Source organism: Pongo abelii, chromosome 17 (assembly GCF_028885655.2).
Source record: "Pongo abelii isolate AG06213 chromosome 17, NHGRI_mPonAbe1-v2.0_pri, whole genome shotgun sequence".
NCBI classification, from domain to species: domain Eukaryota; kingdom Metazoa; phylum Chordata; class Mammalia; order Primates; family Hominidae; genus Pongo; species Pongo abelii.
In genome coordinates this window covers 4,357,186-4,429,274 of record NC_072002.2, presented here as the reverse complement: position 1 = coordinate 4,429,274, position 72,089 = coordinate 4,357,186, and positions in this window count along the sequence as shown.

Here is a 72,089-nt window from a genome sequence, read left to right as displayed (position 1 = left end):
TTTTTGTACATTGATTTTGTATCCTGAGACTTTGCTGAAGTTGCTTATCAGCTTAAGGAGATTTTGGGCTGAGACAATGGGGTTTTCTAGCTATACTATCACGTCATCTGCAAACAGGGACAATTTGACTTCCTTTTTTCCTAATTGAATACCCTTGATTTCCTTCTCTTGCCTAATTGCCCTGGCCAGAACTTCCAACACTATGTTGAATAGAAGTGGTGAGAGAGGGCATCCCTGTCTTGTGCCAGTTTTCAAAGTGAATGCTTCCAGTTTTTGCCCATTCAGTATGATATTGGCTGTGGGTTTGTCATAAATAGCTCTTATTATTTTGAGATACTACCCATCAATACCTAATTTATTGAGAGTTTTTATCATGAAGGGTTTTTGAATTTTGTCAAAGGCCTTTTCTTCATGTATTGAGATAATCCTGTGGTTTTTGACTTTGGTTCTTTTTATATGCTGGATTACATTTATTGATTTGCGTATATTGAACCAGCCTTCCATCCCAGGGATGAAGCCCACTTGATCATGGTGGATAAGCTGTTTGATGTGCTGCTGGATTCGGTTTGCCAGTAATTTATTGAGGATTTTTGCATCAACATTCATCAAGGATATTGGTCTAAAATTCTCTTTTTTGGTCGTGTCTCTGCCCAGCTTTGGTATCAGCATGATGCTGGCCTCACAAAATGAGTTAGGAAGGATTCCCTCTTTTTCTATTGATTGGAATAGTTTCTGAAGTAATGGTTCCAGTTCCTCCTTGTACCTCTGGTAGAATTCGGCTGTGAACCCATCTGATCCTGGACTCTTTTTGGTTGGTAAGCGATTGATTATTGCCGCAATTTCAGCTCCTGTTATTAGTCTATTCAGAGATTCAACTTCTTCCTGGTTTAGTCATGGGAGAGTGTATGTGTCGCGGAATTTATGCCTTTCTTTTTTTTTTAATTTTTTTTCTTTTTATCATTATTACTATTATTATTATTATTATTATACTTTAGGCTCTATGGTACACGTGCGCAACGTGCAGGTAAGCTACATATGTATACATGTGCCATGCTGGTGTGCTTCACCCACCAACTCGTCATCTAGCATTAGGTATATCTCCCAATGCTGTCCCTCCCCCCTCCCCCCACACCACAACAGTCCCCGAAGTGTGATGTTCCCCTTCCTGTGTCCCTGTGTTCTCATTGTTCAATTCCCACCTATGAGTGAGAATATGTGGTGTTTGGTTTTTTGTTCTTGCGATAGTTTACTGAGAACGATGATTTCCATTTTCATCCATGTCCCTAAAAGGATATGAACTCATCATTTTTTATGGCTGCCTAGTATTCCATGGTGTATATGTGCCACATTTTCTTAATCCAGTCTATCATTGCTGGACATTTGGGTTGGTTCCAAGTCTTTGCTATTGTTTATAATGCCGCAATAAACATACGTGTGCATGTGTCTTTATGGCAGCATGATTTATAGTCCTTTGGGTATATACCCAGTAATGGGATGGCTGGGTCAAATGGAATTTCTAGTTCTAGATCCCTGAGGAATCGCCACAGTGGCTTCCACAAGGGTTGAACTAGTTTACAGTCCCACCAACAGTGTAAAAGTGTTCCTATTTCTCCACATCCTCTCCAGCACCTGTTGTTTCCTGACTTTTGAATGATTGCCATTCTAACTGGTGTGAGATGGTATCTCATTGTGGTTTTGATTTGCATTTCTCTGATGGCCAGTGATGGTGGGCATTTTTTCACGTGTTTTTGGGCTGCATAAATGTCTTCTTTGGAAGAGTGTCTGTTCATGTCCTTCGCCCACTTTTTGATGGGGTTGTTTGGTGTTTTCTTGTAAATTTGTTGGAGTTCATTGTAGATTCTGGATATTAGCCCTTTGTCAGATGAGTAGGTTGCGAAAATTTTCTCCCATTTTGTAGGTTGCCTGTTCACTCTGATGGTAGTTTCCTTTGCTGTGCAGAAGCTCTTTAGTTTAATTAGATCCCATTTGTCAATTTTGGCTTTTGTTGCCATTGCTTTTGGTGTTTTAGACATGAAGTCCTTGCCCATGCCTATGTCCTGAATGGTATTGCCTAGGTTTTCTTCTAGGGTTTTTATGGTTTTAGGTCTAACGTTTAAGTCTTTAATCCATCTTGAGTTGATTTTTGTATAAAGTGTAAGGAAGGGATCCAGTTTCAGCTTTCTACATGTGGCTAGCCAGTTTTCCCAGCACCATTTATTAAATAGGGAATCCTTTCTCCATTTCTTGTTTTTGTCAGGTTTGTCAAAGATCAGATAGTTGTAGATAGGTGGCATTATTTCTGACGGCTCTGTTCCGTTCCATTGATCTAGATCTCTGTTTTGGTACCAGTACCATGCTGTTTTGGTTACTGTAGCCTTGTAGTATAGTTTGAAGTCAGGTAGCGTGATGCCTCCAGCTTTGTTCTTTTGGCTTAGGATTGACTTGGTGATGCGGGCTCTTTTTTGGTTCCATATGAACTTTAAAGTAGTTTTTTCCAATTCTGTGAAGAAAGTCATTGGTAACTTGATGGGGATGGCATTGAATCTGTAAATTACCTTGGGAAGGATGGCCATTTTCATGATATTGATTCTTCCTACCCATGAGCATGGAATGTTCTTCCATTTGTTTGTATCCTCTTTTATTTCCTTGAGCAGTGGTTTGTAGTTTTCTCCTTGAAGAGGTCCTTCACATCCCTTGGAAGTTGGATTCCTAGGTATTTTATTCTCTTTGAAGCAATTGTGAATGGGAGTTCACTCATGATTTGGCTCTCTGTTTGTCTGTTATTGATGTATAAGAATGCTTGTGATTTTTGTACATTGATTTTGTATCCTGAGACTTTGCTGAAGTTGCTTATCAGCTTAAGGAGATTTTGGGCTGAGACAATGGGGTTTTCTAGCTATACTATCACGTCATCTGCAAACAGGGACAATTTGACTTCCTTTTTTCCTAATTGAATACCCTTGATTTCCTTCTCTTGCCTAATTGCCCTGGCCAGAACTTCCAACACTATGTTGAATAGAAGTGGTGAGAGAGGGCATCCCTGTCTTGTGCCAGTTTTCAAAGTGAATGCTTCCAGTTTTTGCCCATTCAGTATGATATTGGCTGTGGGTTTGTCATAAATAGCTCTTATTATTTTGAGATACTACCCATCAATACCTAATTTATTGAGAGTTTTTATCATGAAGGGTTTTTGAATTTTGTCAAAGGCCTTTTCTTCATGTATTGAGATAATCCTGTGGTTTTTGACTTTGGTTCTTTTTATATGCTGGATTACATTTATTGATTTGCGTATATTGAACCAGCCTTCCATCCCAGGGATGAAGCCCACTTGATCATGGTGGATAAGCTGTTTGATGTGCTGCTGGATTCGGTTTGCCAGTAATTTATTGAGGATTTTTGCATCAACATTCATCAAGGATATTGGTCTAAAATTCTCTTTTTTGGTCGTGTCTCTGCCCAGCTTTGGTATCAGCATGATGCTGGCCTCACAAAATGAGTTAGGAAGGATTCCCTCTTTTTCTATTGATTGGAATAGTTTCTGAAGTAATGGTTCCAGTTCCTCCTTGTACCTCTGGTAGAATTCGGCTGTGAACCCATCTGATCCTGGACTCTTTTTGGTTGGTAAGCGATTGATTATTGCCGCAATTTCAGCTCCTGTTATTAGTCTATTCAGAGATTCAACTTCTTCCTGGTTTAGTCATGGGAGAGTGTATGTGTCGCGGAATTTATGCCTTTCTTTTTTTTTTAATTTTTTTTCTTTTTATCATTATTACTATTATTATTATTATTATTATACTTTAGGCTCTATGGTACACGTGCGCAACGTGCAGGTAAGCTACATATGTATACATGTGCCATGCTGGTGTGCTTCACCCACCAACTCGTCATCTAGCATTAGGTATATCTCCCAATGCTGTCCCTCCCCCCTCCCCCCACACCACAACAGTCCCCGAAGTGTGATGTTCCCCTTCCTGTGTCCCTGTGTTCTCATTGTTCAATTCCCACCTATGAGTGAGAATATGTGGTGTTTGGTTTTTTGTTCTTGCGATAGTTTACTGAGAACGATGATTTCCATTTTCATCCATGTCCCTAAAAGGATATGAACTCATCATTTTTTATGGCTGCCTAGTATTCCATGGTGTATATGTGCCACATTTTCTTAATCCAGTCTATCATTGCTGGACATTTGGGTTGGTTCCAAGTCTTTGCTATTGTTTATAATGCCGCAATAAACATACGTGTGCATGTGTCTTTATGGCAGCATGATTTATAGTCCTTTGGGTATATACCCAGTAATGGGATGGCTGGGTCAAATGGAATTTCTAGTTCTAGATCCCTGAGGAATCGCCACAGTGACTTCCACAAGGGTTGAACTAGTTTACAGTCCCACCAACAGTGTAAAAGTGTTCCTATTTCTCCACATCCTCTCCAGCACCTGTTGTTTCCTGACTTTTGAATGATTGCCATTCTAACTGGTGTGAGATGGTATCTCATTGTGGTTTTGATTTGCATTTCTCTGATGGCCAGTGATGGTGGGCATTTTTTCACGTGTTTTTGGGCTGCATAAATGTCTTCTTTGGAAGAGTGTCTGTTCATGTCCTTCGCCCACTTTTTGATGGGGTTGTTTGGTGTTTTCTTGTAAATTTGTTGGAGTTCATTGTAGATTCTGGATATTAGCCCTTTGTCAGATGAGTAGGTTGCGAAAATTTTCTCCCATTTTGTAGGTTGCCTGTTCACTCTGATGGTAGTTTCCTTTGCTGTGCAGAAGCTCTTTAGTTTAATTAGATCCCATTTGTCAATTTTGGCTTTTGTTGCCATTGCTTTTGGTGTTTTAGACATGAAGTCCTTGCCCATGCCTATGTCCTGAATGGTATTGCCTAGGTTTTCTTCTAGGGTTTTTATGGTTTTAGGTCTAACGTTTAAGTCTTTAATCCATCTTGAGTTGATTTTTGTATAAAGTGTAAGGAAGGGATCCAGTTTCAGCTTTCTACATGTGGCTAGCCAGTTTTCCCAGCACCATTTATTAAATAGGGAATCCTTTCTCCATTTCTTGTTTTTGTCAGGTTTGTCAAAGATCAGATAGTTGTAGATAGGTGGCATTATTTCTGACGGCTCTGTTCCGTTCCATTGATCTAGATCTCTGTTTTGGTACCAGTACCATGCTGTTTTGGTTACTGTAGCCTTGTAGTATAGTTTGAAGTCAGGTAGCGTGATGCCTCCAGCTTTGTTCTTTTGGCTTAGGATTGACTTGGTGATGCGGGCTCTTTTTTGGTTCCATATGAACTTTAAAGTAGTTTTTTCCAATTCTGTGAAGAAAGTCATTGGTAACTTGATGGGGATGGCATTGAATCTGTAAATTACCTTGGGAAGGATGGCCATTTTCATGATATTGATTCTTCCTACCCATGAGCATGGAATGTTCTTCCATTTGTTTGTATCCTCTTTTATTTCCTTGAGCAGTGGTTTGTAGTTTTCTCCTTGAAGAGGTCCTTCACATCCCTTGGAAGTTGGATTCCTAGGTATTTTATTCTCTTTGAAGCAATTGTGAATGGGAGTTCACTCATGATTTGGCTCTCTGTTTGTCTGTTATTGATGTATAAGAATGCTTGTGATTTTTGTACATTGATTTTGTATCCTGAGACTTTGCTGAAGTTGCTTATCAGCTTAAGGAGATTTTGGGCTGAGACAATGGGGTTTTCTAGCTATACTATCACGTCATCTGCAAACAGGGACAATTTGACTTCCTTTTTTCCTAATTGAATACCCTTGATTTCCTTCTCTTGCCTAATTGCCCTGGCCAGAACTTCCAACACTATGTTGAATAGAAGTGGTGAGAGAGGGCATCCCTGTCTTGTGCCAGTTTTCAAAGTGAATGCTTCCAGTTTTTGCCCATTCAGTATGATATTGGCTGTGGGTTTGTCATAAATAGCTCTTATTATTTTGAGATACTACCCATCAATACCTAATTTATTGAGAGTTTTTATCATGAAGGGTTTTTGAATTTTGTCAAAGGCCTTTTCTTCATGTATTGAGATAATCCTGTGGTTTTTGACTTTGGTTCTTTTTATATGCTGGATTACATTTATTGATTTGCGTATATTGAACCAGCCTTCCATCCCAGGGATGAAGCCCACTTGATCATGGTGGATAAGCTGTTTGATGTGCTGCTGGATTCGGTTTGCCAGTAATTTATTGAGGATTTTTGCATCAACATTCATCAAGGATATTGGTCTAAAATTCTCTTTTTTGGTCGTGTCTCTGCCCAGCTTTGGTATCAGCATGATGCTGGCCTCACAAAATGAGTTAGGAAGGATTCCCTCTTTTTCTATTGATTGGAATAGTTTCTGAAGTAATGGTTCCAGTTCCTCCTTGTACCTCTGGTAGAATTCGGCTGTGAACCCATCTGATCCTGGACTCTTTTTGGTTGGTAAGCGATTGATTATTGCCGCAATTTCAGCTCCTGTTATTAGTCTATTCAGAGATTCAACTTCTTCCTGGTTTAGTCATGGGAGAGTGTATGTGTCGCGGAATTTATGCCTTTCTTTTTTTTTTAATTTTTTTTCTTTTTATCATTATTATTATTATTATTATTATTATACTTTAGGCTCTATGGTACACGTGCGCAACGTGCAGGTAAGCTACATATGTATACATGTGCCATGCTGGTGTGCTGCACCCACCAACTCGTCATCTAGCATTAGGTATATCTCCCAATGCTGTCCCTCCCCCCTCCCCCCACACCACAACAGTCCCCGAAGTGTGATGTTCCCCTTCCTGTGTCCCTGTGTTCTCATTGTTCAATTCCCACCTATGAGTGAGAATATGTGGTGTTTGGTTTTTTGTTCTTGCGATAGTTTACTGAGAACGATGATTTCCATTTTCATCCATGTCCCTAAAAGGATATGAACTCATCATTTTTTATGGCTGCCTAGTATTCCATGGTGTATATGTGCCACATTTTCTTAATCCAGTCTATCATTGCTGGACATTTGGGTTGGTTCCAAGTCTTTGCTATTGTTTATAATGCCGCAATAAACATACGTGTGCATGTGTCTTTATGGCAGCATGATTTATAGTCCTTTGGGTATATACCCAGTAATGGGATGGCTGGGTCAAATGGAATTTCTAGTTCTAGATCCCTGAGGAATCGCCACAGTGACTTCCACAAGGGTTGAACTAGTTTACAGTCCCACCAACAGTGTAAAAGTGTTCCTATTTCTCCACATCCTCTCCAGCACCTGTTGTTTCCTGACTTTTGAATGATTGCCATTCTAACTGGTGTGAGATGGTATCTCATTGTGGTTTTGATTTGCATTTCTCTGATGGCCAGTGATGGTGGGCATTTTTTCACGTGTTTTTGGGCTGCATAAATGTCTTCTTTGGAAGAGTGTCTGTTCATGTCCTTCGCCCACTTTTTGATGGGGTTGTTTGGTGTTTTCTTGTAAATTTGTTGGAGTTCATTGTAGATTCTGGATATTAGCCCTTTGTCAGATGAGTAGGTTGCGAAAATTTTCTCCCATTTTGTAGGTTGCCTGTTCACTCTGATGGTAGTTTCCTTTGCTGTGCAGAAGCTCTTTAGTTTAATTAGATCCCATTTGTCAATTTTGGCTTTTGTTGCCATTGCTTTTGGTGTTTTAGACATGAAGTCCTTGCCCATGCCTATGTCCTGAATGGTATTGCCTAGGTTTTCTTCTAGGGTTTTTATGGTTTTAGGTCTAACGTTTAAGTCTTTAATCCATCTTGAGTTGATTTTTGTATAAAGTGTAAGGAAGGGATCCAGTTTCAGCTTTCTACATGTGGCTAGCCAGTTTTCCCAGCACCATTTATTAAATAGGGAATCCTTTCTCCATTTCTTGTTTTTGTCAGGTTTGTCAAAGATCAGATAGTTGTAGATAGGTGGCATTATTTCTGACGGCTCTGTTCCGTTCCATTGATCTAGATCTCTGTTTTGGTACCAGTACCATGCTGTTTTGGTTACTGTAGCCTTGTAGTATAGTTTGAAGTCAGGTAGCGTGATGCCTCCAGCTTTGTTCTTTTGGCTTAGGATTGACTTGGTGATGCGGGCTCTTTTTTGGTTCCATATGAACTTTAAGGTAGTTTTTTCCAATTCTGTGAAGAAAGTCATTGGTAACTTGATGGGGATGGCATTGAATCTGTAAATTACCTTGGGAAGGATGGCCATTTTCATGATATTGATTCTTCCTACCCATGAGCATGGAATGTTCTTCCATTTGTTTGTATCCTCTTTTATTTCCTTGAGCAGTGGTTTGTAGTTTTCTCCTTGAAGAGGTCCTTCACATCCCTTGGAAGTTGGATTCCTAGGTATTTTATTCTCTTTGAAGCAATTGTGAATGGGAGTTCACTCATGATTTGGCTCTCTGTTTGTCTGTTATTGATGTATAAGAATGCTTGTGATTTTTGTACATTGATTTTGTATCCTGAGACTTTGCTGAAGTTGCTTATCAGCTTAAGGAGATTTTGGGCTGAGACAATGGGGTTTTCTAGCTATACTATCACGTCATCTGCAAACAGGGACAATTTGACTTCCTTTTTTCCTAATTGAATACCCTTGATTTCCTTCTCTTGCCTAATTGCCCTGGCCAGAACTTCCAACACTATGTTGAATAGAAGTGGTGAGAGAGGGCATCCCTCTCTTGTGCCAGTTTTCAAAGTGAATGTTTCCAGTTTTTGCCCATTCAGTATGATATTGGCTGTGGGTTTGTCATAAATAGCTCTTATTATTTTGAGATACGACCCATCAATACCTAATTTATTGAGAGTTTTTAGCATGAAGGGTTGTTGAATTTTGTCAAAGGCCTTTTCTTCATGTATTGAGATAATCATGTGTTTTCTGACTTTGGTTCTGTTTATATGCTGGACTACATTTATTGATTTCCGTATATTGAACCAGCCTTGCATCCCAGGGATGAAGCCCACTTGATCATGGTGGATAAGCTGTTTGAAGTGCTGCTGGATTCGGTGTGCCAGTAATTTATTGAGGATTTTTGCATCAATATTCATCAAGGATATTGGTCTAAAATTCTCTTTTTTGGTTGTGTCTCTGCCCAGCTTTGGTATCAGCATGATGCTGGCCTCATAAAGCGAGTTAGGAAGGATTCCCTCTTTTTCTATTGATTGGAATACTTTCTGAAGTAATGGTTCCAGTTCCTCCTTGGACCTCTGGTAGAATTCGGCTGTGAACCCATCTGATCCTGGACTCTTTTTGGTTGGTAAGCTATTGATTATTGCCGCAATTTCAGCTCCTGTTATTAGTCTATTCAGAGATTCAACTTCTTCCTGGTTTAGTCATGGGAGAGTGTATGTGTCGCGGAATTTATCCCTTTCTTTTTTTTTTAATTTTTTTTCTTTTTATCATTATTATTATTATTATTATTATTATTATACTTTAGGCTATATGGTACACGTGCGCAACGTGCAGGTAAGCTACATATGTATACATGTGCCATGCTGGTGCGCTGCACCCACCAACTCGTCATCTAGCATTAGGTATATCTCCCAATGCTGTCCATCCCCCCTCCCCCCACACCACAACAGTCCCCGAAGTGTGATGTTCCCCTTCCTGTGTCCATGTGTTCTCATTGTTCAATTCCCACCTATGAGTGAGAATATGTGGTGTTTGGTTTTTTGTTCTTGCGATAGTTTACTGAGAACGATGATTTCCATTTTCATCCATGTCCCTAAAAGGATATGAACTCATCATTTTTTATGGCTGCCTAGTATTCCATGGTGTATATGTGCCACATTTTCTTAATCCAGTCTATCATTGCTGGACATTTGGGTTGGTTCCAAGTCTTTGCTATTGTTTATAATGCCGCAATAAACATACGTGTGCATGTGTCTTTATGGCAGCATGATTTATAGTCCTTTGGGTATATACCCAGTAATGGGATGGCTGGGTCAAATGGAATTTCTAGTTCTAGATCCCTGAGGAATCGCCACAGTGACTTCCACAAGGGTTGAACTAGTTTACAGTCCCACCAACAGTGTAAAAGTGTTCCTATTTCTCCACATCCTCTCCAGCACCTGTTGTTTCCTGACTTTTGAATGATTGCCATTCTAACTGGTGTGAGATGGTATCTCATTGTGGTTTTGATTTGCATTTCTCTGATGGCCAGTGATGGTGAGCATTTTTTCACGTGTTTTTTGGCTGCATAAATGTCTTCTTTTGAGGAGTGTCTGTTCATGACCTTCGCCCACTTTTTGATGGGGTTGTTTGGTGTTTTCTTGTAAATTTGTTGGAGTTCATTGTAGATTCTGGATATTAGCCCTTTGTCAGATGAGTAGGTTGCGAAAATTTTCTCCCATTTTGTAGGTTGCCTGTTCACTCTGATGGTAGTTTCCTTTGCTGTGCAGAAGCTCTTTAGTTTAATCAGATCCCATTTGTCAATTTTGGCTTTTGTTGCCATTGCTTTTGGTGTTTTAGACATGAAGTCCTTCCCCATGCCTATGTCCTGAATGGTATTGCCTAGGTTTTCTTCTAGGGTTTTTATGGTTTTAGGTCTAACGTTTAAGTCTTTAATCCATCTTGAGTTGATTTTTGTATAAAGTGTAAGGAAGGGATCCAGTTTCAGCTTTCTACATGTGGCTAGCCAGTTTTCCCAGCACCATTTATTAAATAGGGAATCCTTTCTCCATTTCTTGTTTTTGTCAGGTTTGTCAAAGATCAGATAGTTGTAGATAGGTGGCATTATTTCTGACGGCTCTGTTCTGTTCCATTGATCTAGATCTCTGTTTTGGTACCAGTACCATGCTGTTTTGGTTACTGTAGCCTTGTAGTATAGTTTGAAGTCAGGTAGCGTGATGCCTAGAGCTTTGTTCTTTTGGCTTAGGATTGACTTGGTGATGCGGGCTCTTTTTTGGTTCCATATGAACTTTAAAGTAGTTTTTTCCAATTCTGTGAAGAAAGTCATTGGTAACTTGATGGGGATGGCATTGAATCTGTAAATTACCTTGGGAAGGATGGCCATTTTCATGATATTGATTCTTCCTACCCATGAGCATGGAATGTTCTTCCATTTGTTTGTATCCTCTTTTATTTCCTTGAGCAGTGGTTTGTAGTTTTCTCCTTGAAGAGGTCCTTCACATCCCTTGTAAGTTGGATTCCTAGGTATTTTATTCTCTTTGAAGCAATTGTGAATGGGAGTTCACTCATGATTTGGCTCTCTGTTTGTCTGTTATTGATGTATAAGAATGCTTGTGATTTTTGTACATTGATTTTGTATCCTGAGACTTTGCTGAAGTTGCTTATCAGCTTAAGGAGATTTTGGGGTGAGACAATGGGGTTTTCTAGCTATACTATCACGTCATCTGCAAACAGGGACAATTTGACTTCCTTTTTTCCTAATTGAATACCCTTGATTTCCTTCTCTTGCCTAATTGCCCTGGCCAGAACTTCCAACACTATGTTGAATAGAAGTGGTGAGAGAGGGCATCCCTCTCTTGTGCCAGTTTTCAAAGTGAATGCTTCCAGTTTTTGCCCATTCAGTATGATATTGGCTGTGGGTTTGTCATAAATAGCTCTTATTATTTTGAGATACGACCCATCAATACCTAATTTATTGAGAGTTTTTACCATGAAGGGTTGTTGAATTTTGTCAAAGGCCTTTTCTTCATGTATTGAGATAATCATGTGGTTTTTGACTTTGGTTCTGTTTATATGCTGGATTACATTTATTGATTTGCGTATATTGAACCAGCCTTGCATCCCAGGGATGAAGCCCACTTGATCATGGTGGATAAGCTGTTTGATGTGCTGCTGGATTCGGTGTGCCAGTAATTTATTGAGGATTTTTGCATCAATATTCATCAAGGATATTGGTCTAAAATTCTCTTTTTTGGTTGTGTCTCTGCCCAGCTTTGGTATCAGCATGATGCTGGCCTCATAAAGCGAGTTAGGAAGGATTCCCTCTTTTTCTATTGATTGGAATACTTTCTGAAGTAATGGTTCCAGTTCCTCCTTGGACCTCTGGTAGAATTCGGCTGTGAACCCATCTGATCCTGGACTCTTTTTGGTTGGTAAGCTATTGATTATTGCCGCAATTTCAGCTCCTGTTATTAGTCTATTCATAGATTCAACTCCTTCCTGGTTTAGTCATGGGAGAGTGTATGTGTCGCGGAATTTATCCCTTTCTTTTTTTTTTTAATTTTTTTTCTTTTTATCATTATTATTATTATTATTATTATTATTATACTTTAGGCTCTATGGTACACGTGCGCAACGTGCAGGTAAGCTACATATGTATACATGTGCCATGCTGGTGTGCTGCAGCCACCAACTCGTCATCTAGCATTAGGTATATCTCCCAATGCTGTCCCTCACCCCTCCCCCCACACCACAACAGTCCCCGAAGTGTGATGTTCCCCTTCCTGTGTCCATGTGTTCTCATTGTTCAATTCCCACCTATGAGTGAGAATATGTGGTGTTTGGTTTTTTGTTCTTGCGATAGTTTACTGAGAACGATGATTTCCATTTTCATCCATGTCCCTAAAAGGATATGAACTCATCATTTTTTATGGCTGCCTAGTATTCCATGGTGTATATGTGCCACATTTTCTTAATCCAGTCTATCATTGTTGGACATTTGGGTTGGTTCCAAGTCTTTGCTATTGTTTATAATGCCGCAATAAACATACGTGTGCATGTGTCTTTATGGCAGCATGATTTATAGTCCTTTGGGTATATACCCAGTAATGGGATGGCTGGGTCAAATGGAATTTCTAGTTCTAGATCCCTGAGGAATCGCCAGAGTGACTTCCACAAGGGTTGAACTAGTTTACAGTCCCACCAACAGTGTAAAAGTGTTCCTATTTCTCCACATCCTCTCCAGCACCTGTTGTTTCCTGACTTTTGAATGATTGCCATTCTAACTGGTGTGATATGGTATCTCATTGTGGTTTTGATTTGCATTTCTCTGATGGCCAGTGATGGTGAGCATTTTTTCACGTGTTTTTTGGCTGTATAAATGTCTTCTTTTGAGGAGTGTCTGTTCATGTCCTTCGCCCACTTTTTGATTGGGTTGTTTGGTGTTTTCTTGTAAATTTGTTGGAGTTCATTGTAGATTCTGGATATTAGCCCTTTGTCAGATGAGTAGGTTGCGAAAATTTTCTCCCATTTTCTAGGTTGCCTGTTCACTCTGTTGGCAGTTTCCTTTGCTGTGCAGAAGCTCTTTAGTTTAATTAGATCCCATTTGTCAATTTTGGCTTTTGTTGCCATTGCTTTTGGTGTTTTAGACATGAAGTCCTTGCCCATGCCTATGTCCTGAATGGTATTGCCTAGGTTTTCTTCTAGGGTTTTTATGGTTTTAGGTCTAACGTTTAAGTCTTTAATCCATCTTGAGTTGATTTTTGTATAAGGTGTAAGGAAGGGATCCAGTTTCAGCTTTCTAGATGTGGCTAGCCAGTTTTCCTAGCACCATTTATTAAATAGGGAATCCTTTCTCCATTTCTTGTTTTTGTCAGGTTTGTCAAAGATCAGATAGTTGTAGATATGTGGCATTATTTCTGACGGCTCTGTTCTGTTCCATTGATCTAGATCTCTGTTTTGGTACCAGTACCATGCTGTTTTGATTACTGTAGCCTTGTAGTAAAGTTTGACGTCAGGTAGCGTGATGCCTCCAGCTTTGTTCTTTTGGCTTAGGATTGACTTGGTGATGCGGGCTCTTTTTTGGTTCCATATGAACTTTTAGTTTTTTCCAATTCTGTGAGGAAAGTCATTGGTAACTTGATGGGGATGGCATTGAATCTGTAAATTACCTTGGGAAGGATGGCCATTTTCATGATATTGATTCTTCCTACCCATGAGCATGGAATGTTCTTCCATTTGTTTGTATCCTCTTTTATTTCCTTGAGCAGTGGTTTGTAGTTTTCTCCTTGAAGAGGTCCTTCACATCCCTTGTAAGTTGGATTCCTAGGTATTTTATTCTCTTTGAAGCAATTGTGATTGGGAGTTCACTCATGATTTGGCTCTCTGTTTGTCTGTTATTGATGTATAAGAATGCTTGTGATTTTTGTACATTGATTTTGTATCCTGAGACTTTGCTGAAGTTGCTTATCAGCTTAAGGAGATTTTGGGCTGAGACAATGGGGTTTTCTAGATATACTATCACGTCATCTGCAAACAGGGACAATTTGACTTCCTTTTTTCCTAATTGAATACCCTTGATTTCCTTCTCTTGCCTAATTGCCCTGGCCAGAACTTCCAACACTATGTTGAATAGAAGTGGTGAGAGAGGGCATCCCTGTCTTGTGCCAGTTTTCAAAGTGAATGCTTCCAGTTTTTGCCCATTCAGTATGATATTGGCTGTGGGTTTGTCATAAATAGCTCTTATTATTTTGAGATACCACCCATCAATACCTAATTTATTGAGAGTTTTTAGAATGAAGGGTTGTTGAATTTTGTCAAAGGCCTTTTCTTCATGTATTGAGATAATCATGTGGTTTTTGACTCTGGTTCTGTTTATATACTGGATTACATTTATTGATTTGCGTATATTGAACCAGCCTTGCATCCCAGGGATGAAGCCCACTTGATCATGGTGGATAAGCTGTTTGATGTGCTGCTGGATTCGGTTTGCCAGTAATTTATTGACGATTTTTGCATCAATATTCATCAAGGATATTGGTCTAAAATTCTCTTTTTTGGTTGTGTCTCTGCCCAGCTTTGGTATCAGCATGATGCTGGCCTCACAAAATGAGTTAGGAAGGATTCCCTCTTTTTCTATTGATTGGAATAGTTTCTGAAGTAATGGTTCCAGTTCCTCCTTGGACCTCTGGTAGAATTCGGCTGTGAACCCATCTGATCCTGGACTCTTTTTGGTTGGTAAGCGATTGATTATTGCTGCAATTTCAGCTCCTGTTATTAGTCTATTCAGAGATTCAACTTCTTCCTGGTTTAGTCATGGGAGAGTGTATGTGTCGCGGAATTTATGCCTTTCTTTTTTTTTTAATTTTTTTTCTTTTTATCATTATTATTATTATTATTATTATTATTATACTTTAGGCTCTATGGTACACGTGCGCAACGTGCAGGTAAGCTACATATGTATACATGTGCCATGCTGGTGTGCTGCACCCACCAACTCGTCATCTAGCATTAGGTATATCTCCCAATGCTGTCCCTCCCCCCTCCCCCCACACCACAACAGTCCCCGAAGTGTGATGTTCCCCTTCCTGTGTCCCTGTGTTCTCATTGTTCAATTCCCACCTATGAGTGAGAATATGTGGTGTTTGGTTTTTTGTTCTTGCGATAGTTTACTGAGAACGATGATTTCCATTTTCATCCATGTCCCTAAAAGGATATGAACTCATCATTTTTTATGGCTGCCTAGTATTCCATGGTGTATATGTGCCACATTTTCTTAATCCAGTCTATCATTGCTGGACATTTGGGTTGGTTCCAAGTCTTTGCTATTGTTTATAATGCCGCAATAAACATACGTGTGCATGTGTCTTTATGGCAGCATGATTTATAGTCCTTTGGGTATATACCCAGTAATGGGATGGCTGGGTCAAATGGAATTTCTAGTTCTAGATCCCTGAGGAATCGCCACAGTGACTTCCACAAGGGTTGAACTAGTTTACAGTCCCACCAACAGTGTAAAAGTGTTCCTATTTCTCCACATCCTCTCCAGCACCTGTTGTTTCCTGACTTTTGAATGATTGCCATTCTAACTGGTGTGAGATGGTATCTCATTGTGGTTTTGATTTGCATTTCTCTGATGGCCAGTGATGGTGAGCATTTTTTCACGTGTTTTTTGGCTGCATAAATGTCTTCTTTTGAGGAGTGTCTGTTCATGACCTTCGCCCACTTTTTGATGGGGTTGTTTGGTGTTTTCTTGTAAATTTGTTGGAGTTCATTGTAGATTCTGGATATTAGCCCTTTGTCAGATGAGTAGGTTGCGAAAATTTTCTCCCATTTTGTAGGTTGCCTGTTCACTCTGATGGTAGTTTCCTTTGCTGTGCAGAAGCTCTTTAGTTTAATTAGATCCCATTTGTCAATTTTGGCTTTTGTTGCCATTGCTTTTGGTGTTTTAGACATGAAGTCCTTGCCCATGCCTATGTCCTGAATGGTATTGCCTAGGTTTTCTTCTAGGGTTTTTATGGTTTTAGGTCTAACGTTTAAGTCTTTAATCCATCTTGAGTTGATTTTTGTATAAAGTGTAAGGAAGGGATCCAGTTTCAGCTTTCTACATGTGGCTAGCCAGTTTTCCCAGCACCATTTATTAAATAGGGAATCCTTTCTCCATTTCTTGTTTTTGTCAGGTTTGTCAAAGATCAGATAGTTGTAGATAGGTGGCATTATTTCTGACGGCTCTGTTCTGTTCCATTGATCTAGATCTCTGTTTTGGTACCAGTACCATGCTGTTTTGGTTACTGTAGCCTTGTAGTATAGTTTGAAGTCAGGTAGCGTGATGCCTCCAGCTTTGTTCTTTTGGCTTAGGATTGACTTGGTGATGCGGGCTCTTTTTTGGTTCCATATGAACTTTAAAGTAGTTTTTTCCAATTCTGTGAAGAAAGTCATTGGTAACTTGATGGGGATGGCATTGAATCTGTAAATTACCTTGGGAAGGATGGCCATTTTCATGATATTGATTCTTCCTACCCATGAGCATGGAATGTTCTTCCATTTGTTTGTATCCTCTTTTATTTCCTTGAGCAGTGGTTTGTAGTTTTCTCCTTGAAGAGGTCCTTCACATCCCTTGTAAGTTGGATTCCTAGGTATTTTATTCTCTTTGAAGTAATTGTGATTGGGAGTTCACTCATGATTTGGCTCTCTGTTTGTCTGTTATTGATGTATAAGAATGCTTGTGATTTTTGTACATTGATTTTGTATCCTGAGACTTTGCTGAAGTTGCTTATCAGCTTAAGGAGATTTTGGGCTGAGACAATGGGGTTTTCTAGATATACTATCACGTCATCTGCAAACAGGGACAATTTGACTTCCTTTTTTCCTAATTGAATACCCTTGATTTCCTTCTCTTGCCTAATTGCCCTGGCCAGAACTTCCAACACTATGTTGAATAGAAGTGGTGAGAGAGGGCATCCCTGTCTTGTGCCAGTTTTCAAAGTGAATGCTTCCAGTTTTTGCCCATTCAGTATGATATTGGCTGTGGGTTTGTCATAAATAGCTCTTATTATTTTGAGATACTACCCATCAATACCTAATTTATTGAGAGTTTTTATCATGAAGGGTTTTTGAATTTTGTCAAAGGCCTTTTCTTCATGTATTGAGATAATCCTGTGGTTTTTGACTTTGGTTCTTTTTATATGCTGGATTACATTTATTGACTTGCGTATATTGAACCAGCCTTCCATCCCAGGGATGAAGCCCACTTGATCATGGTGGATAAGCTGTTTGATGTGCTGCTGGATTCGGTTTGCCAGTAATTTATTGAGGATTTTTGCATCAACATTCATCAAGGATATTGGTCTAAAATTCTCTTTTTTGGTCGTGTCTCTGCCCAGCTTTGGTATCAGCATGATGCTGGCCTCACAAAATGAGTTAGGAAGGATTCCCTCTTTTTCTATTGATTGGAATAGTTTCTGAAGTAATGGTTCCAGTTCCTCCTTGTACCTCTGGTAGAATTCGGCTGTGAACCCATCTGATCCTGGACTCTTTTTGGTTGGTAAGCGATTGATTATTGCCGCAATTTCAGCTCCTGTTATTAGTCTATTCAGAGATTCAACTTCTTCCTGGTTTAGTCATGGGAGAGTGTATGTGTCGCGGAATTTATGCCTTTCTTTTTTTTTTAATTTTTTTTCTTTTTATCATTATTATTATTATTATTATTATTATTATACTTTAGGCTCTATGGTACACGTGCGCAACGTGCAGGTAAGCTACATATGTATACATGTGCCATGCTGGTGTGCTGCACCCACCAACTCGTCATCTAGCATTAGGTATATCTCCCAATGCTGTCCCTCCCCCCTCCCCCCACACCACAACAGTCCCCGAAGTGTGATGTTCCCCTTCCTGTGTCCCTGTGTTCTCATTGTTCAATTCCCACCAATGAGTGAGAATATGTGGTGTTTGGTTTTTTGTTCTTGCGATAGTTTACTGAGAACGATGATTTCCATTTTCATCCATGTCCCTAAAAGGATATGAACTCATCATTTTTTATGGCTGCCTAGTATTCCATGGTGTATATGTGCCACATTTTCTTAATCCAGTCTATCATTGCTGGACATTTGGGTTGGTTCCAAGTCTTTGCTATTGTTTATAATGCCGCAATAAACATACGTGTGCATGTGTCTTTATGGCAGCATGATTTATAGTCCTTTGGGTATATACCCAGTAATGGGATGGCTGGGTCAAATGGAATTTCTAGTTCTAGATCCCTGAGGAATCGCCACAGTGACTTCCACAAGGGTTGAACTAGTTTACAGTCCCACCAACAGTGTAAAAGTGTTCCTATTTCTCCACATCCTCTCCAGCACCTGTTGTTTCCTGACTTTTGAATGATTGCCATTCTAACTGGTGTGAGATGGTATCTCATTGTGGTTTTGATTTGCATTTCTCTGATGGCCAGTGATGGTGAGCATTTTTTCACGTGTTTTTGGGCTGCATAAATGTCTTCTTTGGAGGAGTGTCTGTTCATGTCCTTCGCCCACTTTTTGATGGGGTTGTTTGGTGTTTTCTTGTAAATTTGTTGGAGTTCATTGTAGATTCTGGATATTAGCCCTTTGTCAGATGAGTAGGTTGCGAAAATTTTCTCCCATTTTGTAGGTTGCCTGTTCACTCTGATGGTAGTTTCCTTTGCTGTGCAGAAGCTCTTTAGTTTAATTAGATCCCATTTGTCAATTTTGGCTTTTGTTGCCATTGCTTTTGGTGTTTTAGACATGAAGTCCTTGCCCATGCCTATGTCCTGAATGGTATTGCCTAGGTTTTCTTCTAGGGTTTTTATGGTTTTAGGTCTAACGTTTAAGTCTTTAATCCATCTTGAGTTGATTTTTGTATAAAGTGTAAGGAAGGGATCCAGTTTCAGCTTTCTACATGTGGCTAGCCAGTTTTCCCAGCACCATTTATTAAATAGGGAATCCTTTCTCCATTTCTTGTTTTTGTCAGGTTTGTCAAAGATCAGATAGTTGTAGATAGGTGGCATTATTTCTGACGGCTCTGTTCCGTTCCATTGATCTAGATCTCTGTTTTGGTACCAGTACCATGCTGTTTTGGTTACTGTAGCCTTGTAGTATAGTTTGAAGTCAGGTAGCGTGATGCCTCCAGCTTTGTTCTTTTGGCTTAGGATTGACTTGGTGATGCGGGCTCTTTTTTGGTTCCATATGAACTTTAAAGTAGTTTTTTCCAATTCTGTGAAGAAAGTCATTGGTAACTTGATGGGGATGGCATTGAATCTGTAAATTACCTTGGGAAGGATGGCCATTTTCATGATATTGATTCTTCCTACCCATGAGCATGGAATGTTCTTCCATTTGTTTGTATCCTCTTTTATTTCCTTGAGCAGTGGTTTGTAGTTTTCTCCTTGAAGAGGTCCTTCACATCCCTTGGAAGTTGGATTCCTAGGTATTTTATTCTCTTTGAAGCAATTGTGAATGGGAGTTCACTCATGATTTGGCTCTCTGTTTGTCTGTTATTGATGTATAAGAATGCTTGTGATTTTTGTACATTGATTTTGTATCCTGAGACTTTGCTGAAGTTGCTTATCAGCTTAAGGAGATTTTGGGCTGAGACAATGGGGTTTTCTAGCTATACTATCACGTCATCTGCAAACAGGGACAATTTGACTTCCTTTTTTCCTAATTGAATACCCTTGATTTCCTTCTCTTGCCTAATTGCCCTGGCCAGAACTTCCAACACTATGTTGAATAGAAGTGGTGAGAGAGGGCATCCCTGTCTTGTGCCAGTTTTCAAAGTGAATGCTTCCAGTTTTTGCCCATTCAGTATGATATTGGCTGTGGGTTTGTCATAAATAGCTCTTATTATTTTGAGATACTACCCATCAATACCTAATTTATTGAGAGTTTTTATCATGAAGGGTTTTTGAATTTTGTCAAAGGCCTTTTCTTCATGTATTGAGATAATCCTGTGGTTTTTGACTTTGGTTCTTTTTATATGCTGGATTACATTTATTGACTTGCGTATATTGAACCAGCCTTCCATCCCAGGGATGAAGCCCACTTGATCATGGTGGATAAGCTGTTTGATGTGCTGCTGGATTCGGTTTGCCAGTAATTTATTGAGGATTTTTGCATCAACATTCATCAAGGATATTGGTCTAAAATTCTCTTTTTTGGTCGTGTCTCTGCCCAGCTTTGGTATCAGCATGATGCTGGCCTCACAAAATGAGTTAGGAAGGATTCCCTCTTTTTCTATTGATTGGAATAGTTTCTGAAGTAATGGTTCCAGTTCCTCCTTGTACCTCTGGTAGAATTCGGCTGTGAACCCATCTGATCCTGGACTCTTTTTGGTTGGTAAGCGATTGATTATTGCCGCAATTTCAGCTCCTGTTATTAGTCTATTCAGAGATTCAACTTCTTCCTGGTTTAGTCATGGGAGAGTGTATGTGTCGCGGAATTTATGCCTTTCTTTTTTTTTTAATTTTTTTTCTTTTTATCATTATTATTATTATTATTATTATTATTATACTTTAGGCTCTATGGTACACGTGCGCAACGTGCAGGTAAGCTACATATGTATACATGTGCCATGCTGGTGTGCTGCACCCACCAACTCGTCATCTAGCATTAGGTATATCTCCCAATGCTGTCCCTCCCCCCTCCCCCCACACCACAACAGTCCCCGAAGTGTGATGTTCCCCTTCCTGTGTCCCTGTGTTCTCATTCTTCAATTCCCACCTATGAGTGAGAATATGTGGTGTTTGGTTTTTTGTTCTTGCGATAGTTTACTGAGAACGATGATTTCCATTTTCATCCATGTCCCTAAAAGGATATGAACTCATCATTTTTTATGGCTGCCTAGTATTCCATGGTGTATATGTGCCACATTTTCTTAATCCAGTCTATCATTGCTGGACATTTGGGTTGGTTCCAAGTCTTTGCTATTGTTTATAATGCCGCAATAAACATACGTGTGCATGTGTCTTTATGGCAGCATGATTTATAGTCCTTTGGGTATATACCCAGTAATGGGATGGCTGGGTCAAATGGAATTTCTAGTTCTAGATCCCTGAGGAATCGCCACAGTGACTTCCACAAGGGTTGAACTAGTTTACAGTCCCACCAACAGTGTAAAAGTGTTCCTATTTCTCCACATCCTCTCCAGCACCTGTTGTTTCCTGACTTTTGAATGATTGCCATTCTAACTGGTGTGAGATGGTATCTCATTGTGGTTTTGATTTGCATTTCTCTGATGGCCAGTGATGGTGAGCATTTTTTCACGTGTTTTTTGGCTGCATAAATGTCTTCTTTTGAGGAGTGTCTGTTCATGTCCTTCGCCCACTTTTTGATGGGGTTGTTTGGTGTTTTCTTGTAAATTTGTTGGAGTTCATTGTAGATTCTGGATATTAGCCCTTTGTCAGATGAGTAGGTTGCGAAAATTTTCTCCCATTTTGTAGGTTGCCTGTTCACTCTGATGGTAGTTTCCTTTGCTGTGCAGAAGCTCTTTAGTTTAATTAGATCCCATTTGTCAATTTTGGCTTTTGTTGCCATTGCTTTTGGTGTTTTAGACATGAAGTCCTTGCCCATGCCTATGTCCTGAATGGTATTGCCTAGGTTTTCTTCTAGGGTTTTTATGGTTTTAGGTCTAACGTTTAAGTCTTTAATCCATCTTGAGTTGATTTTTGTATAAAGTGTAAGGAAGGGATCCAGTTTCAGCTTTCTACATGTGGCTAGCCAGTTTTCCCAGCACCATTTATTAAATAGGGAATCCTTTCTCCATTTCTTGTTTTTGTCAGGTTTGTCAAAGATCAGATAGTTGTAGATAGGTGGCATTATTTCTGACGGCTCTGTTCTGTTCCATTGATCTAGATCTCTGTTTTGGTACCAGTACCATGCTGTTTTGGTTACTGTAGCCTTGTAGTATAGTTTGAAGTCAGGTAGCGTGATGCCTCCAGCTTTGTTCTTTTGGCTTAGGATTGACTTGGTGATGCGGGCTCTTTTTTGGTTCCATATGAACTTTAAAGTAGTTTTTTCCAATTCTGTGAAGAAAGTCATTGGTAACTTGATGGGGATGGCATTGAATCTGTAAATTACCTTGGGAAGGATGGCCATTTTCATGATATTGATTCTTCCTACCCATGAGCATGGAATGTTCTTCCATTTGTTTGTATCCTCTTTTATTTCCTTGAGCAGTGGTTTGTAGTTTTCTCCTTGAAGAGGTCCTTCACATCCCTTGGAAGTTGGATTCCTAGGTATTTTATTCTCTTTGAAGCAATTGTGAATGGGAGTTCACTCATGATTTGGCTCTCTGTTTGTCTGTTATTGATGTATAAGAATGCTTGTGATTTTTGTACATTGATTTTGTATCCTGAGACTTTGCTGAAGTTGCTTATCAGCTTAAGGAGATTTTGGGCTGAGACAATGGGGTTTTCTAGCTATACTATCACGTCATCTGCAAACAGGGACAATTTGACTTCCTTTTTTCCTAATTGAATACCCTTGATTTCCTTCTCTTGCCTAATTGCCCTGGCCAGAACTTCCAACACTATGTTGAATAGAAGTGGTGAGAGAGGGCATCCCTGTCTTGTGCCAGTTTTCAAAGTGAATGCTTCCAGTTTTTGCCCATTCAGTATGATATTGGCTGTGGGTTTGTCATAAATAGCTCTTATTATTTTGAGATACTACCCATCAATACCTAATTTATTGAGAGTTTTTATCATGAAGGGTTTTTGAATTTTGTCAAAGGCCTTTTCTTCATGTATTGAGATAATCCTGTGGTTTTTGACTTTGGTTCTTTTTATATGCTGGATTACATTTATTGATTTGCGTATATTGAACCAGCCTTCCATCCCAGGGATGAAGCCCACTTGATCATGGTGGATAAGCTGTTTGATGTGCTGCTGGATTCGGTTTGCCAGTAATTTATTGAGGATTTTTGCATCAACATTCATCAAGGATATTGGTCTAAAATTCTCTTTTTTGGTCGTGTCTCTGCCCAGCTTTGGTATCAGCATGATGCTGGCCTCACAAAATGAGTTAGGAAGGATTCCCTCTTTTTCTATTGATTGGAATAGTTTCTGAAGTAATGGTTCCAGTTCCTCCTTGTACCTCTGGTAGAATTCGGCTGTGAACCCATCTGATCCTGGACTCTTTTTGGTTGGTAAGCGATTGATTATTGCCGCAATTTCAGCTCCTGTTATTAGTCTATTCAGAGATTCAACTTCTTCCTGGTTTAGTCATGGGAGAGTGTATGTGTCGCGGAATTTATGCCTTTCTTTTTTTTTTAATTTTTTTTCTTTTTATCATTATTATTATTATTATTATTATTATTATACTTTAGGCTCTATGGTACACGTGCGCAACGTGCAGGTAAGCTACATATGTATACATGTGCCATGCTGGTGTGCTGCACCCACCAACTCGTCATCTAGCATTAGGTATATCTCCCAATGCTGTCCCTCCCCCCTCCCCCCACACCACAACAGTCCCCGAAGTGTGATGTTCCCCTTCCTGTGTCCCTGTGTTCTCATTGTTCAATTCCCACCTATGAGTGAGAATATGTGGTGTTTGGTTTTTTGTTCTTGCGATAGTTTACTGAGAACGATGATTTCCATTTTCATCCATGTCCCTAAAAGGATATGAACTCATCATTTTTTATGGCTGCCTAGTATTCCATGGTGTATATGTGCCACATTTTCTTAATCCAGTCTATCATTGCTGGACATTTGGGTTGGTTCCAAGTCTTTGCTATTGTTTATAATGCCGCAATAAACATACGTGTGCATGTGTCTTTATGGCAGCATGATTTATAGTCCTTTGGGTATATACCCAGTAATGGGATGGCTGGGTCAAATGGAATTTCTAGTTCTAGATCCCTGAGGAATCGCCACAGTGACTTCCACAAGGGTTGAACTAGTTTACAGTCCCACCAACAGTGTAAAAGTGTTCCTATTTCTCCACATCCTCTCCAGCACCTGTTGTTTCCTGACTTTTGAATGATTGCCATTCTAACTGGTGTGAGATGGTATCTCATTGTGGTTTTGATTTGCATTTCTCTGATGGCCAGTGATGGTGAGCATTTTTTCACGTGTTTTTTGGCTGCATAAATGTCTTCTTTGGAGGAGTGTCTGTTCATGTCCTTCGCCCACTTTTTGATGGGGTTGTTTGGTGTTTTCTTGTAAATTTGTTGGAGTTCATTGTAGATTCTGGATATTAGCCCTTTGTCAGATGAGTAGGTTGCGAAAATTTTCTCCCATTTTGTAGGTTGCCTGTTCACTCTGATGGTAGTTTCCTTTGCTGTGCAGAAGCTCTTTAGTTTAATTAGATCCCATTTGTCAATTTTGGCTTTTGTTGCCATTGCTTTTGGTGTTTTAGACATGAAGTCCTTGCCCATGCCTATGTCCTGAATGGTATTGCCTAGGTTTTCTTCTAGGGTTTTTATGGTTTTAGGTCTAACGTTGAAGTCTTTAATCCATCTTGAGTTGATTTTTGTATAAAGTGTAAGGAAGGGATCCAGTTTCAGCTTTCTACATGTGGCTAGCCAGTTTTCCCAGCACCATTTATTAAATAGGGAATCCTTTCTCCATTTCTTGTTTTTGTCAGGTTTGTCAAAGATCAGATAGTTGTAGATAGGTGGCATTATTTCTGACGGCTCTGTTCCGTTCCATTGATCTAGATCTCTGTTTTGGTACCAGTACCATGCTGTTTTGGTTACTGTAGCCTTGTAGTATAGTTTGAAGTCAGGTAGCGTGATGCCTCCAGCTTTGTTCTTTTGGCTTAGGATTGACTTGGTGATGCGGGCTCTTTTTTGGTTCCATATGAACTTTAAAGTAGTTTTTTCCAATTCTGTGAAGAAAGTCATTGGTAACTTGATGGGGATGGCATTGAATCTGTAAATTACCTTGGGAAGGATGGCCATTTTCATGATATTGATTCTTCCTACCCATGAGCATGGAATGTTCTTCCATTTGTTTGTATCCTCTTTTATTTCCTTGAGCAGTGGTTTGTAGTTTTCTCTTTGAAGAGGTCCTTCACATCCCTTGGAAGTTGGATTCCTAGGTATTTTATTCTCTTTGAAGCAATTGTGAATGGGAGTTCACTCATGATTTGGCTCTCTGTTTGTCTGTTATTGATGTATAAGAATGCTTGTGATTTTTGTACATTGATTTTGTATCCTGAGACTTTGCTGAAGTTGCTTATCAGCTTAAGGAGATTTTGGGCTGAGACAATGGGGTTTTCTAGCTATACTATCACGTCATCTGCAAACAGGGACAATTTGACTTCCTTTTTTCCTAATTGAATACCCTTGATTTCCTTCTCTTGCCTAATTGCCCTGGCCAGAACTTCCAACACTATGTTGAATAGAAGTGGTGAGAGAGGGCATCCCTGTCTTGTGCCAGTTTTCAAAGTGAATGCTTCCAGTTTTTGCCCATTCAGTATGATATTGGCTGTGGGTTTGTCATAAATAGCTCTTATTATTTTGAGATACTACCCATCAATACCTAATTTATTGAGAGTTTTTATCATGAAGGGTTTTTGAATTTTGTCAAAGGCCTTTTCTTCATGTATTGAGATAATCCTGTGGTTTTTGACTTTGGTTCTTTTTATATGCTGGATTACATTTATTGATTTGCGTATATTGAACCAGCCTTCCATCCCAGGGATGAAGCCCACTTGATCATGGTGGATAAGCTGTTTGATGTGCTGCTGGATTCGGTTTGCCAGTAATTTATTGAGGATTTTTGCATCAACATTCATCAAGGATATTGGTCTAAAATTCTCTTTTTTGGTCGTGTCTCTGCCCAGCTTTGGTATCAGCATGATGCTGGCCTCACAAAATGAGTTAGGAAGGATTCCCTCTTTTTCTATTGATTGGAATAGTTTCTGAAGTAATGGTTCCAGTTCCTCCTTGTACCTCTGGTAGAATTCGGCTGTGAACCCATCTGATCCTGGACTCTTTTTGGTTGGTAAGCGATTGATTATTGCCGCAATTTCAGCTCCTGTTATTAGTCTATTCAGAGATTCAACTTCTTCCTGGTTTAGTCATGGGAGAGTGTATGTGTCGCGGAATTTATGCCTTTCTTTTTTTTTTAATTTTTTTTCTTTTTATCATTATTATTATTATTATTATTATTATTATACTTTAGGCTCTATGGTACACGTGCGCAACGTGCAGGTAAGCTACATATGTATACATGTGCCATGCTGGTGTGCTGCACCCACCAACTCGTCATCTAGCATTAGGTATATCTCCCAATGCTGTCCCTCCCCCCTCCCCCCTCCCCCCACACCACAACAGTCCCCGAAGTGTGATGTTCCCCTTCCTGTGTCCCTGTGTTCTCATTGTTCAATTCCCACCTATGAGTGAGAATATGTGGTGTTTGGTTTTTTGTTCTTGCGATAGTTTACTGAGAACGATGATTTCCATTTTCATCCATGTCCCTAAAAGGATATGAACTCATCATTTTTTATGGCTGCCTAGTATTCCATGGTGTATATGTGCCACATTTTCTTAATCCAGTCTATCATTGCTGGACATTTGGGTTGGTTCCAAGTCTTTGCTATTGTTTATAATGCCGCAATAAACATACGTGTGCATGTGTCTTTATGGCAGCATGATTTATAGTCCTTTGGGTATATACCCAGTAATGGGATGGCTGGGTCAAATGGAATTTCTAGTTCTAGATCCCTGAGGAATCGCCACAGTGACTTCCACAAGGGTTGAACTAGTTTACAGTCCCACCAACAGTGTAAAAGTGTTCCTATTTCTCCACATCCTCTCCAGCACCTGTTGTTTCCTGACTTTTGAATGATTGCCATTCTAACTGGTGTGAGATGGTATCTCATTGTGGTTTTGATTTGCATTTCTCTGATGGCCAGTGATGGTGAGCATTTTTTCACGTGTTTTTGGGCTGCATAAATGTCTTCTTTGGAGGAGTGTCTGTTCATGTCCTTCGCCCACTTTTTGATGGGGTTGTTTGGTGTTTTCTTGTAAATTTGTTGGAGTTCATTGTAGATTCTGGATATTAGCCCTTTGTCAGATGAGTAGGTTGCGAAAATTTTCTCCCATTTTGTAGGTTGCCTGTTCACTCTGATGGTAGTTTCCTTTGCTGTGCAGAAGCTCTTTAGTTTAATTAGATCCCATTTGTCAATTTTGGCTTTTGTTGCCATTGCTTTTGGTGTTTTAGACATGAAGTCCTTGCCCATGCCTATGTCCTGAATGGTATTGCCTAGGTTTTCTTCTAGGGTTTTTATGGTTTTAGGTCTAACGTTTAAGTCTTTAATCCATCTTGAGTTGATTTTTGTATAAAGTGTAAGGAAGGGATCCAGTTTCAGCTTTCTACATGTGGCTAGCCAGTTTTCCCAGCACCATTTATTAAATAGGGAATCCTTTCTCCATTTCTTGTTTTTGTCAGGTTTGTCAAAGATCAGATAGTTGTAGATAGGTGGCATTATTTCTGACGGCTCTGTTCCGTTCCATTGATCTAGATCTCTGTTTTGGTACCAGTACCATGCTGTTTTGGTTACTGTAGCCTTGTAGTATAGTTTGAAGTCAGGTAGCGTGATGCCTCCAGCTTTGTTCTTTTGGCTTAGGATTGACTTGGTGATGCGGGCTCTTTTTTGGTTCCATATGAACTTTAAAGTAGTTTTTTCCAATTCTGTGAAGAAAGTCATTGGTAACTTGATGGGGATGGCATTGAATCTGTAAATTACCTTGGGAAGGATGGCCATTTTCATGATATTGATTCTTCCTACCCATGAGCATGGAATGTTCTTCCATTTGTTTGTATCCTCTTTTATTTCCTTGAGCAGTGGTTTGTAGTTTTCTCCTTGAAGAGGTCCTTCACATCCCTTGGAAGTTGGATTCCTAGGTATTTTATTCTCTTTGAAGCAATTGTGAATGGGAGTTCACTCATGATTTGGCTCTCTGTTTGTCTGTTATTGATGTATAAGAATGCTTGTGATTTTTGTACATTGATTTTGTATCCTGAGACTTTGCTGAAGTTGCTTATCAGCTTAAGGAGATTTTGGGCTGAGACAATGGGGTTTTCTAGCTATACTATCACGTCATCTGCAAACAGGGACAATTTGACTTCCTTTTTTCCTAATTGAATACCCTTGATTTCCTTCTCTTGCCTAATTGCCCTGGCCAGAACTTCCAACACTATGTTGAATAGAAGTGGTGAGAGAGGGCATCCCTGTCTTGTGCCAGTTTTCAAAGTGAATGCTTCCAGTTTTTGCCCATTCAGTATGATATTGGCTGTGGGTTTGTCATAAATAGCTCTTATTATTTTGAGATACTACCCATCAATACCTAATTTATTGAGAGTTTTTATCATGAAGGGTTTTTGAATTTTGTCAAAGGCCTTTTCTTCATGTATTGAGATAATCCTGTGGTTTTTGACTTTGGTTCTTTTTATATGCTGGATTACATTTATTGATTTGCGTATATTGAACCAGCCTTCCATCCCAGGGATGAAGCCCACTTGATCATGGTGGATAAGCTGTTTGATGTGCTGCTGGATTCGGTTTGCCAGTAATTTATTGAGGATTTTTGCATCAACATTCATCAAGGATATTGGTCTAAAATTCTCTTTTTTGGTCGTGTCTCTGCCCAGCTTTGGTATCAGCATGATGCTGGCCTCACAAAATGAGTTAGGAAGGATTCCCTCTTTTTCTATTGATTGGAATAGTTTCTGAAGTAATGGTTCCAGTTCCTCCTTGTACCTCTGGTAGAATTCGGCTGTGAACCCATCTGATCCTGGACTCTTTTTGGTTGGTAAGCGATTGATTATTGCCGCAATTTCAGCTCCTGTTATTAGTCTATTCAGAGATTCAACTTCTTCCTGGTTTAGTCATGGGAGAGTGTATGTGTCGCGGAATTTATGCCTTTCTTTTTTTTTTAATTTTTTTTCTTTTTATCATTATTATTATTATTATTATTATTATACTTTAGGCTCTATGGTACACGTGCGCAACGTGCAGGTAAGCTACATATGTATACATGTGCCATGCTGGTGTGCTGCACCCACCAACTCGTCATCTAGCATTAGGTATATCTCCCAATGCTGTCCCTCCCCCCTCCCCCCACACCACAACAGTCCCCGAAGTGTGATGTTCCCCTTCCTGTGTCCCTGTGTTCTCATTGTTCAATTCCCACCTATGAGTGAGAATATGCGGTGTTTGGTTTTTTGTTCTTGCGATAGTTTACTGAGAACGATGATTTCCATTTTCATCCATGTCCCTAAAATGATATGAACTCATCATTTTTTATGGCTGCCTAGTATTCCATGGTGTATATGTGCCACATTTTCTTAATCCAGTCTATCATTGCTGGACATTTGGGTTGGTTCCAAGTCTTTGCTATTGTTTATAATGCCGCAATAAACATACGTGTGCATGTGTCTTTATGGCAGCATGATTTATAGTCCTTTGGGTATATACCCAGTAATGGGATGGCTGGGTCAAATGGAATTTCTAGTTCTAGATCCCTGAGGAATCGCCACAGTGACTTCCACAAGGGTTGAACTAGTTTACAGTCCCACCAACAGTGTAAAAGTGTTCCTATTTCTCCACATCCTCTCCAGCACCTGTTGTTTCCTGACTTTTGAATGATTGCCATTCTAACTGGTGTGAGATGGTATCTCATTGTGGTTTTGATTTGCATTTCTCTGATGGCCAGTGATGGTGAGCATTTTTTCACGTGTTTTTGGGCTGCATAAATGTCTTCTTTGGAGGAGTGTCTGTTCATGTCCTTCGCCCACTTTTTGATGGGGTTGTTTGGTGTTTTCTTGTAAATTTGTTGGAGTTCATTGTAGATTCTGGATATTAGCCCTTTGTCAGATGAGTAGGTTGCGAAAATTTTCTCCCATTTTGTAGGTTGCCTGTTCACTCTGATGGTAGTTTCCTTTGCTGTGCAGAAGCTCTTTAGATTAATTAGATCCCATTTGTCAATTTTGGCTTTTGTTGCCATTGCTTTTGGTGTTTCAGACATGAAGTCCTTGCCCATGCCTATGTCCTGAATGGTATTGCCTAGGTTTTCTTCTAGGGTTTTTATGGTTTTAGGTCTAACGTTTAAGTCTTTAATCCATCTTGAGTTGATTTTTGTATAAAGTGTAAGGAAGGGATCCAGTTTCAGCTTTCTACATGTGGCTAGCCAGTTTTCCCAGCACCATTTATTAAATAGGGAATCCTTTCTCCATTTCTTGTTTTTGTCAGGTTTGTCAAAGATCAGATAGTTGTAGATAGGTGGCATTATTTCTGACGGCTCTGTTCCGTTCCATTGATCTAGATCTCTGTTTTGGTACCAGTACCATGCTGTTTTGGTTACTGTAGCCTTGTAGTATAGTTTGAAGTCAGGTAGCGTGATGCCTCCAGCTTTGTTCTTTTGGCTTAGGATTGACTTGGTGATGCGGGCTCTTTTTTGGTTCCATATGAACTTTAAAGTAGTTTTTTCCAATTCTGTGAAGAAAGTCATTGGTAACTTGATGGGGATGGCATTGAATCTGTAAATTACCTTGGGAAGGATGGCCATTTTCATGATATTGATTCTTCCTACCCATGAGCATGGAATGTTCTTCCATTTGTTTGTATCCTCTTTTATTTCCTTGAGCAGTGGTTTGTAGTTTTCTCCTTGAAGAGGTCCTTCACATCCCTTGGAAGTTGGATTCCTAGGTATTTTATTCTCTTTGAAGCAATTGTGAATGGGAGTTCACTCATGATTTGGCTCTCTGTTTGTCTGTTATTGATGTATAAGAATGCTTGTGATTTTTGTACATTGATTTTGTATCCTGAGACTTTGCTGAAGTTGCTTATCAGCTTAAGGAGATTTTGGGCTGAGACAATGGGGTTTTCTAGCTATACTATCACGTCATCTGCAAACAGGGACAATTTGACTTCCTTTTTTCCTAATTGAATACCCTTGATTTCCTTCTCTTGCCTAATTGCCCTGGCCAGAACTTCCAACACTATGTTGAATAGAAGTGGTGAGAGAGGGCATCCCTGTCTTGTGCCAGTTTTCAAAGTGAATGCTTCCAGTTTTTGCCCATTCAGTATGATATTGGCTGTGGGTTTGTCATAAATAGCTCTTATTATTTTGAGATACTACCCATCAATACCTAATTTATTGAGAGTTTTTATCATGAAGGGTTTTTGAATTTTGTCAAAGGCCTTTTCTTCATGTATTGAGATAATCCTGTGGTTTTTGACTTTGGTTCTTTTTATATGCTGGATTACATTTATTGATTTGCGTATATTGAACCAGCCTTCCATCCCAGGGATGAAGCCCACTTGATCATGGTGGATAAGCTGTTTGATGTGCTGCTGGATTCGGTTTGCCAGTAATTTATTGAGGATTTTTGCATCAACATTCATCAAGGATATTGGTCTAAAATTCTCTTTTTTGGTCGTGTCTCTGCCCAGCTTTGGTATCAGCATGATGCTGGCCTCACAAAATGAGTTAGGAAGGATTCCCTCTTTTTCTATTGATTGGAATAGTTTCTGAAGTAATGGTTCCAGTTCCTCCTTGTACCTCTGGTAGAATTCGGCTGTGAACCCATCTGATCCTGGACTCTTTTTGGTTGGTAAGCGATTGATTATTGCCGCAATTTCAGCTCCTGTTATTAGTCTATTCAGAGATTCAACTTCTTCCTGGTTTAGTCATGGGAGAGTGTATGTGTCGCGGAATTTATGCCTTTCTTTTTTTTTTAATTTTTTTTCTTTTTATCATTATTATTATTATTATTATTATTATTATACTTTAGGCTCTATGGTACACGTGCGCAACGTGCAGGTAAGCTACATATGTATACATGTGCCATGCTGGTGTGCTGCACCCACCAACTCGTCATCTAGCATTAGGTATATCTCCCAATGCTGTCCCTCCCCCCTCCCCCCACACCACAACAGTCCCCGAAGTGTGATGTTCCCCTTCCTGTGTCCCTGTGTTCTCATTGTTCAATTCCCACCTATGAGTGAGAATATGCGGTGTTTGGTTTTTTGTTCTTGCGATAGTTTACTGAGAACGATGATTTCCATTTTCATCCATGTCCCTAAAAGGATATGAACTCATCATTTTTTATGGCTGCCTAGTATTCCATGGTGTATATGTGCCACATTTTCTTAATCCAGTCTATCATTGCTGGACATTTGGGTTGGTTCCAAGTCTTTGCTATTGTTTATAATGCCGCAATAAACATACGTGTGCATGTGTCTTTATGGCAGCATGATTTATAGTCCTTTGGGTATATACCCAGTAATGGGATGGCTGGGTCAAATGGAATTTCTAGTTCTAGATCCCTGAGGAATCGCCACAGTGACTTCCACAAGGGTTGAACTAGTTTACAGTCCCACCAACAGTGTAAAAGTGTTCCTATTTCTCCACATCCTCTCCAGCACCTGTTGTTTCCTGACTTTTGAATGATTGCCATTCTAACTGGTGTGAGATGGTATCTCATTGTGGTTTTGATTTGCATTTCTCTGATGGCCAGTGATGGTGAGCATTTTTTCACGTGTTTTTGGGCTGCATAAATGTCTTCTTTGGAGGAGTGTCTGTTCATGTCCTTCGCCCACTTTTTGATGGGGTTGTTTGGTGTTTTCTTGTAAATTTGTTGGAGTTCATTGTAGATTCTGGATATTAGCCCTTTGTCAGATGAGTAGGTTGCGAAAATTTTCTCCCATTTTGTAGGTTGCCTGTTCACTCTGATGGTAGTTTCCTTTGCTGTGCAGAAGCTCTTTAGATTAATTAGATCCCATTTGTCAATTTTGGCTTTTGTTGCCATTGCTTTTGGTGTTTCAGACATGAAGTCCTTGCCCATGCCTATGTCCTGAATGGTATTGCCTAGGTTTTCTTCTAGGGTTTTTATGGTTTTAGGTCTAACGTTTAAGTCTTTAATCCATCTTGAGTTGATTTTTGTATAAAGTGTAAGGAAGGGATCCAGTTTCAGCTTTCTACATGTGGCTAGCCAGTTTTCCCAGCACCATTTATTAAATAGGGAATCCTTTCTCCATTTCTTGTTTTTGTCAGGTTTGTCAAAGATCAGATAGTTGTAGATAGGTGGCATTATTTCTGACGGCTCTGTTCCGTTCCATTGATCTAGATCTCTGTTTTGGTACCAGTACCATGCTGTTTTGGTTACTGTAGCCTTGTAGTATAGTTTGAAGTCAGGTAGCGTGATGCCTCCAGCTTTGTTCTTTTGGCTTAGGATTGACTTGGTGATGCGGGCTCTTTTTTGGTTCCATATGAACTTTAAAGTAGTTTTTTCCAATTCTGTGAAGAAAGTCATTGGTAACTTGATGGGGATGGCATTGAATCTGTAAATTACCTTGGGAAGGATGGCCATTTTCATGATATTGATTCTTCCTACCCATGAGCATGGAATGTTCTTCCATTTGTTTGTATCCTCTTTTATTTCCTTGAGCAGTGGTTTGTAGTTTTCTCCTTGAAGAGGTCCTTCACATCCCTTGGAAGTTGGATTCCTAGGTATTTTATTCTCTTTGAAGCAATTGTGAATGGGAGTTCACTCATGATTTGGCTCTCTGTTTGTCTGTTATTGATGTATAAGAATGCTTGTGATTTTTGTACATTGATTTTGTATCCTGAGACTTTGCTGAAGTTGCTTATCAGCTTAAGGAGATTTTGGGCTGAGACAATGGGGTTTTCTAGCTATACTATCACGTCATCTGCAAACAGGGACAATTTGACTTCCTTTTTTCCTAATTGAATACCCTTGATTTCCTTCTCTTGCCTAATTGCCCTGGCCAGAACTTCCAACACTATGTTGAATAGAAGTGGTGAGAGAGGGCATCCCTGTCTTGTGCCAGTTTTCAAAGTGAATGCTTCCAGTTTTTGCCCATTCAGTATGATATTGGCTGTGGGTTTGTCATAAATAGCTCTTATTATTTTGAGATACTACCCATCAATACCTAATTTATTGAGAGTTTTTATCATGAAGGGTTTTTGAATTTTGTCAAAGGCCTTTTCTTCATGTATTGAGATAATCCTGTGGTTTTTGACTTTGGTTCTTTTTATATGCTGGATTACATTTATTGATTTGCGTATATTGAACCAGCCTTCCATCCCAGGGATGAAGCCCACTTGATCATGGTGGATAAGCTGTTTGATGTGCTGCTGGATTCGGTTTGCCAGTAATTTATTGAGGATTTTTGCATCAACATTCATCAAGGATATTGGTCTAAAATTCTCTTTTTTGGTCGTGTCTCTGCCCAGCTTTGGTATCAGCATGATGCTGGCCTCACAAAATGAGTTAGGAAGGATTCCCTCTTTTTCTATTGATTGGAATAGTTTCTGAAGTAATGGTTCCAGTTCCTCCTTGTACCTCTGGTAGAATTCGGCTGTGAACCCATCTGATCCTGGACTCTTTTTGGTTGGTAAGCGATTGATTATTGCCGCAATTTCAGCTCCTGTTATTAGTCTATTCAGAGATTCAACTTCTTCCTGGTTTAGTCATGGGAGAGTGTATGTGTCGCGGAATTTATGCCTTTCTTTTTTTTTTAATTTTTTTTCTTTTTATCATTATTATTATTATTATTATTATTATTATACTTTAGGCTCTATGGTACACGTGCGCAACGTGCAGGTAAGCTACATATGTATACATGTGCCATGCTGGTGTGCTGCACCCACCAACTCGTCATCTAGCATTAGGTATATCTCCCAATGCTGTCCCTCCCCCCTCCCCCCACACCACAACAGTCCCCGAAGTGTGATGTTCCCCTTCCTGTGTCCCTGTGTTCTCATTGTTCAATTCCCACCTATGAGTGAGAATATGTGGTGTTTGGTTTTTTGTTCTTGCGATAGTTTACTGAGAACGATGATTTCCATTTTCATCCATGTCCCTAAAAGGATATGAACTCATCATTTTTTATGGCTGCCTAGTATTCCATGGTGTATATGTGCCACATTTTCTTAATCCAGTCTATCATTGCTGGACATTTGGGTTGGTTCCAAGTCTTTGCTATTGTTTATAATGCCGCAATAAACATACGTGTGCATGTGTCTTTATGGCAGCATGATTTATAGTCCTTTGGGTATATACCCAGTAATGGGATGGCTGGGTCAAATGGAATTTCTAGTTCTAGATCCCTGAGGAATCGCCACAGTGACTTCCACAAGGGTTGAACTAGTTTACAGTCCCACCAACAGTGTAAAAGTGTTCCTATTTCTCCACATCCTCTCCAGCACCTGTTGTTTCCTGACTTTTGAATGATTGCCATTCTAACTGGTGTGAGATGGTATCTCATTGTGGTTTTGATTTGCATTTCTCTGATGGCCAGTGATGGTGAGCATTTTTTCACGTGTTTTTTGGCTGCATAAATGTCTTCTTTGGAGGAGTGTCTGTTCATGTCCTTCGCCCACTTTTTGATGGGGTTGTTTGGTGTTTTCTTGTAAATTTGTTGGAGTTCATTGTAGATTCTGGATATTAGCCCTTTGTCAGATGAGTAGGTTGCGAAAATTTTCTCCCATTTTGTAGGTTGCCTGTTCACTCTGATGGTAGTTTCCTTTGCTGTGCAGAAGCTCTTTAGTTTAATTAGATCCCATTTGTCAATTTTGGCTTTTGTTGCCATTGCTTTTGGTGTTTTAGACATGAAGTCCTTGCCCATGCCTATGTCCTGAATGGTATTGCCTAGGTTTTCTTCTAGGGTTTTTATGGTTTTAGGTCTAACGTTGAAGTCTTTAATCCATCTTGAGTTGATTTTTGTATAAAGTGTAAGGAAGGGATCCAGTTTCAGCTTTCTACATGTGGCTAGCCAGTTTTCCCAGCACCATTTATTAAATAGGGAATCCTTTCTCCATTTCTTGTTTTTGTCAGGTTTGTCAAAGATCAGATAGTTGTAGATAGGTGGCATTATTTCTGACGGCTCTGTTCCGTTCCATTGATCTAGATCTCTGTTTTGGTACCAGTACCATGCTGTTTTGGTTACTGTAGCCTTGTAGTATAGTTTGAAGTCAGGTAGCGTGATGCCTCCAGCTTTGTTCTTTTGGCTTAGGATTGACTTGGTGATGCGGGCTCTTTTTTGGTTCCATATGAACTTTAAAGTAGTTTTTTCCAATTCTGTGAAGAAAGTCATTGGTAACTTGATGGGGATGGCATTGAATCTGTAAATTACCTTGGGAAGGATGGCCATTTTCATGATATTGATTCTTCCTACCCATGAGCATGGAATGTTCTTCCATTTGTTTGTATCCTCTTTTATTTCCTTGAGCAGTGGTTTGTAGTTTTCTCTTTGAAGAGGTCCTTCACATCCCTTGGAAGTTGGATTCCTAGGTATTTTATTCTCTTTGAAGCAATTGTGAATGGGAGTTCACTCATGATTTGGCTCTCTGTTTGTCTGTTATTGATGTATAAGAATGCTTGTGATTTTTGTACATTGATTTTGTATCCTGAGACTTTGCTGAAGTTGCTTATCAGCTTAAGGAGATTTTGGGCTGAGACAATGGGGTTTTCTAGCTATACTATCACGTCATCTGCAAACAGGGACAATTTGACTTCCTTTTTTCCTAATTGAATACCCTTGATTTCCTTCTCTTGCCTAATTGCCCTGGCCAGAACTTCCAACACTATGTTGAATAGAAGTGGTGAGAGAGGGCATCCCTGTCTTGTGCCAGTTTTCAAAGTGAATGCTTCCAGTTTTTGCCCATTCAGTATGATATTGGCTGTGGGTTTGTCATAAATAGCTCTTATTATTTTGAGATACTACCCATCAATACCTAATTTATTGAGAGTTTTTATCATGAAGGGTTTTTGAATTTTGTCAAAGGCCTTTTCTTCATGTATTGAGATAATCCTGTGGTTTTTGACTTTGGTTCTTTTTATATGCTGGATTACATTTATTGATTTGCGTATATTGAACCAGCCTTCCATCCCAGGGATGAAGCCCACTTGATCATGGTGGATAAGCTGTTTGATGTGCTGCTGGATTCGGTTTGCCAGTAATTTATTGAGGATTTTTGCATCAACATTCATCAAGGATATTGGTCTAAAATTCTCTTTTTTGGTCGTGTCTCTGCCCAGCTTTGGTATCAGCATGATGCTGGCCTCACAAAATGAGTTAGGAAGGATTCCCTCTTTTTCTATTGATTGGAATAGTTTCTGAAGTAATGGTTCCAGTTCCTCCTTGTACCTCTGGTAGAATTCGGCTGTGAACCCATCTGATCCTGGACTCTTTTTGGTTGGTAAGCGATTGATTATTGCCGCAATTTCAGCTCCTGTTATTAGTCTATTCAGAGATTCAACTTCTTCCTGGTTTAGTCATGGGAGAGTGTATGTGTCGCGGAATTTATGCCTTTCTTTTTTTTTTAATTTTTTTTCTTTTTATCATTATTATTATTATTATTATTATTATTATACTTTAGGCTCTATGGTACACGTGCGCAACGTGCAGGTAAGCTACATATGTATACATGTGCCATGCTGGTGTGCTGCACCCACCAACTCGTCATCTAGCATTAGGTATATCTCCCAATGCTGTCCCTCCCCCCTCCCCCCTCCCCCCACACCACAACAGTCCCCGAAGTGTGATGTTCCCCTTCCTGTGTCCCTGTGTTCTCATTGTTCAATTCCCACCTATGAGTGAGAATATGTGGTGTTTGGTTTTTTGTTCTTGCGATAGTTTACTGAGAACGATGATTTCCATTTTCATCCATGTCCCTAAAAGGATATGAACTCATCATTTTTTATGGCTGCCTAGTATTCCATGGTGTATATGTGCCACATTTTCTTAATCCAGTCTATCATTGCTGGACATTTGGGTTGGTTCCAAGTCTTTGCTATTGTTTATAATGCCGCAATAAACATACGTGTGCATGTGTCTTTATGGCAGCATGATTTATAGTCCTTTGGGTATATACCCAGTAATGGGATGGCTGGGTCAAATGGAATTTCTAGTTCTAGATCCCTGAGGAATCGCCACAGTGACTTCCACAAGGGTTGAACTAGTTTACAGTCCCACCAACAGTGTAAAAGTGTTCCTATTTCTCCACATCCTCTCCAGCACCTGTTGTTTCCTGACTTTTGAATGATTGCCATTCTAACTGGTGTGAGATGGTATCTCATTGTGGTTTTGATTTGCATTTCTCTGATGGCCAGTGATGGTGAGCATTTTTTCACGTGTTTTTGGGCTGCATAAATGTCTTCTTTGGAGGAGTGTCTGTTCATGTCCTTCGCCCACTTTTTGATGGGGTTGTTTGGTGTTTTCTTGTAAATTTGTTGGAGTTCATTGTAGATTCTGGATATTAGCCCTTTGTCAGATGAGTAGGTTGCGAAAATTTTCTCCCATTTTGTAGGTTGCCTGTTCACTCTGATGGTAGTTTCCTTTGCTGTGCAGAAGCTCTTTAGTTTAATTAGATCCCATTTGTCAATTTTGGCTTTTGTTGCCATTGCTTTTGGTGTTTTAGACATGAAGTCCTTGCCCATGCCTATGTCCTGAATGGTATTGCCTAGGTTTTCTTCTAGGGTTTTTATGGTTTTAGGTCTAACGTTTAAGTCTTTAATCCATCTTGAGTTGATTTTTGTATAAAGTGTAAGGAAGGGATCCAGTTTCAGCTTTCTACATGTGGCTAGCCAGTTTTCCCAGCACCATTTATTAAATAGGGAATCCTTTCTCCATTTCTTGTTTTTGTCAGGTTTGTCAAAGATCAGATAGTTGTAGATAGGTGGCATTATTTCTGACGGCTCTGTTCCGTTCCATTGATCTAGATCTCTGTTTTGGTACCAGTACCATGCTGTTTTGGTTACTGTAGCCTTGTAGTATAGTTTGAAGTCAGGTAGCGTGATGCCTCCAGCTTTGTTCTTTTGGCTTAGGATTGACTTGGTGATGCGGGCTCTTTTTTGGTTCCATATGAACTTTAAAGTAGTTTTTTCCAATTCTGTGAAGAAAGTCATTGGTAACTTGATGGGGATGGCATTGAATCTGTAAATTACCTTGGGAAGGATGGCCATTTTCATGATATTGATTCTTCCTACCCATGAGCATGGAATGTTCTTCCATTTGTTTGTATCCTCTTTTATTTCCTTGAGCAGTGGTTTGTAGTTTTCTCCTTGAAGAGGTCCTTCACATCCCTTGGAAGTTGGATTCCTAGGTATTTTATTCTCTTTGAAGCAATTGTGAATGGGAGTTCACTCATGATTTGGCTCTCTGTTTGTCTGTTATTGATGTATAAGAATGCTTGTGATTTTTGTACATTGATTTTGTATCCTGAGACTTTGCTGAAGTTGCTTATCAGCTTAAGGAGATTTTGGGCTGAGACAATGGGGTTTTCTAGCTATACTATCACGTCATCTGCAAACAGGGACAATTTGACTTCCTTTTTTCCTAATTGAATACCCTTGATTTCCTTCTCTTGCCTAATTGCCCTGGCCAGAACTTCCAACACTATGTTGAATAGAAGTGGTGAGAGAGGGCATCCCTGTCTTGTGCCAGTTTTCAAAGTGAATGCTTCCAGTTTTTGCCCATTCAGTATGATATTGGCTGTGGGTTTGTCATAAATAGCTCTTATTATTTTGAGATACTACCCATCAATACCTAATTTATTGAGAGTTTTTATCATGAAGGGTTTTTGAATTTTGTCAAAGGCCTTTTCTTCATGTATTGAGATAATCCTGTGGTTTTTGACTTTGGTTCTTTTTATATGCTGGATTACATTTATTGATTTGCGTATATTGAACCAGCCTTCCATCCCAGGGATGAAGCCCACTTGATCATGGTGGATAAGCTGTTTGATGTGCTGCTGGATTCGGTTTGCCAGTAATTTATTGAGGATTTTTGCATCAACATTCATCAAGGATATTGGTCTAAAATTCTCTTTTTTGGTCGTGTCTCTGCCCAGCTTTGGTATCAGCATGATGCTGGCCTCACAAAATGAGTTAGGAAGGATTCCCTCTTTTTCTATTGATTGGAATAGTTTCTGAAGTAATGGTTCCAGTTCCTCCTTGTACCTCTGGTAGAATTCGGCTGTGAACCCATCTGATCCTGGACTCTTTTTGGTTGGTAAGCGATTGATTATTGCCGCAATTTCAGCTCCTGTTATTAGTCTATTCAGAGATTCAACTTCTTCCTGGTTTAGTCATGGGAGAGTGTATGTGTCGCGGAATTTATGCCTTTCTTTTTTTTTTAATTTTTTTTCTTTTTATCATTATTATTATTATTATTATTATTATACTTTAGGCTCTATGGTACACGTGCGCAACGTGCAGGTAAGCTACATATGTATACATGTGCCATGCTGGTGTGCTGCACCCACCAACTCGTCATCTAGCATTAGGTATATCTCCCAATGCTGTCCCTCCCCCCTCCCCCCACACCACAACAGTCCCCGAAGTGTGATGTTCCCCTTCCTGTGTCCCTGTGTTCTCATTGTTCAATTCCCACCTATGAGTGAGAATATGCGGTGTTTGGTTTTTTGTTCTTGCGATAGTTTACTGAGAACGATGATTTCCATTTTCATCCATGTCCCTAAAATGATATGAACTCATCATTTTTTATGGCTGCCTAGTATTCCATGGTGTATATGTGCCACATTTTCTTAATCCAGTCTATCATTGCTGGACATTTGGGTTGGTTCCAAGTCTTTGCTATTGTTTATAATGCCGCAATAAACATACGTGTGCATGTGTCTTTATGGCAGCATGATTTATAGTCCTTTGGGTATATACCCAGTAATGGGATGGCTGGGTCAAATGGAATTTCTAGTTCTAGATCCCTGAGGAATCGCCACAGTGACTTCCACAAGGGTTGAACTAGTTTACAGTCCCACCAACAGTGTAAAAGTGTTCCTATTTCTCCACATCCTCTCCAGCACCTGTTGTTTCCTGACTTTTGAATGATTGCCATTCTAACTGGTGTGAGATGGTATCTCATTGTGGTTTTGATTTGCATTTCTCTGATGGCCAGTGATGGTGAGCATTTTTTCACGTGTTTTTGGGCTGCATAAATGTCTTCTTTGGAGGAGTGTCTGTTCATGTCCTTCGCCCACTTTTTGATGGGGTTGTTTGGTGTTTTCTTGTAAATTTGTTGGAGTTCATTGTAGATTCTGGATATTAGCCCTTTGTCAGATGAGTAGGTTGCGAAAATTTTCTCCCATTTTGTAGGTTGCCTGTTCACTCTGATGGTAGTTTCCTTTGCTGTGCAGAAGCTCTTTAGATTAATTAGATCCCATTTGTCAATTTTGGCTTTTGTTGCCATTGCTTTTGGTGTTTCAGACATGAAGTCCTTGCCCATGCCTATGTCCTGAATGGTATTGCCTAGGTTTTCTTCTAGGGTTTTTATGGTTTTAGGTCTAACGTTTAAGTCTTTAATCCATCTTGAGTTGATTTTTGTATAAAGTGTAAGGAAGGGATCCAGTTTCAGCTTTCTACATGTGGCTAGCCAGTTTTCCCAGCACCATTTATTAAATAGGGAATCCTTTCTCCATTTCTTGTTTTTGTCAGGTTTGTCAAAGATCAGATAGTTGTAGATAGGTGGCATTATTTCTGACGGCTCTGTTCCGTTCCATTGATCTAGATCTCTGTTTTGGTACCAGTACCATGCTGTTTTGGTTACTGTAGCCTTGTAGTATAGTTTGAAGTCAGGTAGCGTGATGCCTCCAGCTTTGTTCTTTTGGCTTAGGATTGACTTGGTGATGCGGGCTCTTTTTTGGTTCCATATGAACTTTAAAGTAGTTTTTTCCAATTCTGTGAAGAAAGTCATTGGTAACTTGATGGGGATGGCATTGAATCTGTAAATTACCTTGGGAAGGATGGCCATTTTCATGATATTGATTCTTCCTACCCATGAGCATGGAATGTTCTTCCATTTGTTTGTATCCTCTTTTATTTCCTTGAGCAGTGGTTTGTAGTTTTCTCCTTGAAGAGGTCCTTCACATCCCTTGGAAGTTGGATTCCTAGGTATTTTATTCTCTTTGAAGCAATTGTGAATGGGAGTTCACTCATGATTTGGCTCTCTGTTTGTCTGTTATTGATGTATAAGAATGCTTGTGATTTTTGTACATTGATTTTGTATCCTGAGACTTTGCTGAAGTTGCTTATCAGCTTAAGGAGATTTTGGGCTGAGACAATGGGGTTTTCTAGCTATACTATCACGTCATCTGCAAACAGGGACAATTTGACTTCCTTTTTTCCTAATTGAATACCCTTGATTTCCTTCTCTTGCCTAATTGCCCTGGCCAGAACTTCCAACACTATGTTGAATAGAAGTGGTGAGAGAGGGCATCCCTGTCTTGTGCCAGTTTTCAAAGTGAATGCTTCCAGTTTTTGCCCATTCAGTATGATATTGGCTGTGGGTTTGTCATAAATAGCTCTTATTATTTTGAGATACTACCCATCAATACCTAATTTATTGAGAGTTTTTATCATGAAGGGTTTTTGAATTTTGTCAAAGGCCTTTTCTTCATGTATTGAGATAATCCTGTGGTTTTTGACTTTGGTTCTTTTTATATGCTGGATTACATTTATTGATTTGCGTATATTGAACCAGCCTTCCATCCCAGGGATGAAGCCCACTTGATCATGGTGGATAAGCTGTTTGATGTGCTGCTGGATTCGGTTTGCCAGTAATTTATTGAGGATTTTTGCATCAACATTCATCAAGGATATTGGTCTAAAATTCTCTTTTTTGGTCGTGTCTCTGCCCAGCTTTGGTATCAGCATGATGCTGGCCTCACAAAATGAGTTAGGAAGGATTCCCTCTTTTTCTATTGATTGGAATAGTTTCTGAAGTAATGGTTCCAGTTCCTCCTTGTACCTCTGGTAGAATTCGGCTGTGAACCCATCTGATCCTGGACTCTTTTTGGTTGGTAAGCGATTGATTATTGCCGCAATTTCAGCTCCTGTTATTAGTCTATTCAGAGATTCAACTTCTTCCTGGTTTAGTCATGGGAGAGTGTATGTGTCGCGGAATTTATGCCTTTCTTTTTTTTTTAATTTTTTTTCTTTTTATCATTATTATTATTATTATTATTATTATTATACTTTAGGCTCTATGGTACACGTGCGCAACGTGCAGGTAAGCTACATATGTATACATGTGCCATGCTGGTGTGCTGCACCCACCAACTCGTCATCTAGCATTAGGTATATCTCCCAATGCTGTCCCTCCCCCCTCCCCCCACACCACAACAGTCCCCGAAGTGTGATGTTCCCCTTCCTGTGTCCCTGTGTTCTCATTGTTCAATTCCCACCTATGAGTGAGAATATGCGGTGTTTGGTTTTTTGTTCTTGCGATAGTTTACTGAGAACGATGATTTCCATTTTCATCCATGTCCCTAAAAGGATATGAACTCATCATTTTTTATGGCTGCCTAGTATTCCATGGTGTATATGTGCCACATTTTCTTAATCCAGTCTATCATTGCTGGACATTTGGGTTGGTTCCAAGTCTTTGCTATTGTTTATAATGCCGCAATAAACATACGTGTGCATGTGTCTTTATGGCAGCATGATTTATAGTCCTTTGGGTATATACCCAGTAATGGGATGGCTGGGTCAAATGGAATTTCTAGTTCTAGATCCCTGAGGAATCGCCACAGTGACTTCCACAAGGGTTGAACTAGTTTACAGTCCCACCAACAGTGTAAAAGTGTTCCTATTTCTCCACATCCTCTCCAGCACCTGTTGTTTCCTGACTTTTGAATGATTGCCATTCTAACTGGTGTGAGATGGTATCTCATTGTGGTTTTGATTTGCATTTCTCTGATGGCCAGTGATGGTGAGCATTTTTTCACGTGTTTTTGGGCTGCATAAATGTCTTCTTTGGAGGAGTGTCTGTTCATGTCCTTCGCCCACTTTTTGATGGGGTTGTTTGGTGTTTTCTTGTAAATTTGTTGGAGTTCATTGTAGATTCTGGATATTAGCCCTTTGTCAGATGAGTAGGTTGCGAAAATTTTCTCCCATTTTGTAGGTTGCCTGTTCACTCTGATGGTAGTTTCCTTTGCTGTGCAGAAGCTCTTTAGATTAATTAGATCCCATTTGTCAATTTTGGCTTTTGTTGCCATTGCTTTTGGTGTTTCAGACATGAAGTCCTTGCCCATGCCTATGTCCTGAATGGTATTGCCTAGGTTTTCTTCTAGGGTTTTTATGGTTTTAGGTCTAACGTTTAAGTCTTTAATCCATCTTGAGTTGATTTTTGTATAAAGTGTAAGGAAGGGATCCAGTTTCAGCTTTCTACATGTGGCTAGCCAGTTTTCCCAGCACCATTTATTAAATAGGGAATCCTTTCTCCATTTCTTGTTTTTGTCAGGTTTGTCAAAGATCAGATAGTTGTAGATAGGTGGCATTATTTCTGACGGCTCTGTTCCGTTCCATTGATCTAGATCTCTGTTTTGGTACCAGTACCATGCTGTTTTGGTTACTGTAGCCTTGTAGTATAGTTTGAAGTCAGGTAGCGTGATGCCTCCAGCTTTGTTCTTTTGGCTTAGGATTGACTTGGTGATGCGGGCTCTTTTTTGGTTCCATATGAACTTTAAAGTAGTTTTTTCCAATTCTGTGAAGAAAGTCATTGGTAACTTGATGGGGATGGCATTGAATCTGTAAATTACCTTGGGAAGGATGGCCATTTTCATGATATTGATTCTTCCTACCCATGAGCATGGAATGTTCTTCCATTTGTTTGTATCCTCTTTTATTTCCTTGAGCAGTGGTTTGTAGTTTTCTCCTTGAAGAGGTCCTTCACATCCCTTGGAAGTTGGATTCCTAGGTATTTTATTCTCTTTGAAGCAATTGTGAATGGGAGTTCACTCATGATTTGGCTCTCTGTTTGTCTGTTATTGATGTATAAGAATGCTTGTGATTTTTGTACATTGATTTTGTATCCTGAGACTTTGCTGAAGTTGCTTATCAGCTTAAGGAGATTTTGGGCTGAGACAATGGGGTTTTCTAGCTATACTATCACGTCATCTGCAAACAGGGACAATTTGACTTCCTTTTTTCCTAATTGAATACCCTTGATTTCCTTCTCTTGCCTAATTGCCCTGGCCAGAACTTCCAACACTATGTTGAATAGAAGTGGTGAGAGAGGGCATCCCTGTCTTGTGCCAGTTTTCAAAGTGAATGCTTCCAGTTTTTGCCCATTCAGTATGATATTGGCTGTGGGTTTGTCATAAATAGCTCTTATTATTTTGAGATACTACCCATCAATACCTAATTTATTGAGAGTTTTTATCATGAAGGGTTTTTGAATTTTGTCAAAGGCCTTTTCTTCATGTATTGAGATAATCCTGTGGTTTTTGACTTTGGTTCTTTTTATATGCTGGATTACATTTATTGATTTGCGTATATTGAACCAGCCTTCCATCCCAGGGATGAAGCCCACTTGATCATGGTGGATAAGCTGTTTGATGTGCTGCTGGATTCGGTTTGCCAGTAATTTATTGAGGATTTTTGCATCAACATTCATCAAGGATATTGGTCTAAAATTCTCTTTTTTGGTCGTGTCTCTGCCCAGCTTTGGTATCAGCATGATGCTGGCCTCACAAAATGAGTTAGGAAGGATTCCCTCTTTTTCTATTGATTGGAATAGTTTCTGAAGTAATGGTTCCAGTTCCTCCTTGTACCTCTGGTAGAATTCGGCTGTGAACCCATCTGATCCTGGACTCTTTTTGGTTGGTAAGCGATTGATTATTGCCGCAATTTCAGCTCCTGTTATTAGTCTATTCAGAGATTCAACTTCTTCCTGGTTTAGTCATGGGAGAGTGTATGTGTCGCGGAATTTATGCCTTTCTTTTTTTTTTAATTTTTTTTCTTTTTATCATTATTACTATTATTATTATTATTATTATACTTTAGGCTCTATGGTACACGTGCGCAACGTGCAGGTAAGCTACATATGTATACATGTGCCATGCTGGTGTGCTGCACCCACCAACTCGTCATCTAGCATTAGGTATATCTCCCAATGCTGTCCCTCCCCCCTCCCCCCACACCACAACAGTCCCCGAAGTGTGATGTTCCCCTTCCTGTGTCCCTGTGTTCTCATTGTTCAATTCCCACCTATGAGTGAGAATATGTGGTGTTTGGTTTTTTGTTCTTGCGATAGTTTACTGAGAACGATGATTTCCATTTTCATCCATGTCCCTAAAAGGATATGAACTCATCATTTTTTATGGCTGCCTAGTATTCCATGGTGTATATGTGCCACATTTTCTTAATCCAGTCTATCATTGCTGGACATTTGGGTTGGTTCCAAGTCTTTGCTATTGTTTATAATGCCGCAATAAACATACGTGTGCATGTGTCTTTATGGCAGCATGATTTATAGTCCTTTGGGTATATACCCAGTAATGGGATGGCTGGGTCAAATGGAATTTCTAGTTCTAGATCCCTGAGGAATCGCCACAGTGATTTCCACAAGGGTTGAACTAGTTTACAGTCCCACCAACAGTGTAAAAGTGTTCCTATTTCTCCACATCCTCTCCAGCACCTGTTGTTTCCTGACTTTTGAATGATTGCCATTCTAACTGGTGTGAGATGGTATCTCATTGTGGTTTTGATTTGCATTTCTCTGATGGCCAGTGATGGTGGGCATTTTTTCACGTGTTTTTGGGCTGCATAAATGTCTTCTTTGGAAGAGTGTCTGTTCATGTCCTTCGCCCACTTTTTGATGGGGTTGTTTGGTGTTTTCTTGTAAATTTGTTGGAGTTCATTGTAGATTCTGGATATTAGCCCTTTGTCAGATGAGTAGGTTGCGAAAATTTTCTCCCATTTTGTAGGTTGCCTGTTCACTCTGATGGTAGTTTCCTTTGCTGTGCAGAAGCTCTTTAGTTTAATTAGATCCCATTTGTCAATTTTGGCTTTTGTTGCCATTGCTTTTGGTGTTTTAGACATGAAGTCCTTGCCCATGCCTATGTCCTGAATGGTATTGCCTAGGTTTTCTTCTAGGGTTTTTATGGTTTTAGTTCTAACGTTGAAGTCTTTAATCCATCTTGAGTTGATTTTTGTATAAAGTGTAAGGAAGGGATCCAGTTTCAGCTTTCTACATGTGGCTAGCCAGTTTTCCCAGCACCATTTATTAAATAGGGAATCCTTTCTCCATTTCTTGTTTTTGTCAGGTTTGTCAAAGATCAGATAGTTGTTGATAGGTGGCATTATTTCTGACGGCTCTGTTCCGTTCCATTGATCTAGATCTCTGTTTTGGTACCAGTACCATGCTGTTTTGGTTACTGTAGCCTTGTAGTATAGTTAGAAGTCAGGTAGCGTGATGCCTCCAGCTTTGTTCTTTTGGCTTAGGATTGACTTGGTGATGCGGGCTCTTTTTTGGTTCCATATGAACTTTAAAGTAGTTTTTTCCAATTCTGTGAAGAAAGTCATTGGTAACTTGATGGGGATGGCATTGAATCTGTAAATTACCTTGGGAAGGATGGCCATTTTCATGATATTGATTCTTCCTACCCATGAGCATGGAATGTTCTTCCATTTGTTTGTATCCTCTTTTATTTCCTTGAGCAGTGGTTTGTAGTTTTCTCCTTGAAGAGGTCCTTCACATCCCTTGGAAGTTGGATTCCTAGGTATTTTATTCTCTTTGAAGCAATTGTGAATGGGAGTTCACTCATGATTTGGCTCTCTGTTTGTCTGTTATTGATGTATAAGAATGCTTGTGATTTTTGTACATTGATTTTGTATCCTGAGACTTTGCTGAAGTTGCTTATCAGCTTAAGGAGATTTTGGGCTGAGACAATGGGGTTTTCTAGCTATACTATCACGTCATCTGCAAACAGGGACAATTTGACTTCCTTTTTTCCTAATTGAATACCCTTGATTTCCTTCTCTTGCCTAATTGCCCTGGCCAGAACTTCCAACACTATGTTGAATAGAAGTGGTGAGAGAGGGCATCCCTGTCTTGTGCCAGTTTTCAAAGTGAATGCTTCCAGTTTTTGCCCATTCAGTATGATATTGGCTGTGGGTTTGTCATAAATAGCTCTTATTATTTTGAGATACTACCCATCAATACCTAATTTATTGAGAGTTTTTATCATGAAGGGTTTTTGAATTTTGTCAAAGGCCTTTTCTTCATGTATTGAGATAATCCTGTGGTTTTTGACTTTGGTTCTTTTTATATGCTGGATTACATTTATTGATTTGCGTATATTGAACCAGCCTTCCATCCCAGGGATGAAGCCCACTTGATCATGGTGGATAAGCTGTTTGATGTGCTGCTGGATTCGGTTTGCCAGTAATTTATTGAGGATTTTTGCATCAACATTCATCAAGGATATTGGTCTAAAATTCTCTTTTTTGGTCGTGTCTCTGCCCAGCTTTGGTATCAGCATGATGCTGGCCTCACAAAATGAGTTAGGAAGGATTCCCTCTTTTTCTATTGATTGGAATACTTTCTGAAGTAATGGTTCCAGTTCCTCCTTGTACCTCTGGTAGAATTCGGCTGTGAACCCATCTGATCCTGGACTCTTTTTGGTTGGTAAGCGATTGATTATTGCCGCAATTTCAGCTCCTGTTATTAGTCTATTCAGAGATTCAACTTCTTCCTGGTTTAGTCATGGGAGAGTGTATGTGTCGCGGAATTTATGCCTTTCTTTTTTTTTTAATTTTTTTTCTTTTTATCATTATTATTATTATTATTATTATTATACTTTAGGCTCTATGGTACACGTGCGCAACGTGCAGGTAAGCTACATATGTATACATGTGCCATGCTGGTGTGCTGCACCCACCAACTCGTCATCTAGCATTAGGTATATCTCCCAATGCTGTCCCTCCCCCCTCCCCCCACACCACAACAGTCCCCGAAGTGTGATGTTCCCCTTCCTGTGTCCCTGTGTTCTCATTGTTCAATTCCCACCTATGAGTGAGAATATGTGGTGTTTGGTTTTTTGTTCTTGCGATAGTTTACTGAGAACGATGATTTCCATTTTCATCCATGTCCCTAAAAGGATATGAACTCATCATTTTTTATGGCTGCCTAGTATTCCATGGTGTATATGTGCCACATTTTCTTAATCCAGTCTATCATTGCTGGACATTTGGGTTGGTTCCAAGTCTTTGCTATTGTTTATAATGCCGCAATAAACATACGTGTGCATGTGTCTTTATGGCAGCATGATTTAGAGTCCTTTGGGTATATACCCAGTAATGGGATGGCTGGGTCAAATGGAATTTCTAGTTCTAGATCCCTGAGGAATCGCCACAGTGACTTCCACAAGGGTTGAACTAGTTTACAGTCCCACCAACAGTGTAAAAGTGTTCCTATTTCTCCACATCCTCTCCAGCACCTGTTGTTTCCTGACTTTTGAATGATTGCCATTCTAACTGGTGTGAGATGGTATCTCATTGTGGTTTTGATTTGCATTTCTCTGATGGCCAGTGATGGTGAGCATTTTTTCACGTGTTTTTGGGCTGCATAAATGTCTTCTTTGGAGGAGTGTCTGTTCATGTCCTTCGCCCACTTTTTGATGGGGTTGTTTGGTGTTTTCTTGTAAATTTGTTGGAGTTCATTGTAGATTCTGGATATTAGCCCTTTGTCAGATGAGTAGGTTGCGAAAATTTTCTCCCATTTTGTAGGTTGCCTGTTCACTCTGATGGTAGTTTCCTTTGCTGTGCAGAAGCTCTTTAGTTTAATTAGATCCCATTTGTCAATTTTGGCTTTTGTTGCCATTGCTTTTGGTGTTTTAGACATGAAGTCCTTGCCCATGCCTATGTCCTGAATGGTATTGCCTAGGTTTTCTTCTAGGGTTTTTATGGTTTTAGGTCTAACGTTTAAGTCTTTAATCCATCTTGAGTTGATTTTTGTATAAAGTGTAAGGAAGGGATCCAGTTTCAGCTTTCTACATGTGGCTAGCCAGTTTTCCCAGCACCATTTATTAAATAGGGAATCCTTTCTCCATTTCTTGTTTTTGTCAGGTTTGTCAAAGATCAGATAGTTGTAGATAGGTGGCAGTATTTCTGACGGCTCTGTTCCGTTCCATTGATCTAGATCTCTGTTTTGGTACCAGTACCATGCTGTTTTGGTTACTGTAGCCTTGTAGTATAGTTAGAAGTCAGGTAGCGTGATGCCTCCAGCTTTGTTCTTTTGGCTTAGGATTGACTTGGTGATGCGGGCTCTTTTTTGGTTCCATATGAACTTTAAAGTAGTTTTTTCCAATTCTGTGAAGAAAGTCATTGGTAACTTGATGGGGATGGCATTGAATCTGTAAATTACCTTGGGAAGGATGGCCATTTTCATGATATTGATTCTTCCTACCCATGAGCATGGAATGTTCTTCCATTTGTTTGTATCCTCTTTTATTTCCTTGAGCAGTGGTTTGTAGTTTTCTCCTTGAAGAGGTCCTTCACATCCCTTGGAAGTTGGATTCCTAGGTATTTTATTCTCTTTGAAGCAATTGTGAATGGGAGTTCACTCATGATTTGGCTCTCTGTTTGTCTGTTATTGATGTATAAGAATGCTTGTGATTTTTGTACATTGATTTTGTATCCTGAGACTTTGCTGAAGTTGCTTATCAGCTTAAGGAGATTTTGGGCTGAGACAATGGGGTTTTCTAGCTATACTATCACGTCATCTGCAAACAGGGACAATTTGACTTCCTTTTTTCCTAATTGAATACCCTTGATTTCCTTCTCTTGCCTAATTGCCCTGGCCAGAACTTCCAACACTATGTTGAATAGAAGTGGTGAGAGAGGGCATCCCTGTCTTGTGCCAGTTTTCAAAGTGAATGCTTCCAGTTTTTGCCCATTCAGTATGATATTGGCTGTGGGTTTGTCATAAATAGCTCTTATTATTTTGAGATACTACCCATCAATACCTAATTTATTGAGAGTTTTTATCATGAAGGGTTTTTGAATTTTGTCAAAGGCCTTTTCTTCATGTATTGAGATAATCCTGTGGTTTTTGACTTTGGTTCTTTTTATATGCTGGATTACATTTATTGATTTGCGTATATTGAACCAGCCTTCCATCCCAGGGATGAAGCCCACTTGATCATGGTGGATAAGCTGTTTGATGTGCTGCTGGATTCGGTTTGCCAGTAATTTATTGAGGATTTTTGCATCAACATTCATCAAGGATATTGGTCTAAAATTCTCTTTTTTGGTCGTGTCTCTGCCCAGCTTTGGTATCAGCATGATGCTGGCCTCACAAAATGAGTTAGGAAGGATTCCCTCTTTTTCTATTGATTGGAATAGTTTCTGAAGTAATGGTTCCAGTTCCTCCTTGTACCTCTGGTAGAATTCGGCTGTGAACCCATCTGATCCTGGACTCTTTTTGGTTGGTAAGCGATTGATTATTGCCGCAATTTCAGCTCCTGTTATTAGTCTATTCAGAGATTCAACTTCTTCCTGGTTTAGTCATGGGAGAGTGTATGTGTCGCGGAATTTATGCCTTTCTTTTTTTTTAATTTTTTTTCTTTTTATCATTATTATTATTATTATTATTATTATTATACTTTAGGCTCTATGGTACACGTGCGCAACGTGCAGGTAAGCTACATATGTATACATGTGCCATGCTGGTGTGCTTCACCCACCAACTCGTCATCTAGCATTAGGTATATCTCCCAATGCTGTCCCTCCCCCCTCCCCCCACACCACAACAGTCCCCGAAGTGTGATGTTCCCCTTCCTGTGTCCCTGTGTTCTCATTGTTCAATTCCCACCTATGAGTGAGAATATGTGGTGTTTGGTTTTTTGTTCTTGCGATAGTTTACTGAGAACGATGATTTCCATTTTCATCCATGTCCCTAAAAGGATATGAACTCATCATTTTTTATGGCTGCCTAGTATTCCATGGTGTATATGTGCCACATTTTCTTAATCCAGTCTATCATTGCTGGACATTTGGGTTGGTTCCAAGTCTTTGCTATTGTTTATAATGCCGCAATAAACATACGTGTGCATGTGTCTTTATGGCAGCATGATTTATAGTCCTTTGGGTATATACCCAGTAATGGGATGGCTGGGTCAAATGGAATTTCTAGTTCTAGATCCCTGAGGAATCGCCACAGTGACTTCCACAAGGGTTGAACTAGTTTACAGTCCCACCAACAGTGTAAAAGTGTTCCTATTTCTCCACATCCTCTCCAGCACCTGTTGTTTCCTGACTTTTGAATGATTGCCATTCTAACTGGTGTGAGATGGTATCTCATTGTGGTTTTGATTTGCATTTCTCTGATGGCCAGTGATGGTGAGCATTTTTTCACGTGTTTTTGGGCTGCATAAATGTCTTCTTTGGAGGAGTGTCTGTTCATGTCCTTCGCCCACTTTTTGATGGGGTTGTTTGGTGTTTTCTTGTAAATTTGTTGGAGTTCATTGTAGATTCTGGATATTAGCCCTTTGTCAGATGAGTAGGTTGCGAAAATTTTCTCCCATTTTGTAGGTTGCCTGTTCACTCTGATGGTAGTTTCCTTTGCTGTGCAGAAGCTCTTTAGTTTAATTAGATCCCATTTGTCAATTTTGGCTTTTGTTGCCATTGCTTTTGGTGTTTTAGACATGAAGTCCTTGCCCATGCCTATGTCCTGAATGGTATTGCCTAGGTTTTCTTCTAGGGTTTTTATGGTTTTAGGTCTAACGTTTAAGTCTTTAATCCATCTTGAGTTGATTTTTGTATAAAGTGTAAGGAAGGGATCCAGTTTCAGCTTTCTACATGTGGCTAGCCAGTTTTCCCAGCACCATTTATTAAATAGGGAATCCTTTCTCCATTTCTTGTTTTTGTCAGGTTTGTCAAAAATCAGATAGTTGTAGATAGGTGGCATTATTTCTGACGGCTCTGTTCCGTTCCATTGATCTAGATCTCTGTTTTGGTACCAGTACCATGCTGTTTTGGTTACTGTAGCCTTGTAGTATAGTTTGAAGTCAGGTAGCGTGATGCCTCCAGCTTTGTTCTTTTGGCTTAGGATTGACTTGGTGATGCGGGCTCTTTTTTGGTTCCATATGAACTTTAAAGTAGTTTTTTCCAATTCTGTGAAGAAAGTCATTGGTAACTTGATGGGGATGGCATTGAATCTGTAAATTACCTTGGGAAGGATGGCCATTTTCATGATATTGATTCTTCCTACCCATGAGCATGGAATGTTCTTCCATTTGTTTGTATCCTCTTTTATTTCCTTGAGCAGTGGTTTGTAGTTTTCTCCTTGAAGAGGTCCTTCACATCCCTTGGAAGTTGGATTCCTAGGTATTTTATTCTCTTTGAAGCAATTGTGAATGGGAGTTCACTCATGATTTGGCTCTCTGTTTGTCTGTTATTGATGTATAAGAATGCTTGTGATTTTTGTACATTGATTTTGTATCCTGAGACTTTGCTGAAGTTGCTTATCAGCTTAAGGAGATTTTGGGCTGAGACAATGGGGTTTTCTAGCTATACTATCACGTCATCTGCAAACAGGGACAATTTGACTTCCTTTTTTCCTAATTGAATACCCTTGATTTCCTTCTCTTGCCTAATTGCCCTGGCCAGAACTTCCAACACTATGTTGAATAGAAGTGGTGAGAGAGGGCATCCCTGTCTTGTGCCAGTTTTCAAAGTGAATGCTTCCAGTTTTTGCCCATTCAGTATGATATTGGCTGTGGGTTTGTCATAAATAGCTCTTATTATTTTGAGATACTACCCATCAATACCTAATTTATTGAGAGTTTTTATCATGAAGGGTTTTTGAATTTTGTCAAAGGCCTTTTCTTCATGTATTGAGATAATCCTGTGGTTTTTGACTTTGGTTCTTTTTATATGCTGGATTACATTTATTGATTTGCGTATATTGAACCAGCCTTCCATCCCAGGGATGAAGCCCACTTGATCATGGTGGATAAGCTGTTTGATGTGCTGCTGGATTCGGTTTGCCAGTAATTTATTGAGGATTTTTGCATCAACATTCATCAAGGATATTGGTCTAAAATTCTCTTTTTTGGTCGTGTCTCTGCCCAGCTTTGGTATCAGCATGATGCTGGCCTCACAAAATGAGTTAGGAAGGATTCCCTCTTTTTCTATTGATTGGAATAGTTTCTGAAGTAATGGTTCCAGTTCCTCCTTGTACCTCTGGTAGAATTCGGCTGTGAACCCATCTGATCCTGGACTCTTTTTGGTTGGTAAGCGATTGATTATTGCCGCAATTTCAGCTCCTGTTATTAGTCTATTCAGAGATTCAACTTCTTCCTGGTTTAGTCATGGGAGAGTGTATGTGTCGCGGAATTTATGCCTTTCTTTTTTTTTAATTTTTTTTCTTTTTATCATTATTATTATTATTATTATTATTATTATACTTTAGGCTCTATGGTACACGTGCGCAACGTGCAGGTAAGCTACATATGTATACATGTGCCATGCTGGTGTGCTTCACCCACCAACTCGTCATCTAGCATTAGGTATATCTCCCAATGCTGTCCCTCCCCCCTCCCCCCACACCACAACAGTCCCCGAAGTGTGATGTTCCCCTTCCTGTGTCCCTGTGTTCTCATTGTTCAATTCCCACCTATGAGTGAGAATATGTGGTGTTTGGTTTTTTGTTCTTGCGATAGTTTACTGAGAACGATGATTTCCATTTTCATCCATGTCCCTAAAAGGATATGAACTCATCATTTTTTATGGCTGCCTAGTATTCCATGGTGTATATGTGCCACATTTTCTTAATCCAGTCTATCATTGCTGGACATTTGGGTTGGTTCCAAGTCTTTGCTATTGTTTATAATGCCGCAATAAACATACGTGTGCATGTGTCTTTATGGCAGCATGATTTATAGTCCTTTGGGTATATACCCAGTAATGGGATGGCTGGGTCAAATGGAATTTCTAGTTCTAGATCCCTGAGGAATCGCCACAGTGACTTCCACAAGGGTTGAACTAGTTTACAGTCCCACCAACAGTGTAAAAGTGTTCCTATTTCTCCACATCCTCTCCAGCACCTGTTGTTTCCTGACTTTTGAATGATTGCCATTCTAACTGGTGTGAGATGGTATCTCATTGTGGTTTTGATTTGCATTTCTCTGATGGCCAGTGATGGTGAGCATTTTTTCACGTGTTTTTGGGCTGCATAAATGTCTTCTTTGGAGGAGTGTCTGTTCATGTCCTTCGCCCACTTTTTGATGGGGTTGTTTGGTGTTTTCTTGTAAATTTGTTGGAGTTCATTGTAGATTCTGGATATTAGCCCTTTGTCAGATGAGTAGGTTGCGAAAATTTTCTCCCATTTTGTAGGTTGCCTGTTCACTCTGATGGTAGTTTCCTTTGCTGTGCAGAAGCTCTTTAGTTTAATTAGATCCCATTTGTCAATTTTGGCTTTTGTTGCCATTGCTTTTGGTGTTTTAGACATGAAGTCCTTGCCCATGCCTATGTCCTGAATGGTATTGCCTAGGTTTTCTTCTAGGGTTTTTATGGTTTTAGGTCTAACGTTTAAGTCTTTAATCCATCTTGAGTTGATTTTTGTATAAAGTGTAAGGAAGGGATCCAGTTTCAGCTTTCTACATGTGGCTAGCCAGTTTTCCCAGCACCATTTATTAAATAGGGAATCCTTTCTCCATTTCTTGTTTTTGTCAGGTTTGTCAAAAATCAGATAGTTGTAGATAGGTGGCATTATTTCTGACGGCTCTGTTCCGTTCCATTGATCTAGATCTCTGTTTTGGTACCAGTACCATGCTGTTTTGGTTACTGTAGCCTTGTAGTATAGTTTGAAGTCAGGTAGCGTGATGCCTCCAGCTTTGTTCTTTTGGCTTAGGATTGACTTGGTGATGCGGGCTCTTTTTTGGTTCCATATGAACTTTAAAGTAGTTTTTTCCAATTCTGTGAAGAAAGTCATTGGTAACTTGATGGGGATGGCATTGAATCTGTAAATTACCTTGGGAAGGATGGCCATTTTCATGATATTGATTCTTCCTACCCATGAGCATGGAATGTTCTTCCATTTGTTTGTATCCTCTTTTATTTCCTTGAGCAGTGGTTTGTAGTTTTCTCCTTGAAGAGGTCCTTCACATCCCTTGGAAGTTGGATTCCTAGGTATTTTATTCTCTTTGAAGCAATTGTGAATGGGAGTTCACTCATGATTTGGCTCTCTGTTTGTCTGTTATTGATGTATAAGAATGCTTGTGATTTTTGTACATTGATTTTGTATCCTGAGACTTTGCTGAAGTTGCTTATCAGCTTAAGGAGATTTTGGGCTGAGACAATGGGGTTTTCTAGCTATACTATCACGTCATCTGCAAACAGGGACAATTTGACTTCCTTTTTTCCTAATTGAATACCCTTGATTTCCTTCTCTTGCCTAATTGCCCTGGCCAGAACTTCCAACACTATGTTGAATAGAAGTGGTGAGAGAGGGCATCCCTGTCTTGTGCCAGTTTTCAAAGTGAATGCTTCCAGTTTTTGCCCATTCAGTATGATATTGGCTGTGGGTTTGTCATAAATAGCTCTTATTATTTTGAGATACTACCCATCAATACCTAATTTATTGAGAGTTTTTATCATGAAGGGTTTTTGAATTTTGTCAAAGGCCTTTTCTTCATGTATTGAGATAATCCTGTGGTTTTTGACTTTGGTTCTTTTTATATGCTGGATTACATTTATTGATTTGCGTATATTGAACCAGCCTTCCATCCCAGGGATGAAGCCCACTTGATCATGGTGGATAAGCTGTTTGATGTGCTGCTGGATTCGGTTTGCCAGTAATTTATTGAGGATTTTTGCATCAACATTCATCAAGGATATTGGTCTAAAATTCTCTTTTTTGGTCGTGTCTCTGCCCAGCTTTGGTATCAGCATGATGCTGGCCTCACAAAATGAGTTAGGAAGGATTCCCTCTTTTTCTATTGATTGGAATACTTTCTGAAGTAATGGTTCCAGTTCCTCCTTGTACCTCTGGTAGAATTCGGCTGTGAACCCATCTGATCCTGGACTCTTTTTGGTTGGTAAGCGATTGATTATTGCCGCAATTTCAGCTCCTGTTATTAGTCTATTCAGAGATTCAACTTCTTCCTGGTTTAGTCATGGGAGAGTGTATGTGTCGCGGAATTTATGCCTTTCTTTTTTTTTTAATTTTTTTTCTTTTTATCATTATTATTATTATTATTATTATTATTATACTTTAGGCTCTATGGTACACGTGCGCAACGTGCAGGTAAGCTACATATGTATACATGTGCCATGCTGGTGTGCTGCACCCACCAACTCGTCATCTAGCATTAGGTATATCTCCCAATGCTGTCCCTCCCCCCTCCCCCCACACCACAACAGTCCCCGAAGTGTGATGTTCCCCTTCCTGTGTCCCTGTGTTCTCATTGTTCAATTCCCACCTATGAGTGAGAATATGTGGTGTTTGGTTTTTTGTTCTTGCGATAGTTTACTGAGAACGATGATTTCCATTTTCATCCATGTCCCTAAAAGGATATGAACTCATCATTTTTTATGGCTGCCTAGTATTCCATGGTGTATATGTGCCACATTTTCTTAATCCAGTCTATCATTGCTGGACATTTGGGTTGGTTACAAGTCTTTGCTATTGTTTATAATGCCGCAATAAACATACGTGTGCATGTGTCTTTATGGCAGCATGATTTATAGTCCTTTGGGTATATACCCAGTAATGGGATGGCTGGGTCAAATGGAATTTCTAGTTCTAGATCCCTGAGGAATCGCCACAGTGACTTCCACAAGGGTTGAACTAGTTTACAGTCCCACCAACAGTGTAAAAGTGTTCCTATTTCTCCACATCCTCTCCAGCACCTGTTGTTTCCTGACTTTTGAATGATTGCCATTCTAACTGGTGTGAGATGGTATCTCATTGTGGTTTTGATTTGCATTTCTCTGATGGCCAGTGATGGTGAGCATTTTTTCACGTGTTTTTGGGCTGCATAAATGTCTTCTTTGGAGGAGTGTCTGTTCATGTCCTTCGCCCACTTTTTGATGGGGTTGTTTGGTGTTTTCTTGTAAATTTGTTGGAGTTCATTGTAGATTCTGGATATTAGCCCTTTGTCAGATGAGTAGGTTGCGAAAATTTTCTCCCATTTTGTAGGTTGCCTGTTCACTCTGATGGTAGTTTCCTTTGCTGTGCAGAAGCTCTTTAGTTTAATTAGATCCCATTTGTCAATTTTGGCTTTTGTTGCCATTGCTTTTGGTGTTTGAGACATGAAGTCCTTGCCCATGCCTATGTCCTGAATGGTATTGCCTAGGTTTTCTTCTAGGGTTTTTATGGTTTTAGGTCTAACGTTTAAGTCTTTAATCCATCTTGAGTTGATTTTTGTATAAAGTGTAAGGAAGGGATCCAGTTTCAGCTTTCTACATGTGGCTAGCCAGTTTTCCCAGCACCATTTATTAAATAGGGAATCCTTTCTCCATTTCTTGTTTTTGTCAGGTTTGTCAAAAATCAGATAGTTGTAGATAGGTGGCATTATTTCTGACGGCTCTGTTCCGTTCCATTGATCTAGATCTCTGTTTTGGTACCAGTACCATGCTGTTTTGGTTACTGTAGCCTTGTAGTATAGTTTGAAGTCAGGTAGCGTGATGCCTCCAGCTTTGTTCTTTTGGCTTAGGATTGACTTGGTGATGCGGGCTCTTTTTTGGTTCCATATGAACTTTAAAGTAGTTTTTTCCAATTCTGTGAAGAAAGTCATTGGTAACTTGATGGGGATGGCATTGAATCTGTAAATTACCTTGGGAAGGATGGCCATTTTCATGATATTGATTCTTCCTACCCATGAGCATGGAATGTTCTTCCATTTGTTTGTATCCTCTTTTATTTCCTTGAGCAGTGGTTTGTAGTTTTCTCCTTGAAGAGGTCCTTCACATCCCTTGGAAGTTGGATTCCTAGGTATTTTATTCTCTTTGAAGCAATTGTGAATGGGAGTTCACTCATGATTTGGCTCTCTGTTTGTCTGTTATTGATGTATAAGAATGCTTGTGATTTTTGTACATTGATTTTGTATCCTGAGACTTTGCTGAAGTTGCTTATCAGCTTAAGGAGATTTTGGGGTGAGACAATGGGGTTTTCTAGCTATACTATCACGTCATCTGCAAACAGGGACAATTTGACTTCCTTTTTTCCTAATTGAATACCCTTGATTTCCTTCTCTTGCCTAATTGCCCTGGCCAGAACTTCCAACACTATGTTGAATAGAAGTGGTGAGAGAGGGCATCCCTGTCTTGTGCCAGTTTTCAAAGTGAATGCTTCCAGTTTTTGCCCATTCAGTATGATATTGGCTGTGGGTTTGTCATAAATAGCTCTTATTATTTTGAGATACTACCCATCAATACCTAATTTATTGAGAGTTTTTATCATGAAGGGTTTTTGAATTTTGTCAAAGGCCTTTTCTTCATGTATTGAGATAATCCTGTGGTTTTTGACTTTGGTTCTTTTTATATGCTGGATTACATTTATTGATTTGCGTATATTGAACCAGCCTTCCATCCCAGGGATGAAGCCCACTTGATCATGGTGGATAAGCTGTTTGATGTGCTGCTGGATTCGGTTTGCCAGTAATTTATTGAGGATTTTTGCATCAACATTCATCAAGGATATTGGTCTAAAATTCTCTTTTTTGGTCGTGTCTCTGCCCAGCTTTGGTATCAGCATGATGCTGGCCTCACAAAATGAGTTAGGAAGGATTCCCTCTTTTTCTATTGATTGGAATACTTTCTGAAGTAATGGTTCCAGTTCCTCCTTGTACCTCTGGTAGAATTCGGCTGTGAACCCATCTGATCCTGGACTCTTTTTGGTTGGTAAGCGATTGATTATTGCCGCAATTTCAGCTCCTGTTATTAGTCTATTCAGAGATTCAACTTCTTCCTGGTTTAGTCATGGGAGAGTGTATGTGTCGCGGAATTTATGCCTTTCTTTTTTTTTTAATTTTTTTTCTTTTTATCATTATTATTATTATTATTATTATTATTATACTTTAGGCTCTATGGTACACGTGCGCAACGTGCAGGTAAGCTACATATGTATACATGTGCCATGCTGGTGTGCTGCACCCACCAACTCGTCATCTAGCATTAGGTATATCTCCCAATGCTGTCCCTCCCCCCTCCCCCCACACCACAACAGTCCCCGAAGTGTGATGTTCCCCTTCCTGTGTCCCTGTGTTCTCATTGTTCAATTCCCACCTATGAGTGAGAATATGTGGTGTTTGGTTTTTTGTTCTTGCGATAGTTTACTGAGAACGATGATTTCCATTTTCATCCATGTCCCTAAAAGGATATGAACTCATCATTTTTTATGGCTGCCTAGTATTCCATGGTGTATATGTGCCACATTTTCTTAATCCAGTCTATCATTGCTGGACATTTGGGTTGGTTCCAAGTCTTTGCTATTGTTTATAATGCCGCAATAAACATACGTGTGCATGTGTCTTTATGGCAGCATGATTTATAGTCCTTTGGGTATATACCCAGTAATGGGATGGCTGGGTCAAATGGAATTTCTAGTTCTAGATCCCTGAGGAATCGCCACAGTGACTTCCACAAGGGTTGAACTAGTTTACAGTCCCACCAACAGTGTAAAAGTGTTCCTATTTCTCCACATCCTCTCCAGCACCTGTTGTTTCCTGACTTTTGAATGATTGCCATTCTAACTGGTGTGAGATGGTATCTCATTGTGGTTTTGATTTGCATTTCTCTGATGGCCAGTGATGGTGAGCATTTTTTCACGTGTTTTTGGGCTGCATAAATGTCTTCTTTGGAGGAGTGTCTGTTCATGTCCTTCGCCCACTTTTTGATGGGGTTGTTTGGTGTTTTCTTGTAAATTTGTTGGAGTTCATTGTAGATTCTGGATATTAGCCCTTTGTCAGATGAGTAGGTTGCGAAAATTTTCTCCCATTTTGTAGGTTGCCTGTTCACTCTGATGGTAGTTTCCTTTGCTGTGCAGAAGCTCTTTAGTTTAATTAGATCCCATTTGTCAATTTTGGCTTTTGTTGCCATTGCTTTTGGTGTTTTAGACATGAAGTCCTTGCCCATGCCTATGTCCTGAATGGTATTGCCTAGGTTTTCTTCTAGGGTTTTTATGGTTTTAGGTCTAACGTTTAAGTCTTTAATCCATCTTGAGTTGATTTTTGTATAAAGTGTAAGGAAGGGATCCAGTTTCAGCTTTCTACATGTGGCTAGCCAGTTTTCCCAGCACCATTTATTAAATAGGGAATCCTTTCTCCATTTCTTGTTTTTGTCAGGTTTGTCAAAGATCAGATAGTTGTAGATAGGTGGCAGTATTTCTGACGGCTCTGTTCCGTTCCATTGATCTAGATCTCTGTTTTGGTACCAGTACCATGCTGTTTTGGTTACTGTAGCCTTGTAGTATAGTTAGAAGTCAGGTAGCGTGATGCCTCCAGCTTTGTTCTTTTGGCTTAGGATTGACTTGGTGATGCGGGCTCTTTTTTGGTTCCATATGAACTTTAAAGTAGTTTTTTCCAATTCTGTGAAGAAAGTCATTGGTAACTTGATGGGGATGGCATTGAATCTGTAAATTACCTTGGGAAGGATGGCCATTTTCATGATATTGATTCTTCCTACCCATGAGCATGGAATGTTCTTCCATTTGTTTGTATCCTCTTTTATTTCCTTGAGCAGTGGTTTGTAGTTTTCTCCTTGAAGAGGTCCTTCACATCCCTTGGAAGTTGGATTCCTAGGTATTTTATTCTCTTTGAAGCAATTGTGAATGGGAGTTCACTCATGATTTGGCTCTCTGTTTGTCTGTTATTGATGTATAAGAATGCTTGTGATTTTTGTACATTGATTTTGTATCCTGAGACTTTGCTGAAGTTGCTTATCAGCTTAAGGAGATTTTGGGCTGAGACAATGGGGTTTTCTAGCTATACTATCACGTCATCTGCAAACAGGGACAATTTGACTTCCTTTTTTCCTAATTGAATACCCTTGATTTCCTTCTCTTGCCTAATTGCCCTGGCCAGAACTTCCAACACTATGTTGAATAGAAGTGGTGAGAGAGGGCATCCCTGTCTTGTGCCAGTTTTCAAAGTGAATGCTTCCAGTTTTTGCCCATTCAGTATGATATTGGCTGTGGGTTTGTCATAAATAGCTCTTATTATTTTGAGATACTACCCATCAATACCTAATTTATTGAGAGTTTTTATCATGAAGGGTTTTTGAATTTTGTCAAAGGCCTTTTCTTCATGTATTGAGATAATCCTGTGGTTTTTGACTTTGGTTCTTTTTATATGCTGGATTACATTTATTGATTTGCGTATATTGAACCAGCCTTCCATCCCAGGGATGAAGCCCACTTGATCATGGTGGATAAGCTGTTTGATGTGCTGCTGGATTCGGTTTGCCAGTAATTTATTGAGGATTTTTGCATCAACATTCATCAAGGATATTGGTCTAAAATTCTCTTTTTTGGTCGTGTCTCTGCCCAGCTTTGGTATCAGCATGATGCTGGCCTCACAAAATGAGTTAGGAAGGATTCCCTCTTTTTCTATTGATTGGAATAGTTTCTGAAGTAATGGTTCCAGTTCCTCCTTGTACCTCTGGTAGAATTCGGCTGTGAACCCATCTGATCCTGGACTCTTTTTGGTTGGTAAGCGATTGATTATTGCCGCAATTTCAGCTCCTGTTATTAGTCTATTCAGAGATTCAACTTCTTCCTGGTTTAGTCATGGGAGAGTGTATGTGTCGCGGAATTTATGCCTTTCTTTTTTTTTAATTTTTTTTCTTTTTATCATTATTATTATTATTATTATTATTATTATACTTTAGGCTCTATGGTACACGTGCGCAACGTGCAGGTAAGCTACATATGTATACATGTGCCATGCTGGTGTGCTTCACCCACCAACTCGTCATCTAGCATTAGGTATATCTCCCAATGCTGTCCCTCCCCCCTCCCCCCACACCACAACAGTCCCCGAAGTGTGATGTTCCCCTTCCTGTGTCCCTGTGTTCTCATTGTTCAATTCCCACCTATGAGTGAGAATATGTGGTGTTTGGTTTTTTGTTCTTGCGATAGTTTACTGAGAACGATGATTTCCATTTTCATCCATGTCCCTAAAAGGATATGAACTCATCATTTTTTATGGCTGCCTAGTATTCCATGGTGTATATGTGCCACATTTTCTTAATCCAGTCTATCATTGCTGGACATTTGGGTTGGTTCCAAGTCTTTGCTATTGTTTATAATGCCGCAATAAACATACGTGTGCATGTGTCTTTATGGCAGCATGATTTATAGTCCTTTGGGTATATACCCAGTAATGGGATGGCTGGGTCAAATGGAATTTCTAGTTCTAGATCCCTGAGGAATCGCCACAGTGACTTCCACAAGGGTTGAACTAGTTTACAGTCCCACCAACAGTGTAAAAGTGTTCCTATTTCTCCACATCCTCTCCAGCACCTGTTGTTTCCTGACTTTTGAATGATTGCCATTCTAACTGGTGTGAGATGGTATCTCATTGTGGTTTTGATTTGCATTTCTCTGATGGCCAGTGATGGTGAGCATTTTTTCACGTGTTTTTGGGCTGCATAAATGTCTTCTTTGGAGGAGTGTCTGTTCATGTCCTTCGCCCACTTTTTGATGGGGTTGTTTGGTGTTTTCTTGTAAATTTGTTGGAGTTCATTGTAGATTCTGGATATTAGCCCTTTGTCAGATGAGTAGGTTGCGAAAATTTTCTCCCATTTTGTAGGTTGCCTGTTCACTCTGATGGTAGTTTCCTTTGCTGTGCAGAAGCTCTTTAGTTTAATTAGATCCCATTTGTCAATTTTGGCTTTTGTTGCCATTGCTTTTGGTGTTTTAGACATGAAGTCCTTGCCCATGCCTATGTCCTGAATGGTATTGCCTAGGTTTTCTTCTAGGGTTTTTATGGTTTTAGGTCTAACGTTTAAGTCTTTAATCCATCTTGAGTTGATTTTTGTATAAAGTGTAAGGAAGGGATCCAGTTTCAGCTTTCTACATGTGGCTAGCCAGTTTTCCCAGCACCATTTATTAAATAGGGAATCCTTTCTCCATTTCTTGTTTTTGTCAGGTTTGTCAAAAATCAGATAGTTGTAGATAGGTGGCATTATTTCTGACGGCTCTGTTCCGTTCCATTGATCTAGATCTCTGTTTTGGTACCAGTACCATGCTGTTTTGGTTACTGTAGCCTTGTAGTATAGTTTGAAGTCAGGTAGCGTGATGCCTCCAGCTTTGTTCTTTTGGCTTAGGATTGACTTGGTGATGCGGGCTCTTTTTTGGTTCCATATGAACTTTAAAGTAGTTTTTTCCAATTCTGTGAAGAAAGTCATTGGTAACTTGATGGGGATGGCATTGAATCTGTAAATTACCTTGGGAAGGATGGCCATTTTCATGATATTGATTCTTCCTACCCATGAGCATGGAATGTTCTTCCATTTGTTTGTATCCTCTTTTATTTCCTTGAGCAGTGGTTTGTAGTTTTCTCCTTGAAGAGGTCCTTCACATCCCTTGGAAGTTGGATTCCTAGGTATTTTATTCTCTTTGAAGCAATTGTGAATGGGAGTTCACTCATGATTTGGCTCTCTGTTTGTCTGTTATTGATGTATAAGAATGCTTGTGATTTTTGTACATTGATTTTGTATCCTGAGACTTTGCTGAAGTTGCTTATCAGCTTAAGGAGATTTTGGGCTGAGACAATGGGGTTTTCTAGCTATACTATCACGTCATCTGCAAACAGGGACAATTTGACTTCCTTTTTTCCTAATTGAATACCCTTGATTTCCTTCTCTTGCCTAATTGCCCTGGCCAGAACTTCCAACACTATGTTGAATAGAAGTGGTGAGAGAGGGCATCCCTGTCTTGTGCCAGTTTTCAAAGTGAATGCTTCCAGTTTTTGCCCATTCAGTATGATATTGGCTGTGGGTTTGTCATAAATAGCTCTTATTATTTTGAGATACTACCCATCAATACCTAATTTATTGAGAGTTTTTATCATGAAGGGTTTTTGAATTTTGTCAAAGGCCTTTTCTTCATGTATTGAGATAATCCTGTGGTTTTTGACTTTGGTTCTTTTTATATGCTGGATTACATTTATTGATTTGCGTATATTGAACCAGCCTTCCATCCCAGGGATGAAGCCCACTTGATCATGGTGGATAAGCTGTTTGATGTGCTGCTGGATTCGGTTTGCCAGTAATTTATTGAGGATTTTTGCATCAACATTCATCAAGGATATTGGTCTAAAATTCTCTTTTTTGGTCGTGTCTCTGCCCAGCTTTGGTATCAGCATGATGCTGGCCTCACAAAATGAGTTAGGAAGGATTCCCTCTTTTTCTATTGATTGGAATAGTTTCTGAAGTAATGGTTCCAGTTCCTCCTTGTACCTCTGGTAGAATTCGGCTGTGAACCCATCTGATCCTGGACTCTTTTTGGTTGGTAAGCGATTGATTATTGCCGCAATTTCAGCTCCTGTTATTAGTCTATTCAGAGATTCAACTTCTTCCTGGTTTAGTCATGGGAGAGTGTATGTGTCGCGGAATTTATGCCTTTCTTTTTTTTTAATTTTTTTTCTTTTTATCATTATTATTATTATTATTATTATTATACTTTAGGCTCTATGGTACACGTGCGCAACGTGCAGGTAAGCTACATATGTATACATGTGCCATGCTGGTGTGCTTCACCCACCAACTCGTCATCTAGCATTAGGTATATCTCCCAATGCTGTCCCTCCCCCCTCCCCCCACACCACAACAGTCCCCGAAGTGTGATGTTCCCCTTCCTGTGTCCCTGTGTTCTCATTGTTCAATTCCCACCTATGAGTGAGAATATGTGGTGTTTGGTTTTTTGTTCTTGCGATAGTTTACTGAGAACGATGATTTCCATTTTCATCCATGTCCCTAAAAGGATATGAACTCATCATTTTTTATGGCTGCCTAGTATTCCATGGTGTATATGTGCCACATTTTCTTAATCCAGTCTATCATTGCTGGACATTTGGGTTGGTTCCAAGTCTTTGCTATTGTTTATAATGCCGCAATAAACATACGTGTGCATGTGTCTTTATGGCAGCATGATTTATAGTCCTTTGGGTATATACCCAGTAATGGGATGGCTGGGTCAAATGGAATTTCTAGTTCTAGATCCCTGAGGAATCGCCACAGTGACTTCCACAAGGGTTGAACTAGTTTACAGTCCCACCAACAGTGTAAAAGTGTTCCTATTTCTCCACATCCTCTCCAGCACCTGTTGTTTCCTGACTTTTGAATGATTGCCATTCTAACTGGTGTGAGATGGTATCTCATTGTGGTTTTGATTTGCATTTCTCTGATGGCCAGTGATGGTGAGCATTTTTTCACGTGTTTTTGGGCTGCATAAATGTCTTCTTTGGAGGAGTGTCTGTTCATGTCCTTCGCCCACTTTTTGATGGGGTTGTTTGGTGTTTTCTTGTAAATTTGTTGGAGTTCATTGTAGATTCTGGATATTAGCCCTTTGTCAGATGAGTAGGTTGCGAAAATTTTCTCCCATTTTGTAGGTTGCCTGTTCACTCTGATGGTAGTTTCCTTTGCTGTGCAGAAGCTCTTTAGTTTAATTAGATCCCATTTGTCAATTTTGGCTTTTGTTGCCATTGCTTTTGGTGTTTTAGACATGAAGTCCTTGCCCATGCCTATGTCCTGAATGGTATTGCCTAGGTTTTCTTCTAGGGTTTTTATGGTTTTAGGTCTAACGTTTAAGTCTTTAATCCATCTTGAGTTGATTTTTGTATAAAGTGTAAGGAAGGGATCCAGTTTCAGCTTTCTACATGTGGCTAGCCAGTTTTCCCAGCACCATTTATTAAATAGGGAATCCTTTCTCCATTTCTTGTTTTTGTCAGGTTTGTCAAAAATCAGATAGTTGTAGATAGGTGGCATTATTTCTGACGGCTCTGTTCCGTTCCATTGATCTAGATCTCTGTTTTGGTACCAGTACCATGCTGTTTTGGTTACTGTAGCCTTGTAGTATAGTTTGAAGTCAGGTAGCGTGATGCCTCCAGCTTTGTTCTTTTGGCTTAGGATTGACTTGGTGATGCGGGCTCTTTTTTGGTTCCATATGAACTTTAAAGTAGTTTTTTCCAATTCTGTGAAGAAAGTCATTGGTAACTTGATGGGGATGGCATTGAATCTGTAAATTACCTTGGGAAGGATGGCCATTTTCATGATATTGATTCTTCCTACCCATGAGCATGGAATGTTCTTCCATTTGTTTGTATCCTCTTTTATTTCCTTGAGCAGTGGTTTGTAGTTTTCTCCTTGAAGAGGTCCTTCACATCCCTTGGAAGTTGGATTCCTAGGTATTTTATTCTCTTTGAAGCAATTGTGAATGGGAGTTCACTCATGATTTGGCTCTCTGTTTGTCTGTTATTGATGTATAAGAATGCTTGTGATTTTTGTACATTGATTTTGTATCCTGAGACTTTGCTGAAGTTGCTTATCAGCTTAAGGAGATTTTGGGGTGAGACAATGGGGTTTTCTAGCTATACTATCACGTCATCTGCAAACAGGGACAATTTGACTTCCTTTTTTCCTAATTGAATACCCTTGATTTCCTTCTCTTGCCTAATTGCCCTGGCCAGAACTTCCAACACTATGTTGAATAGAAGTGGTGAGAGAGGGCATCCCTGTCTTGTGCCAGTTTTCAAAGTGAATGCTTCCAGTTTTTGCCCATTCAGTATGATATTGGCTGTGGGTTTGTCATAAATAGCTCTTATTATTTTGAGATACTACCCATCAATACCTAATTTATTGAGAGTTTTTATCATGAAGGGTTTTTGAATTTTGTCAAAGGCCTTTTCTTCATGTATTGAGATAATCCTGTGGTTTTTGACTTTGGTTCTTTTTATATGCTGGATTACATTTATTGATTTGCGTATATTGAACCAGCCTTCCATCCCAGGGATGAAGCCCACTTGATCATGGTGGATAAGCTGTTTGATGTGCTGCTGGATTCGGTTTGCCAGTAATTTATTGAGGATTTTTGCATCAACATTCATCAAGGATATTGGTCTAAAATTCTCTTTTTTGGTCGTGTCTCTGCCCAGCTTTGGTATCAGCATGATGCTGGCCTCACAAAATGAGTTAGGAAGGATTCCCTCTTTTTCTATTGATTGGAATACTTTCTGAAGTAATGGTTCCAGTTCCTCCTTGTACCTCTGGTAGAATTCGGCTGTGAACCCATCTGATCCTGGACTCTTTTTGGTTGGTAAGCGATTGATTATTGCCGCAATTTCAGCTCCTGTTATTAGTCTATTCAGAGATTCAACTTCTTCCTGGTTTAGTCATGGGAGAGTGTATGTGTCGCGGAATTTATGCCTTTCTTTTTTTTTTAATTTTTTTTCTTTTTATCATTATTATTATTATTATTATTATTATTATACTTTAGGCTCTATGGTACACGTGCGCAACGTGCAGGTAAGCTACATATGTATACATGTGCCATGCTGGTGTGCTGCACCCACCAACTCGTCATCTAGCATTAGGTATATCTCCCAATGCTGTCCCTCCCCCCTCCCCCCACACCACAACAGTCCCCGAAGTGTGATGTTCCCCTTCCTGTGTCCCTGTGTTCTCATTGTTCAATTCCCACCTATGAGTGAGAATATGTGGTGTTTGGTTTTTTGTTCTTGCGATAGTTTACTGAGAACGATGATTTCCATTTTCATCCATGTCCCTAAAAGGATATGAACTCATCATTTTTTATGGCTGCCTAGTATTCCATGGTGTATATGTGCCACATTTTCTTAATCCAGTCTATCATTGCTGGACATTTGGGTTGGTTACAAGTCTTTGCTATTGTTTATAATGCCGCAATAAACATACGTGTGCATGTGTCTTTATGGCAGCATGATTTATAGTCCTTTGGGTATATACCCAGTAATGGGATGGCTGGGTCAAATGGAATTTCTAGTTCTAGATCCCTGAGGAATCGCCACAGTGACTTCCACAAGGGTTGAACTAGTTTACAGTCCCACCAACAGTGTAAAAGTGTTCCTATTTCTCCACATCCTCTCCAGCACCTGTTGTTTCCTGACTTTTGAATGATTGCCATTCTAACTGGTGTGAGATGGTATCTCATTGTGGTTTTGATTTGCATTTCTCTGATGGCCAGTGATGGTGAGCATTTTTTCACGTGTTTTTGGGCTGCATAAATGTCTTCTTTGGAGGAGTGTCTGTTCATGTCCTTCGCCCACTTTTTGATGGGGTTGTTTGGTGTTTTCTTGTAAATTTGTTGGAGTTCATTGTAGATTCTGGATATTAGCCCTTTGTCAGATGAGTAGGTTGCGAAAATTTTCTCCCATTTTGTAGGTTGCCTGTTCACTCTGATGGTAGTTTCCTTTGCTGTGCAGAAGCTCTTTAGTTTAATTAGATCCCATTTGTCAATTTTGGCTTTTGTTGCCATTGCTTTTGGTGTTTTAGACATGAAGTCCTTGCCCATGCCTATGTCCTGAATGGTATTGCCTAGGTTTTCTTCTAGGGTTTTTATGGTTTTAGGTCTAACGTTTAAGTCTTTAATCCATCTTGAGTTGATTTTTGTATAAAGTGTAAGGAAGGGATCCAGTTTCAGCTTTCTACATGTGGCTAGCCAGTTTTCCCAGCACCATTTATTAAATAGGGAATCCTTTCTCCATTTCTTGTTTTTGTCAGGTTTGTCAAAAATCAGATAGTTGTAGATAGGTGGCATTATTTCTGACGGCTCTGTTCCGTTCCATTGATCTAGATCTCTGTTTTGGTACCAGTACCATGCTGTTTTGGTTACTGTAGCCTTGTAGTATAGTTTGAAGTCAGGTAGCGTGATGCCTCCAGCTTTGTTCTTTTGGCTTAGGATTGACTTGGTGATGCGGGCTCTTTTTTGGTTCCATATGAACTTTAAAGTAGTTTTTTCCAATTCTGTGAAGAAAGTCATTGGTAACTTGATGGGGATGGCATTGAATCTGTAAATTACCTTGGGAAGGATGGCCATTTTCATGATATTGATTCTTCCTACCCATGAGCATGGAATGTTCTTCCATTTGTTTGTATCCTCTTTTATTTCCTTGAGCAGTGGTTTGTAGTTTTCTCCTTGAAGAGGTCCTTCACATCCCTTGGAAGTTGGATTCCTAGGTATTTTATTCTCTTTGAAGCAATTGTGAATGGGAGTTCACTCATGATTTGGCTCTCTGTTTGTCTGTTATTGATGTATAAGAATGCTTGTGATTTTTGTACATTGATTTTGTATCCTGAGACTTTGCTGAAGTTGCTTATCAGCTTAAGGAGATTTTGGGGTGAGACAATGGGGTTTTCTAGCTATACTATCACGTCATCTGCAAACAGGGACAATTTGACTTCCTTTTTTCCTAATTGAATACCCTTGATTTCCTTCTCTTGCCTAATTGCCCTGGCCAGAACTTCCAACACTATGTTGAATAGAAGTGGTGAGAGAGGGCATCCCTGTCTTGTGCCAGTTTTCAAAGTGAATGCTTCCAGTTTTTGCCCATTCAGTATGATATTGGCTGTGGGTTTGTCATAAATAGCTCTTATTATTTTGAGATACTACCCATCAATACCTAATTTATTGAGAGTTTTTATCATGAAGGGTTTTTGAATTTTGTCAAAGGCCTTTTCTTCATGTATTGAGATAATCCTGTGGTTTTTGACTTTGGTTCTTTTTATATGCTGGATTACATTTATTGATTTGCGTATATTGAACCAGCCTTCCATCCCAGGGATGAAGCCCACTTGATCATGGTGGATAAGCTGTTTGATGTGCTGCTGGATTCGGTTTGCCAGTAATTTATTGAGGATTTTTGCATCAACATTCATCAAGGATATTGGTCTAAAATTCTCTTTTTTGGTCGTGTCTCTGCCCAGCTTTGGTATCAGCATGATGCTGGCCTCACAAAATGAGTTAGGAAGGATTCCCTCTTTTTCTATTGATTGGAATACTTTCTGAAGTAATGGTTCCAGTTCCTCCTTGTACCTCTGGTAGAATTCGGCTGTGAACCCATCTGATCCTGGACTCTTTTTGGTTGGTAAGCGATTGATTATTGCCGCAATTTCAGCTCCTGTTATTAGTCTATTCAGAGATTCAACTTCTTCCTGGTTTAGTCATGGGAGAGTGTATGTGTCGCGGAATTTATGCCTTTCTTTTTTTTTTAATTTTTTTTCTTTTTATCATTATTATTATTATTATTATTATTATTATACTTTAGGCTCTATGGTACACGTGCGCAACGTGCAGGTAAGCTACATATGTATACATGTGCCATGCTGGTGTGCTGCACCCACCAACTCGTCATCTAGCATTAGGTATATCTCCCAATGCTGTCCCTCCCCCCTCCCCCCACACCACAACAGTCCCCGAAGTGTGATGTTCCCCTTCCTGTGTCCCTGTGTTCTCATTGTTCAATTCCCACCTATGAGTGAGAATATGTGGTGTTTGGTTTTTTGTTCTTGCGATAGTTTACTGAGAACGATGATTTCCATTTTCATCCATGTCCCTAAAAGGATATGAACTCATCATTTTTTATGGCTGCCTAGTATTCCATGGTGTATATGTGCCACATTTTCTTAATCCAGTCTATCATTGCTGGACATTTGGGTTGGTTACAAGTCTTTGCTATTGTTTATAATGCCGCAATAAACATACGTGTGCATGTGTCTTTATGGCAGCATGATTTATAGTCCTTTGGGTATATACCCAGTAATGGGATGGCTGGGTCAAATGGAATTTCTAGTTCTAGATCCCTGAGGAATCGCCACAGTGACTTCCACAAGGGTTGAACTAGTTTACAGTCCCACCAACAGTGTAAAAGTGTTCCTATTTCTCCACATCCTCTCCAGCACCTGTTGTTTCCTGACTTTTGAATGATTGCCATTCTAACTGGTGTGAGATGGTATCTCATTGTGGTTTTGATTTGCATTTCTCTGATGGCCAGTGATGGTGAGCATTTTTTCACGTGTTTTTGGGCTGCATAAATGTCTTCTTTGGAGGAGTGTCTGTTCATGTCCTTCGCCCACTTTTTGATGGGGTTGTTTGGTGTTTTCTTGTAAATTTGTTGGAGTTCATTGTAGATTCTGGATATTAGCCCTTTGTCAGATGAGTAGGTTGCGAAAATTTTCTCCCATTTTGTAGGTTGCCTGTTCACTCTGATGGTAGTTTCC